Source organism: Lynx rufus, unplaced genomic scaffold (genome assembly GCF_022079265.1).
Source record: "Lynx rufus isolate CCGP_SWC_20201006 ecotype Redwood Valley unplaced genomic scaffold, mLynRuf1.p SCAF_9, whole genome shotgun sequence".
Classification (NCBI taxonomy): domain Eukaryota; kingdom Metazoa; phylum Chordata; class Mammalia; order Carnivora; family Felidae; genus Lynx; species Lynx rufus.
This window is the reverse complement of record NW_025814897.1, coordinates 98734644-98802394: the sequence shown is the minus strand read 5'-3', so window position 1 is coordinate 98802394 and position 67751 is coordinate 98734644. Positions and strand designations below refer to the sequence as shown.

The window sequence follows — 67751 nt, the reverse complement described above, 5'->3', positions numbered from 1 at the left end:
TCTCTTGTTCTCTGGTTCCCTAGTGATAGTAAAATTTCCCTGCAGGCAAAAGCATAGATATCAAAGATTCTTTTCTAAACGCTTTTTGAAAAATTCAACAGGTGGTCTTAGGTTTGTATAAATGCCATAGTCATAACTTAGGAAATAAAATTGGAAATAAGAGTATTGTTAAAGCCCTAATTTGTCAGGCCACTGATCTCTAGCAGCCTGGCTCTGTGTCCTGCCTGTTTTCCTTTCTGCTTGTGCTTCATAACAGTGAAGGCAGATTGGAAAGCTCCATTTAAAATCAAAACGATTATTCGGTCTTGAAGTAAGGGGTAGGAGGGGACAGGGAACCATAGCACCTCTGTGTTGGGTCCTGATGACACCCCTTCCCCTTGTGGTGTTTTGGAGGACAGAAGTCTATTCTTTCACTTGAGACCCTGGGAGTCAGCCAGGTCTGTCATCAGTTTCCAGACCCAGCCAGGTGGGGCGCGTGAAGCTCTGTGCTTCAGTGCAGATCAGGCTGATTGCTGCGTGGGCCGCTGCAGGGTTCCAGCAGACTAAATGCCACTTCTGCCTCCAGACCGTCCTAATGCTGTCCTTCACTTGGTGCAGCGCCTTCTCCCAGGGTGTTCTGCAGATCACAGAGCATGGCGTGACTGGTCTGGTAGGGTCTCTGGCTGTTGGAAGTGTCCACTTTGCCTTTTAATAGGGCCTTTGGTGATTTTTCCTAGGGTGTGTATTTGGGTCAGTTCTTGTGGCCTCGTAGATGACTGGTGACTGAGCCCTTGTCAGCTGAGCTAGGTCAGTAGCTCAGGAGAAAGGAAACCCGGTTCTAAGGGGAGCTCTTTCCATTCTATCCTGAATTTTTGGAGCCCCTCCCAAAGAGAGGCTGCCATCTGAGACTGTGGTCCTGCCAGCTGCACTGTCCTCAGGCTCTGTGTCCAGAGAGCCCCTTTCGCTAGCTCCTTGTGCCTTTCCAGAACCGTGCCTGCCTCTTTGAATGACCGTGCCACTGTTAGCCCCGTCGCTGGGTCTGTCTCTGCCCTCCCTCTGGCATGACCGTAGCCGTGGAATCAGTCTGCTCTCAACTCCTTCTTTTTCCCCAAAGCACATGAGACTGCTTATCTTATCTCTGCCTCTTAGACATTTATAAGAGGAGTCTAATAGACATCTTCTCCAAAGCTGGCACAGAATTCTGGACCATAATTTTATTCTTAACAACACTGTAGTTATAGGCCCTTCTTAGTCCCCATTTCCCCAAGACATCCTTCCTCAACATTATTGTCTTGTCTGTAGCTCCAGCCACTAACCTTTGTGCCAGGCAAACTCCCATCCCCGTCCCTTGCAGAAGTGGCCTGCCCCTCCCGAGGCACAGTCTCTACTTCCAGGTTGTCGTGGTCCCACAAAGGCTTTTGTGTCTGAAACCCCGGCCTCCGCACTTGGTGTGAGTCACAGACACCTCAGCCAAACATGAAGCTGGCTTTGGCCTCTCTTCTCTCTTTTCTCCCCATATGTCGTCTTCAAGATCCAGCTTCACTAGGCTGGAGCCATCCTGGGCTGCCTGGGGAACTCTTAGCTGCAGGAACTCAGGCCTCTTCCAGGAGCAAGGGAGCCACCAGTATTTGACAGCACAAACAGCGTCCCATCGCAGACCAAGTTGCGTTGGCCTGAGAGAGAGAGAGCTAGCTTGGCCTACCTGTCTTGGGGTTGCTGTTTCTCCTGATTTCTTGGGTCCTTTTGGCAAATGCCCCAAATCTTAGGGTGTGTATTTAAGGGGACTATGCAAATTAAGACAGACATGACTCTGTCCCAGGTTGTTCAGAGTTTCTCTGCTTCTCAGTCCCCTTCATATCTGTGGGATTTGGCCTCAGAGCAGTATTCTGGTAAAGAAGGGAAGACTCAACCCAGGTCTCCCAGCAGATCAGAGACAGAATTAGGCTTCCTGACTGTCCAGTCCAGAGCTCTTTCCTACAGCTGGTTTTTGTGGGTTTTTTTTTTAACCTTTTTTCAATCACAAACACCTTTGAAATTCTGATGGAAACAACGTACATTTTTCTGCAGAAAAACATACCACAAGAACACACGATTTCGTAACTCTCTTAAGACCTCAGGTAAAGAATGCAGCTCTAGGTTACGTTGAGGCATTTAAGCGGTCAGATGATGGGGACGCGGTGGGAAATGAGAGAGGAGTGAGAATGTTCACATCTTTTGAATAGTTGGTGGTTGGTCTCTGGCCTAAAATGAGGAGAACAAATGAATAGGGAAGTAGGAGCTCAGGGTTGTGTCTCCAGTAGGCAGATGCCTGAGGCTCACCGCCCATCCCCTTGTGATACAGTTCTGGCACACCCTTTCCCGAGGGCACAGCAGCCAGCCAGCCAGCTGGGCCAGGATTACAGCCCTCCCTCTAAAACAGGTGGCCGTCTTTGTCCACAGACACAGGCAGCTGCACCTCCGTTTTGTGCTTTCGGTCCTGCTCTTGATTTCTCCTCCATTGTCTTAGCCTCCACACTCTGTCCAAGCACAAAGACAGAGGTCACAAGCCCCTGGGGCATCTCTCGTGGCACTGAAAACCCACTGAGGTAGAACAAGGCCTAAGGAAATCCCCATTGCTCCAGGGTAAGAAATTCTTAGGACAGGTGAGGAGATGAACAGCTGGCCCTGTAGCCCCTGCACAAAGCCAGTAGGGTGGCGGATAGCCCCGTCACCCCACCCTTCCGAGCAGTGAGGTGCTCCTTTCTCCTTTGCTTTGCTCCCCCACCCGCCACTCCTCCCAAGCTGCTGCTGCGCCTCTGGCTGACTGCCAGCCCAGCCAACACCCCCAGTGATAACCATAGTGGGCGTGAAGTACCAGATTGATGTGAGGGGGTGCTTGCTCACTTCCGGCTTCATAGATCAGCCCTACAAATGGGGGGGAGGTGTTGCTGGGAAGACCACTGCTTCTCAGAGTCAGCTCTGAAGACAGAATTGAGGGACTCATGCCAGAAGAAACTAGGCCGGGACCGTGGGGCATCTGGCCCCCTGGCTGAGTGTGGGGCCCTGTCAGCTCTGTCCCTTAAGAGGGAGCTACCACTGTAAACAGTGATTGCAATCAAGCATCACTGACCAAGGAGGGAAAAGGCAGATCCCCGAGTCAAAAGAGGAGCCACAGAGACTTCATGTTTCAGGCTGCCCCACAAGAGCCAGGTGCCAGCTCTTTCCCACTTGGCAGAGATAGTGGGGATAGATGCCTGTCCTTCTTTCCAAAGAGACAGCCATGTGGGCCAAGCCTCTGCAGCCATGTAAGTGACAGAAGAAAGAAGGATGTTCTCAAAGGGAATATTCCCTAGATGTTCAGAAGTTTAGGGGTGCCTGGCTAGCTCAGTCAGTGGAGCATGTGGCTCTTGATCTCAGAGTTGTGAGTTTGGGTGCCACTTTGGGTAAAGAGAATACTTAAAAATAAAATCTTTAAGGGCATCTGGGTGGCTCAGTTGGTGAAGCGTCCGAATTTTGATCCTGGCTCAGGTCTTGATCTCACAGTCGTGAGTTCGAGCACAGCTTACAGCTGCTACTGAAGGAATCCAGGTGTGAAGCGGAAGTCCATTTGAAAAGGCTGACGCTGGGGCGCCTGTGTGGCTCAGTCGGTTAAGCATCTGACTCTTGGTTTTGGCTCAGGTCATGATCTCACGGTTCATAAGTTCGAGCCGCACGTCAGGCTCTGTGCTGACAGCTCAGAGCCTGGAGCCTGCTTTGGATTCTGTGTCTCCCTTTCTCTCTGTCCCTCCCTCGCTTGTGCACTCTCTCTCTCTCTCTCTCTCTCTCAAAGATAAATAAACATTTAAAAAAAAAAAAAAAGGAAGGAAAGATTGACCCTGATTGGCCTTCCATGCTTCTTCATACTTTTGTGTATTGGTCTGGCTTCCAGGAAGAACCTAAGGCAAACAGTGACTGTTTGATCCTAAGACCCAAGGAGAAAGGAGATGAGTCGGGACCATTCTTCAGCTTGTAGATGGAAATCAGTGATACTGGGTATTGAAGGCTAACAGTTCCAGTAGCTAGAGAGTGTATCTTCAACTCTGATCCTTGGTACAGTACCTGGAATTCTATCCAAACTTTCAAAAACATGAGCGTGCTGTAGTCGAGCTGCTCTGACCACAGAAAGCAGAACAAATCAGGGTGAACAGTAGACCTGTTGGTGGGGGGCAGAAAGGAAGGGGGGGCCTAGACGGCACATCTGCCAGTCTCCATTGCCTCCTTCTGTTGGCTGTTGACCTCAGCACCGAATGTCCCAAATTCACAGTTCTGAGCTCACAATGCATGCTGCCAGATGGAAAGTGTTTAGGGGACGCTTTGACCATCAGCATCATGCTAACAGTTCCAGCTCATAGAATGGGCCTTCAGGTGGCTGGTCTTCTGAGACAGGAAGGAAGGTTCTTGGTCACGCAGTGCATAGCTCGGCGTAGGTTTAGTGTGAACAGTTTGTTGTCACTAACCAGCCCTGGCTAGCAAAAATTACAGAGGAAGGATTTGGCAGGGACCCAGATGGTATTGCCACCTGTCAATAAATCTTGACAAGTTTGTAAATCAAAGGCTCCCTGGCAGCTGGCTTCACATGGTGCCTCATGCAGCCAGGATTTGGCTCATCAGAAGCTATAGTGATGACTTTGTTTTTGGAGGTCTCTGCTGTTGACCTCTAGTCATTTGCCTCTTCCCTAATGGAAGGTCCTCTCCTGTCACCTGTGCCCTGCAGCGCCCTGCTGTTCTCAGACAATGCCCACAAAAATAACTGAATGTTCCAAAGGGGAAGGAGCTGCTCCTTCTTAAAGGGATGGTTTGAAGATCACACCAAATCCGCAGCCCAGCAGGCCCTCAGGGGTAGCCAAGAGGGGTTAGTACAGAGCAGGGAATGAAGGGTACTTGTGTCTGACTGTGGCCCTTTCCCTCCAAAGTTGCTGGTGTGCCCTCAGGTGAAGCCCAGTCCCCAGAATCTTCATGACCCTTGAAAGACAGATAAGGGGCTCAGGCCTAGGTTGGTTTCCTTTCACCTGCAGTAGCACAGCCTCCTGACACACAGTCCCTCCTCATCCGAGCCCTGTCAGGTGCCCGTCCTGGCTAATCCTGTTTAGGAAGGAAGCACCTTACTTGACTCCCCCACAGCTGTCTTTTCCTGGCTTATCCTCTTGACCCACTGGCTTTGATTTCTCTGCTTTTTTTTTTTTTTAATGTTTATTTATTTTTGAGAAAGAGAATGCAAGCGGGCAAGGGGCAGAGAAAGAGGGAGACACAGAATCCGAAGCAGGCTCCAGGCTCTGAGCTGTCAGCACAGAGCCTGACGCGGGGCTCGAACCCATGAACCGTAAGATCATGACCTGAGCCGAAGTCAGACACTTAACTAATTGAGCCACCCAGGTGCCCCTGATTTCTCTGCTCTTTATTGAAGAAGTTCTGCCGTTAAAGAAGAATGCCCTAGGCCTCTCAGTTGAAAAGCTAGCTTTCACTGGAGCTTGTCTTAGCTTGGGCATCCAAAGCAGACCACCACAGACTGGAGGGCTTAATCAACAGAAATTTATTTCCTCACAGCTCTGAAGGCTGAAGTCTCAGATCAGGGGCCAACATGGTTGGGTTCTTGTAAGGGCTGTCTTCTCACTGTGTCCTCACACAGTGGTGAGGAGAGAGAGCGCGTGCATGAGATCTCTTTCTTACCCTTGTTCTTCTTTTTTCTTGTTTGTTTTTTGTTTTTTTGTTTTAAACTTTATTTTTAAGTAATCTCTACACACAGTGTGGGTCTTGAACTTTACAACCCCGAGATCAAGAGTCACATGCTCCACTGACTGAGCCAGCCAGACACCCCCTTTTCTTACTTTCTTATAAAGCCACAGCTCTGTTGGATTAGAGTCTTACCTGCATGACCTCATTTCACCTTAACTACCTCCTAAAGACCCTATGTCCAGCTATAGTCACACTGGGGGATAGTGTTCCAATATATGGATTTGGGGGGGGTACAGTTCAGTCCACGGCTGTGCTCTTCAAGCACAGTGCTCATGCCCTGTCTCATTTAAGAGCAGAACTGGCTGTTTTGAGTATCTCTTAACAGTCTCCACAGGGACACCAGAGTTCTGGTTTTTTTGTTTTTTTGTTTTTTAATTTTAAAGTGAGGTCTGTGCCCAGTGTGGGGCATGAACTCATGATCCCGATGTCCAGGAGTCTCATGCTCTTCGCACTGAGCCAGCTGGACGCCCCAGGGACACCAAAGTTCTGATGGGCCCAGACACCTCTTCCTCATCTCCTATCCACACCTTCAGCACAGCACCCCACCCTCAACCACAGTGACTGCTAGGTAACGCCTCTTCCTGGAAAGAATCTTTAAAAGCAAAGCAGTCTGTGTAACGGGGCTGCTGCCTGTGATGGTAAGTCGTCATGGAAACGTCAGAAGCCACTGCTTCCCTCCTGGCAGCGGTGCCCTATGACACTGGCAGAACCGCTTGATGGTCCATTACAGGGAAAGGAGGAAGCAGGGCAAGGTTGGCAGTCTGGAGAACTGGACAGATAGAAACTCCTCTCCGCTGTCAGCAGTGCGGCCAGTGGCCACTCGAGGGTCTCTCTTCTACGCCAGTAGGAAGTATGGGGACACTCACAGGGCCGTCTTCTCTAGGAGCACCTTTCCCCACTGCTAGCCCAGCCTGCCCTGGCAAAGGAGGCTCTAGGTCTAGAATAGAAAGCCTTGTGGACTATTCTGGCTCAGTGGGGGCTTTTCCCTGCTTAGACTTCTGAGCTCCAGGCAAATTAAGAATGGCAAGATGCCCTGGTTTTCCTTCCTCCCTGCCCCACGGCAGCAGGGAAGACCCAGTGGCAGGAGCCTGTGCTTTCTCTATTTCGGATCACTAAGCCCACACTTGAGGCAGGGCTGTCTGTGGCACCCCGTCCCTCCAGGGCCTCCCCAGTCTCTCATTTGCTATCTTAGCTCCTTTCTTTATGCCTGAAGAACACTCAGCCCACTGCCTGCGTACAGTGTGGCTATTTTTTAGCTATCTCTTAGGCCTGAGGAGGAGCTGGTGAGGCACTGTTCAGAGGAAGGAAGAGGCTAAAAACCCACCACTACAGGCATTTGGGCTGTTGGAGATTTGTCCGCACTGCTCCAGCACTGCGCTTCCTGGTGGAAATCTCCAGTCCTTGTCTCAGCTCAGCCCCAAGAGAGACAAAGGAGAGATGAAGGAGGGCTACCAGGCCACAGGCTACAGAGCCTAGGAGGTGTAAGGAGTTCTGGCCATTCTCTTTCTAATGCTCTCCACCTTTTCTCCTCCACCCTTCCCAACTGCTTTTCAGGGCCTTGAACTCTGGTGTTGAGTACTACTGGGACCAGCTAAACGAGACTGTCTTCACTGTCCACTCCAGCAGCAGGAGCAGTGAAAGGCCAGGGTGAGTTTGGGAAGGAGGAGGGCACAGCTGTTGGAGGCCTGTCCCTTCCTCCTGTTTCCAGTGGGCTCTCAAGCAGTGCCCTCAGACTGCTCCGGGGCTCTCTGGGTGCCTCTCCTCAGCCACAGCAGCTCCTCTTTGATCTGCTTCATGCATTGAGCTTTTGCACACAGTTGGATTCGAGAAAAGTATTCTATGGCAAAGGACGAGAACATGCTCTGCTCTTAGAGTCTTGACTGAGAATAAGCTAGGACATCCTGTGGGCTTCTCCCATCCTGGCCATGGTATCTGGGCACACTGGGGTGACGGGAGAAGACAGAGCACTAGGGAGGGATGCTGTCCACAAGAAGAGTGCTGGGAGCCCAGGGAGAATCTGTGGACAATACCGCAGGTGACCAGGGCCTCAGGGACCAAGCTGCCCGGAGCTAGCATCCAGGGACAGACACATCCCAGGAGCCAGTTAGAGTAGGAACCTCGTACTGATCCTCTTAGCAATGTATTAAGGAAGACTGAAACATGAGAAAAAAGTGATGGGTCAGTAATACATGCAAGGGCATCACTGCTTCCTAGAAGAATTACAGGACATGGCTAGAAGAATAGTCCCCAGAAGCAGCTAGAAATGAGTAGCTGGTGACTGTCATGGAAGTCCTGGGCCCCCTCTGCTGCCAGCTGTATCTATCCCAAGGGTCAGTGCCTGGGAAATGCGCAAGAAAAGGGGTGCTAGCTTTGGGCCTGGGCGTTATTCATAGGTCAGCTGGGCTGCCTACCTTCAAGGGTCTGTTGTCAGAAGGCCCTGAAGGAGGAGCCCAGAAGGGCCTCATAAGAATCCTGATGCTTTTCCTCCAAAGTGGAGATCCAATGGAAATTCCAGGAATTTAAACTGGAATCTTGTCAGCATATAGTTAGAAGGAAGGAAGGAAAAGCTAAGAGAGGAAAGGTCCCTTCTACTGCTCACCCTTTGTCCCACAGATCTCAGCTGGTGGCTTCCTGAACGTGGATAAGAGGTGTTCTGTTTTTTTTTTTTTTAATGTTTATTTATTTTTGAGAGAGAGACAGAGTCTCTGAGAGAGAGGGAGACACAGAATCCGAAGCAGGCTCCAGGCTCCGAGCTGTGAGCACGGAGCCTGATGCGGGGCTCGAACTCTTGAACCACGAGATCATGACCTGAGCCAAAGTCAGATGCTTAACCGACTGAGCCACCCAGGCGCCCCTAAGAGTCTTAAGATGAGCCTTCTCTACCTCCCCAGAAAAATCCTCATTGTTTAAGGGAGTGACTGTACTAACTGGCTTTGCAAAATTGGATGGTTCTGCAGCTTCCTCTCATTGTCCCAGAGCTTGCCCTGATCTGGAGGAGAAAGGACACAGCTGAGTTAACTACTTTTGGGAGGTAGCTGCAGCAGCACAGGGCTTCTTTCTCGTCTTAGCCTGTGGGCCCTGGTCCAGGGGACTGTTCCCTGAGGAGTGGCGTGGAACAAGTGGAACTCTATGAGGCCTACTGTCCCAAACCCTGCCTGACTTCAGTCTGCCCTTCCCTCCCTAGAACCAGCAGAGCCACGTGGAGGACTGACAGAGACATGGGTCTGATGAATGCAATTGGGCTGCAACCCCGGAACCCCACCACCTCAGTGACATCTCAGGGCACCCAGACTCTGGCCCTTCAGCTGCAGAATGCAGAAACACAGACGGAGAGGGAGATACAGGAGCCAGGGACAGCAGCTTTGGGTCCCGGTGAAGGTAAGAGTCACGTAACACCAGAGGGGAAATATGACTGGGAATGGGCAGTTGGGACCTTCATCACCCCTCCTGGTCTGTCCGCAGAGACCGTGGTGCTGAGAAAGGGCCCTCCCCTCTCAGAATGACTACCCTCTGACTGCTTGGGGAATGTTCCCCTGGTGGCGTTAGGAGCCTCCTCAGGCAGGAACAGCATCTCCCTGATCTGGGTCACTGTTTCCACCCAGTGGAAGCTGAGTTGCTCTTACAGCTTTGCTCCACTCCCACCAAGTACCCTGACCACCTCCTCCTCTAAAACTTGGAGGACCCAGGTTGTTCTTCCAGAGAGAGCACACAGGAAGTAGTGTAGATGGGAAAGACTGCAAGAGAGACTCACTGGTGCGAGCTCTCATTCCACGGACAAGCACACCAGACCTTGGGCTTCCAGGGCCAGCCCACAGGATAGCTTGTCAAGCTGCTATTACACCCATGGCTCCTTGCCCTTCTGGCTACAGCCGGCATACCAGCAGCCCCGTCCTTCACCTACCTCAGGTGTAGCTCAGCCAGCATCAGCCCTGGCTCTGTGCTGGCCTCACACTTCTGAGAACCAATTAGCACTTCCCAGCGGTAGAGCTCGAGCCACTTTGGAGTCTGTCGACAGCTGTGTTAAGCAGGCTGTTCTCACTCAGTCACTCTCCTTACCCCCACCCCAGCCCCCTTGCCGGTTGGAGCTCCAAACAAGGCAGCAGCCTCCAGCCAGACACATATGCTTTAGGTCTGTGTTGAGCCATTTGCTCAAAAAAACGTCCACAGAAGGAAAAGCCATGGTGTGCATGCGGCGTGTAACAAATTCACCTGTGTCTCCCCCAGGGAATAGCTTTTCACACTCTAGTCACCCCACAGGGCACTGTGCCTCTCACTGTCATCAACTGAAATTTTTTATTTGTTTTTTAATTTTTATTTAATTTCTAGTTAGTGAACTGAAATTTTTAAAAGTTGAATCCTTTTTTGGTCTGTGGCCCAGGCCACCTCCCCAGCTGAGGCCCGTGACTCTTTGTGGGGTTCTTGCCAGTTTCAGAGGCCTGAACCTCATTCCCTTCCTGTCTCCCCCGCCATAAAGGAGAGCAGGTGGTGGAGGGTGAACCATTCAGAGGCCAGAAGCACTCTTTAGCAAGAGTAGCCATCTGGCGCTGAAGTGTGGGCAGAGTAGGCTTGGATAGCTCTCTGCATCTGTCTGAGGCCCGGTGACCTTTGCCTAGAGCTCGGGAGCACAACCCTTCTTAGCATCCCAGTCCTTTGCAGAAGACCCTCACCTAGACAGAAGTAAGGGAGAGGTGTGGGTTGCAGGGAAGGGTGTCACTGGCCAGCCTCATGTCTCCTGGGGCCAGGAGCCTTGTTCTGAGGTGCTTAATTACCCCACTGGACCACCTACCACTCCTACCACTCTGGTAGCAAGGCAAGGGACCGGGAAGCAAGAGTCTCCTTGGGTGCAGGTGTCCTCCCTGGCCCCCCCATCCCCTTCCAGCAGGCAGGCATGGCAGCTCTGCACATCCCCACCCCCACCCCTGCCTCCTCTCTCACCTTACTGGCAAACTGGCGGCCACACCTGCCGGAACATGTAGAAGAAACCCTTCGTTAAGTTAGCTAACCCTTCTTGTTGGCGTAGCTAGGAGGTGGGGCCAGGAGGGATACATCCCTACTCACTAGAGGCCCAGCTAGATTAGTGGGGCAGGCAGCTCTACCTGAGTAATTCACACTCTGGGGCTGCCCCTCCCTTAGCCCCTTCCCCGTCAGCACCAAAAGGTTCCCAGGCTACTACTCATTTTCTTGCTCTGTAAAAATTTGATTAAAACCCATTCCGCTCATTCTAGGATGTCCAGGAAGAGCCTGCCCCAGGGGGAATTTGCAGGTGTCAGCTTTTTAGCTTGTCCACCTTTAAACCTTCCCTACCCTGTCACTCAGAAAGGGAGGGGTGCGTTCCCAGGGCTCACTGCTTGCTCCCCTCACTGAAACAGTGCCCGCCTGGCATACAGTAGGTGCTCAGGAAGTGTGTGGAATGAATGGACTTAACGGAGCAAGGGCCCACCCCTGAGCGTGGCTGTGCTGTACTCCTCTGTCTCTGATCTCGGAGAAGGCTTGCCCGGGGCTCCTTCTTGTCTGGTGAAGATGAGAGTTATTAGCCCCACTGCAGTAGCCTGGGCCCGGGGCCAGAGAAAAGCGAATATGGAAAGTGAGGGACTAGAAAGCCAGCGGGTCCCCTGAGGGCAGGAAGCACAGCTCCTCTTCCCACTCAGCCTGGCTCCCCTCTTCTGGTCAGTGACAGCCCCAGAATTAAATGCAGTTACAGGGCATTTATGGGAACTTGCTGATCCCATCCTGGCATCCACATCCAGAAAGTACCTTAGAACTTGCCAAGGAAAAAATGTCCTGTCAACACTAACTCAATTTCCCATTTTTCAAAGACAAAAAGAAATGCTTTTGCTAGGGAAAGAGACAGTAGAATTAACCTCTGTGGCCACCACTGCTCCTCGAGCTAAAAGCTTGGATCCCCAGCCACGGCTGCCTTTTCCCTTAGGCCCCAGTGTGTTTTTTTCTTGAAGAATGTGCCAGCTGCCTCCAGTGCCAGCTCTTAGCCTTGGCTTAGGGTTCCCGAGAGAGAAGCACAGCTCACAGCTGTGTGCACAAGCATGAGGAAGTCGTCCATGGGCACAGTTTAACTTCTTCCACCCAGTCTCTTTTGAGCACTTACTTTATGGATGATACTGTGTTAGGCACCATGAATCCAAAGGTGTTGCAGAGAGAATCCGATTCAGAGATGAAGCCATCATCTCTCCCTTCAAAAAGCAAGTCCAGGGGCAACTGGGTGGCTCAGTCTGCTGCGCATCCAACTTTGACTCAGGTCACAGTCTCATGGTTCTTGGGTTTGAGCCCCACATTGGACTCTGTGCTGACAGCTCGGAGCCTGCCTGGGATTCTCTCTCAGTCTCTCTCGCTCTTAAAATTTAAAAAAAAAAAAAAAAAATCCAGAAAGGAAACAAACACGTAGGTACTTCTCCCATAGCAGAGGAGCGACATGTGACTAGGTTTCAGAAACTGCCTTGAGTCTGAAGCACCTGTAAGCAGCCTGGGAGCCCTTTTATTCAGCCACACATTCACGTGACAAATAGACACCAAGTGCAAAGCCGTGCATTAGACACTGGACCCAAAGAGAAATAAAACTTATTCTGAGACCTTCAGGGACTTGGAGACCAGAAGGGAGATGCCACAGCCACAGATAACTCACACAGAGAAGAGTGGGACACTGCAAGGGCTCAGGGAGAGAGCCGGTGGGGTGGTATTTACATTGACCTTGACATCCACAGTGTGTCCCTGGTGTACGTGAGCAGGGGATTAGAAGGCACACAGAAGTGCCTAGTTGGGTTTGGTGTGGTCATTGGTGCAGGAAGAGGGGATAGTCTGGGAAGTGGCTCGGACCTGACCAGAGGGCCCTTAAATGTAATGCTAAGGCATCCTGACAACTTTGAGGGCTTTTGTTGCTGCTGGGTTTTAAACAGATTATGGACTTAACCAGAACTCAGTAAATCCGAGATTAATTAGAATGGTAATAGCAGCGTGGAGGCTGGGTGGAAAGGGGAGAGATCAGCAAGATCAGGGAATACAGCCACAGTCATGGAGAGAGGTGGCCAAGACCAGAGCCATGGGTGCAGTGGGAAAGGGCAGGTGGGGCTGGGCTCCCTGGGGGCCTGGCTGTGGCACCTCCCTTAGGGCACCAAGGCAGCCCTGTCCTGCCCCTGGAAGTGAGCTACATGAGAAGAGCTGATAGTTCACCAGGCACAGAGCCCAGCACAATGAGTTCCAGTGCCAGCGGGCCTTGGGCCAGCCCACTGCACATCCCAGACCCAGCTGGGGAGGCCCTCAGTGCACAGAGTTCTTGGAAAGCAGTGGGGGTGGCAGTGAGCACAAGGAGGTCCCCAGGGGCCTCGCCAGGCAGCTCTTTTGGCTCACAGGGTGGTAGCTCTGCTGGCACTGAGGCCCTAGGTTGACCTTTCCGCTTACCCTCTGCCCCCCTGTGGGAAGGCTTCTCCCCCTGAGAGAAGTGCTGAGAACCTTTCAGATCCTTTTCTTCTGCCCTGGGAGTTGGCACTGAGCTTTCTGAGGGGGAAGCTTGGAAGGGCAGCCACCTTGAGGGCCGGCGGGTGGCGGGGGCGGGGGGCGGTGGATAAGTAGAGTGGACTGGGAAAAAAAGCAAGCCACACATAAGTGAAAACCCAGGCAGAGTCCCCACTGCTTAATGTTGATGAGAATCATCTAAGACCCCTAACATGAGACTGCCAAGCACTAACAAGGAGGGAAAGATCTAATGGGGCTTTAGACACCATGAAGCTGTGAAACTGGCTGGAAATGCAGCTCTAACAAGGAAAGCGGAGAAAAGGGACTGGACAGGGAGGGAACAAAAAAAGTCTTACAAAAATAGCTGTTGACAATAAGTACTCAAAAAAGAAAAACCCTCACCATCAGCGCCCCCAAATCTGCAAAATCCCAAAATGGCCAGCAAGTAGCCAAAGGAAATAAATTGATAGTTCAGTAGTGCCAGCCCTAGCAGCCCAGGAGCCTTGATCATAGTTGCCCACAGCCTCAGATCAGCCCACCGAGGGCTGAGCACAGGCGGAGGGAAGGTCCTCAGGACAGAGCCCCACTCACAGACCCCAGGTTAATCACTACAGCCACCACTGACTGAGTGCCCACTGTGTGCCATTATCTCATTTCCTCTACCCTGTGTAAGCTAGTTGTTTTCATCCCTTTTATAAAGTCTGGAAACTGAAGGAGGTGGATGTTAAGCGACTTGTTCAAGGTCACACAGCTAGTGAGTGCGGGACAGATTTGAGCCTAAGTCTCCTCTCCTCCCACACAAAGGAATGCTCAGGCCTTTGGAGAAGGAACAGAACCTTCTTTCTCTCCCTGGAGATGCGGGCTGAAGCCTCAGGTCTGGGCAGTTGGCTGTCTCCAGGGGAAGATGAGGGTATCAGGCATCCAGCCCAGCCCAAGGAGAATAGTAAATGGGAAACAGCTTGGGAAAGCTGGTGGGGAAAGGAGGAAGAGAGGAGACAGAATACCTTCTAGGGAACAGTTAAAAATCCAGTCTTCCTTGTGGGCTTTTAGAAAGTAAACAAAACACAGAAAAGACAGCAGTTTTGAAATGAAGTAGAGCAGACTGTTTGCTTTTGGGCCATACCCTGTAGTTGCCCTCTCTTTCTACAGACCAGGCAGCATGCCCTGTCCGGGGCTGGGTCTCCCAGGTTACCCAAGACAGGCAGAGGGCAGACAAAGCAAGCCATCTGCATCCACCTCAGTCCCCTTCACTCGTGTGGTAATTAGTCTGCCACTTGTGTCGGAAGGGTCTTCTGGTCCAGCTCTGCTTCTTAACTGGCTGAGTGGCCTTGGCCACCTCATGCCATCCTAAGCCTCAGTTTCCCCACTGGTAAAACAGAAATGGAAATGATGATCATTTGGGGAGTCTTGTCTAGCTTTCAAGTCTCTGATTCTCAGAAGGAGGGAATTAGACTCTTCTCATTTTTGCTTTTGGCAAAGAATCCCCCAGCTCCTACTCACAGTGGCCTGCCTGCCTCAGAGGCCCCGGCCAGCCACGAATTCCCTCTGTCTTGTGTTCCATGCCTTCCAGGTGAGGGCTCGGAGTCTGGTGCGAGCGGGGAGGATGCCCTCAGCAGGATCCAGCGGCTGATGGCAGAAGGGGGCATGACAGCTGTGGTGCAGCGAGAGCAGAGCACCACCATGGCCTCCATGGGCGGCTTCGGCAACAGCATCATCGTCAGCCACCGCATCCACCGTGGCTCCCAGACGGGCGCTGAGCCCGCGGCCGCCCGCGCCTCCTCGCCCCGGCCCTCCGCCTCTCGGGGACTGCTCCCGGAGCCTGGGCAGCTGGCAGAGCGGGGCCTGAGCCCCCGGACAGCCTGCTGGGACCAGCCTGGTGTCCCCGGGCGGGAGCTGCCCCAGCCCCCCCTGCCCTCTTCCTCCCCTGTCCCCGCCCCCCTCCCCCTCCCCCTGCCCAACACCGAAGGACCAGCCCTGCACTGCGACCTGACCAATAACAACCACCTTGCTGATGGCGGTGGTGGCGGCAGGGGGGAAGCTGCAGGCCCCAGCAGGGAGCCACGGAACAGGTAGAGACACACGTGTGTACTGGTGCTTCCCCTCGAACCGCTGAGCAGAAACCGGACCTCACAGCTGACTCGGAACTGTACATGCGGAAGAGCTGCGGGCTGCATCAGGGAACAGGAGCAAGAGGGTGGGGGGTCGAGAGGAAGTCAGAGTCAGTGGGCATGAGGCAGTCGAATGGGCAAGGCTTGCCTCAGGGGACTAGAACCTTCCAGGATCTGGAGCCCAGGGGAGCCATGCTGCTGTGCTACGTGTGAATGGAGGAGGAAGTGGCTATCCCTGCCATGAACCCCCCCCCCTTTCTCTTAGAAACATGGCTTAAGAGACTCGCCCCTGGGCAGAGGGCCTTAGAAGGGTGAACCGTCTTCCAGATCTGGGCCAAACCATCCTGGACAGTGGCCAGTGGGGCACCTTTGCCCTGACTACCTGTTGCATGGGCAGAGCCACTAGGAGCCCAAGAGCAGGAGGAGCAGCCTGGCCCCCAGGAACCACCTCCATCTCTGAGCCTTCCAGAGCTTCAGCCTCTCTGTATCATCTTATCCCCTAGAGACCACAGTCAGAGTCAGGCCAGGCTCCCAGATTCCTGAGGACAGGGACTTCCTGCACTTACTGATGGGGGACAACCATGGAGTAAAGGGAGGGGGGGCAGCCTGCTTGCCTGATAGAGGTTGGAGTCAAGGGATGGTGGGCAGGTCCTCACTCAGGAGTGGGGGGTGTAGGCTGGCCGGCCCCCAGGGCTTGTCCACCAGGCTCCTCTCCCCCGGCCCCCAGGCCCTCAGAGCAGCACCTGTGGGTGGCAGTATTAGCTGAGCCTAGGCCAAAGCCAGCCCAAGGCTGGGGGAGGGGATGAGACTCCAGGTCAGAATGTGAGGTCTCGGTCTGTGATTTAAGGTGTTGCATGTGGAATCTTGAACTGTACGTGTAGTTTCTAGTGGAGAAATCAAGGCTCTGATTATTTTGTTTTTAGTATGAAAATGTGATTTCTTTTCTGTTTGTAACTCATCATAGAAACATTGTGGTGGGAGGAGAGGGGATAGTCTGACTGCTAATGAGGGAAACACCAAAGATCTACATCATTAAAGTGATGACATGGCCCTCACCAGGCTCTTCTCTGTTTGTTTCCATGGAGGATGGAGGAGGGGGTGGTGATTGGTAGGGGGCAGGGTCATTGAACCAAGCTGGGCCCAGGTTCTCTCAGGCACTGTTTCTGGGGCTGCTGTCCTACGTGGGGAGCCCCATCTGTCCCCTCAGAAGAAGCTGGCTTCATACTACGTCTCTGTACCGCCACCCCCTGCTTGCCCCAGGTCTGCTAACGATTAGGGCAGCCTTAACAGTGACAGGTGGGTATGTAGGAATGACAGAAGGTCACTGTTGATTGCTTCCTACCCAGGACTGTGGGTCTGGAATGAAGATGTAACTGGCCAAAAAGCCGGGTCCCCTCTAGTCTCCAGAAACCAGCCATAATGGGTGTCTGGGCTGGCCAGGAAGGGAGCTTGGTCTTGTCTACAGGCATCCCTCAAAATGCCATTTGCTAGAAAGTAGGGGAAAGATATTTGCCCCACTCTTACAGAAGCGCACAGGAAAAACAGAGCCACCCCAGGGATTTTTGCCAGCAACAGCTATTTCTTGACTGTCTCTTGTGTGCCTCTGTCCCAGATGCTATGGGGCATGTAGAATTACAGATTCTATCCCAACAGGGACAAAACCAAAAGATCAAATGGTTGAGCAAGTAATACAAAACAGTGTGAAAATGTGAAGAGTTATTACATAGTCACAAACACTGGAATTTTCTAGCAGATTGTAAGAGTGGACTCTGGACTAAAAGACACATCAGCTAGCTGTGTGACCTTGGGCAAGCCTTTGCTTTGCTTCGCTTTCCTCCCTTGTAGTAGGATACAGGGCTTGGATTATGTAACCTCTTAAAGTTACTTGCAGCTCTATAATTTCGAGTCATTCGAGGTCAGAGAGCACTGGAGCGGTTAGGACCAGGCTTCCTTGAAGAGGTGGGGATATGAGTTACTGAAGGTTGGAAGAAGAGCACCCCACTGCAATCCCTGCACTCTACCCACATATTCCTCCCCCCAACCCCACCCCCCAGGGAGAGGAAGAATTCCTTGTTTTGACAGTAGGGACTATGAATTTGTTTAGTGTAAACCATGCGCCAAGGATTCTTATTTTGATTCTCATCACAAAAGCCCTCTGAGTACTGGTATTACCCCCAGACCACACATCTAACTGATGGAGCCAGGATTTAAACCCAGAGGGGAACCCTACTTTGTTATTTTGGAAAACAGGGTATGAAGAAGCCTTGTGGATGAGATGATCCAAATTTGGTCCTGTCTGCCTTGCATCTGCCTTGCGTCTGCCCTGTCTGGCCAAGGATGAACCCAGCAGCTACCTCTCGGAGGCTCCTACAGCCTTTCCGTCTCCACATCAACCCCTTTCCTTGGAAAGCCCTTGCCTGGTGGATAGAATCCTCTACTAGTAGTAAAGCCTCCGGGCCCCTTCTCGTAACAAGTTGGGTCAGCAGGGCAGAGCTTGGCAATCCCATCTAGAGACAAGGAATTAGGTTCAGAGAAGTTCTATGGACCCAAGTTGTCTGTGGAGCCAATTGGGCCCAAGGGCCCAGGACAAAATTAGGTCCCTTGGCCCTCCACAGTCCTACTGTCGGTTCTGAATTGGAGGGGTCAACCCCACCCAATGGTAAGGATTTCAGGGAAATGGAAGCAGCTTTGCCTTATACAGTTTCTTTGGAACTCAAGGCAATGGTTGGAGACATCTCTGGTTTCTGTGGCTTTCCGTCCTTGGCCTGGCTTGTTTCCCTTGTTTAACTTTTTAAGTATCTGGCCTCCCCAACCCCTCCATTCCACACACACACAACACTACCACCTTCCTAGGAGCGCTACCCTGTCCTGGACCCTAGGAGAGATATGACAAAGTGGAACAAAGGCAGGACTGTCATCTGATTGTCCTAGGAACCAACTGAGCCTGTTTCCTCACCTGTGAAGTGGGGGCAAGAACAATAGCTTCTTTGGACATTGGTTATGAGGCTCATGGGAGACCAGATCATTCATGTAAAGGACAATGGCTTCTCACTCTTACCTAGACAGCCAACTCCAGCTGCCCTGGGGAGCACTGGTCTGGACCTTCACCTCCTCATTCAGCATGGAGAACACACCAAAAGCCCCGCAGTGCTGGGTCTTGCCCCAGTTCCTACCCCTTCTCTGGCAGCTCCTGCCACCTCTCCTCCCACTGCCTTACCTGCCTCTGCAGTCCCCCTCACAGCACCCCCACCCTGTCCTGGAGCAAGGCGGGGCGGGGGGCGGGGGGGGGGCGGGACCTATGTTGTTTTTCCAGGACAAGGAATCAGCGGTCTGAAGGTTAACCGGGTGTTTGTGCTCAAAGAGTTTGGGGGTGACAGGCCTCAGGGCCTAGGCGTGGGTTGACGAATCCAACCCTGGCTGGCCCCAGGAAGGGCCATCTCCGATGGAGGCGGAAACGCGGGTGTCGCGTCGGTCGGGCGGAGCTCTCCGAGGTGCTGAAGCCACCGACTCAATCCCGCGGGCGCTTCAGCCGCAGACTCCCAGGCCCTCCCGCTTCGCGCAGGCAAGACCCCGAATCCTCAGGCTCCGGCCACTGAGGTTCGCGGAGACCTTAAGAGACCGGCAGCTCGCCCTCTGGGGTCTCGTTCCGGGCTCCGCCCCAAGTGACCTTGGGCAATCAGCTTTCCCTCACAGGCATCAGTGAAGTCGCCCACCAGGCCGCGGCTGAATGGGTTCGCGTCTCATCCTAGGGCTGGAGGGAGGATGCGCACCCCTTCTCCGGCCTGGAGTTCGGGAGCGGGGAGCCAGGCGGTGGGGGTGGGGGGCCAAGCGGGCATTGTGCGCGATGGGCGGGCTTCTTTCTCCCTGGCGGACTGTTGCCTGTCTTCTCTCCAGCTCCTTCCCAGGCCCCGACGGCCCCTCTTCTCTGGCTGCCCGGCGGCCAACATGCGGCCCTGAGACTGGAAACTGCCGGCCCTCGGCTCTCCGCCCCGACGGAACCGTGACGGCTGAGTCGACCCCACCCACCCGTAACCTCTCGTTGGGGTCAAACACTCGCGCCTCCGAGGTCCCACTGTGAGCGGAGACCCGTAGGGAGTGAGGTCCGGGCTGGGCGCAAGACCACCTCCGGGGCCCGGGTGTTTGGTCAGAGCGGAGGCGGAGAGCGCAGCCAGACGGGGCTGCCAGCTCCCTCCCCACCCCGCGAGGGGGCGCCGCGTCCCCATGACAACGCGGACACCCCACCCTCCCCCCATCTCTGCCTCCCGGGAGGGCAGCGCCCCCCGCTAAGCCGTACTGTTGACCGTGGGCGGTGCCCCACCGTGCCCGAGCTGGAAGCTGCCGGCCGGTTCCAGTGAGGGGCGCGCGTAGCTGGGGTCCCCGACGCCCCGGGTGGTGCCCCCCGAGCGTCGCAGTTGGGTGGCCGGTCCGGGGCGGGCGGCGCGGCCCCACCAGGATTGGCTGCTTCCCCGTGACATCACGCGGCTCGGGGAAAAGTGCGAGCGTGAGCGCGAGTCGAAGCCACAGCGCCGGGAGCTGCGGGCGGAGCAGGGGCCGCCCCTTGGCACCCCGTCCCCGCCCCCGGCCCGGCCGTGCGCCCCGCCCGCTGGCCCACGGGCCGCCCGCTGGTCCTGCCGTCTGTCAGGTGCGAGGGGACCGGGGCGGAGGTGTCTGGTAAGTGACTCCGCGGCGGAGCGGGGGCGGGGGGACACGGTTGCGAGAGAAGGACGCGGGGCTCTCGGACCCTCTGAGGCTCCCCTCCCCGGAGGCGAGTCCCACTGGGACGGGTCCCCAGGCTCCTTTGGGGGCGAGAGCGGTGCTGGGAGCTGCACAGGGCCGGTGGGTGAGGGGCCCCGCTGGAAGAAAGACCCAGAGTCTCGGAAGCTTCTCCAGGTGCGCCTCTGGGAAGGAATGGACATTCAGGAGGTCGGGGGAGGGGGTGCCCGCCCACAGCCCTCAAGGCACCTGGAGCAGCCGTCGGGGGCGGGACCCCGCACTCCAGCCCTCCCACTGGCAGCTCTGGAGGGCGCCGGGCGCTGGAGCCCTAAGGAGCCTTTTTCCCGCCCGTCTCCCCGCCCCCCACCCCCGGAGCTGCCAGCCCACTCCGGTCCACGAAGTCCTCCATCCGCGACCTTGAACCCCGACGGAAACACCACTACCCTCTCCCGGTGCCCCTCCCCCACTCCAGGACTACTCCCTGCGGTTGCCCAGGCTCCGAGCCCGGGAGAGCCAGAGCCAAGCCCCAGGCCCAGTGGCGGAAGTGTCAGCGCAATGTCGATTCCAAATTTCCTGAGCTCCTTCTCCCTCCTGTGAACTCTTGAGTCTCTTCTCCCGCCCCAAGGACGGATTCAGGGGCCACAGCCTTCCCAGAGCCCTACAGTGAATGCCTGAGAACCAAGGACCCACACCCCAACCCCCTCCCCACGTCGTCCAGAGCACGCGCTCCGTTCTCGTCCGGAAAAGGGGGGGGGGGTGCTCCAGAACCCGGGAAAGCATGGTGCCCACGCCCAGAGGCTGCAAGAACTGCGTGCTAGGGCTTTGGGGGGAGGGCGGGGCACCAGAGAGCCAGGGCCCCATCGACCAGGACGGAGACCTGAAGGAGCCTCTGGAGGAGCCTCTAGATGAGCCCAAATAATACCCTCCAGGTCTTCCCAGGCCCAGGGCTTGAGAAATCAGGTGCCCACTCAAGATGCTGGGGCCAGACGGTGCCTCTCTGGTGGGGTGCAAGGTTAGAAGTGTGGGAGCGTTAGAATATTACACTCAACTGACCCAAGCCCTGGCTGGGCCTCCGCGTTTTGGGGTGCTGCTGGTACACTCTCGCGGGCGGACTGGGCACCCTTTGGGCATAATGCTCCGCGGGCAGGCTGAGCTGAGCCTGGTGTCCTGTAAGGCTAGTGGGGCGACTCAAGCAGCAGCCCCTCGACAGAAGTCAGTCACAGGCTGGGACGCCACCCACACCGCAGCGTTGGGACCGGGGACACCACCGGGTGCCAGCTAAGGCGATGCCCCAAGGTCAGGGTACCCGTTGCAGCCCAGATTGTAGTCTAACCTTGCTGTCCTGGCCACGACCCTTCCCCACCCACGAGCGGAGCACGATCCAGACACTGGCTCTTGACTTGGTCTTCTCTGCGCTGAGACAGCCAAAGTCTGAGCTGCGTCTCCTGGCAGGGGCTTTTGGACCGAGTCAGGTCACCTGCTGTGGACCCTGCCTTTGCTCCTGTACACAAACTCACAGGGACAGGGCACATTCGAATCGTGTGCATCCCCCAGGCCACAGCACCCCGGGACCGCACACGCATGCACAAGCACGTGTCCACATGGCACGGGCCCGCTCACGCGCACACGGGCACACTGGTATCCAGGCGTGGCCGAGCGCGCACACACGCACATGCAGCTACTAGCTTCTACTCGCGCTCCCCAGTAATCACACACAAACAGAACTCGCACTCGCCTTCCCGCCCACATGATCCTCGGCGGGGCCGAGTGTAAGTCGGGCGCCCTTAACTTTTCCACCACTGAACCCGCGTGGAGTCGAGGGCAGCTCCCAGGCGGGCCTTGGCGGGGGAGGGGGTGAAGGGGTGGGGAGAACCGCGTCCTTCCCCTGGGAGGCCCTGCCCTGGAGCCTCCTCTGTGCTCGCGGGCGCGTTGGAGTTGGGGGCGGCGGGAAGAGCGGCCGCCCTCCCGGAGTCCGGAGCTGGTACCCAGGGCTCGACATTGCCATCTAGTGGTGTGCACAGCCCTGGGCAGCGTCTCCTTCCTCCCCACATCTCGGGCGGGCCTGGATCACAGAGAAACGCCCCCAGAGAAAATTGCTGTCTGAATGCCTCCGGGAGACCCCCCAGAAAGATGGTGGTGTGGGGGGCGGGAGACACCATGCCTCACCTTTTCTGCCGCTGGCAGCTTCCCCAAGAGGACCCAGAGCGGAACTAAACCACCTGCCACCTCCTTGGAGACAAGATGTCCCCGAAGGAGACAAGAAAGAGGTCTCTCTTCTGGGAAAGCTAAGTAGGGGGGCCGGCAAGGAGTGGGAGGGGATCCTTAGTTCTTTGGTTTTGAACAGTGGCGAGTAGAGGCAGGAAATCAACCTGAGGCGGGTTGAGGTTGAGAAGGTGGCTCCTGGGTTCTAAATCCTGCCCCTGCCCCTACTTACACACTGGATGACTTTGGGCCAGCTAATTAACATTGTCCTCATCTGTAAAAAGATACTTACATCAGTGAGATGGGGATACTATTAGTACCTGCCTTATCAGGCTTCTGCAAGGATTAAACCAGATAATCTATATAAAAAACTCAGAGGGGTTCCTGACTCATAGTTAATAAACCAAGGCTATTATGTTTTTCATATTTGGCACCTCCAACCCTGTTCCCATCTCGCTGGCCTGCGTCCTGGCCTGGGGAGGTGAAAGCAAGGCTCTCCTTGGAGCTGGCGGACCGTTGCCCACCCTGCACCTGCCTGCATGTGCCTGGGGAGGGCAGCCTCTCCATGCTGGCGGCCCCAGCTCCGAGGGCGACACCCGGAATCTCTCCAAGCTGAAAGGAGCTGTCAGAGACCCCAGGGAGGGTGGTGTTCAGTCTTTGCCCTTGACTCGTTTGTGACCTTGGAGATGGCCACACCCCTCTTTGAGCCTTTCCTCCTGGGAACCAAGGGTTTGGACAGGTGAGCATGAAATGCCAGGCTAGGAGGCTGGGGCTGTGTCTGCAGTGGTGAATGAGGGGGGTCGAGGCCAGGCTTGGGCGGGGGGAGTCACCCTGACACCTGCCTTCAGCCTGTGGCACATTTTCATGCTGGAGATGGAAAGTCTAGTTGCTGATCCCCACAGCTGCTTGGGCGGGGTCCCAGGACCCAGTCCTCTCTATATAGTGAATGAGCAAGAGAAGGGCAGGAAGGTGAGGTGGCTTGTCTAAGGCCACACAGCTACACCCTGCTGGCCTTGGAGCCTGGGCTGCAGTGGGACTGCTCCTTGCTCCACACACCCCGTCTCTCTCTCTCTCTCTCTCTCTCTCTCTCTCTCTCTCTTTCTCTCACACGCGGACGCTGTGTATACGACAGTGCTCAGGGCTGGCGGGGCTGGGAGGGGGCCCGTGTGCGTGTGTGTAATGGTGTGCATGTTGGCGGGTGTGAAGGAGGCTGGGCTGAACGGCTGCCCTGGCACGGCACGCCGGGCGTGGGCCCCTCTCACGTGTATGGGAGAGGAAGGCGGGGGAGAGATGAAGAGGAACCTGGGTGGGAGGGGGCGCAGGCCGTGTGCTGGGGGGGGGGGGGCACTGGTGTGCTGGTGGGCCCGGCGGCGGGGTCGGCGGGGGGGGGGGGGCTCTGGCTGCGACAGACTCCCCTGCAGCACTGCCCCTCTTCCCCCTGAGACACTCTGGGTTCCCTTTGGGCTTCCTTTGGGTTCTCGGTCGGGGTGAGGGCTGGCCCTGGCCCCTTGGAAGCCATGTGTGCCTTTGCTTGGCTGGCAGGCCCTCTAGGCTTCTAGGCTTCTGATTCCTCACGGTCCTCAGCTCCCACCACTCCCGCTGGCTGTGGACAGTCCCTAACTCCCCTGCACTGAGGCCCCCCCCCCCCCACTGCACTGGGGCTGGGAGGGAGGGCTGGTGGGGGGATGTCTCAATGGCATGTACCTCCCGAGCCTCGCTACATGGCACTCTCCTCCTCATCCTTGAGGCTTCCCTCTCCGTGCCCCCTCTGGTCATCCCAGAAGCCCTCCCCGAGGTGGGACTACTGCCTCTTCTGGCTCTCTGGGCCTCCTTCTGCCAGAATCCTTAGCTCTGGGACAGCAACACGTCAAGGACTTTGTGGAACCTTGGTCAGGTTATTTAACATCTCCGTGCCTCAGTTTCCTCATCTGTAAGTAGTGAAAAATCAAGGATTCTACCTCACAGATTTGTCGTGAGGAAGAAATAAATTAATATTTATAAAAAGCACAGAAACTTAGACAGTTAAGTATTAGCTGCTAATATGTATCCTTGCCTTTGTCCTCAGTACCTTCTGTAAGGATTGAGAACAGGTCCCCTGGTGACGTTTGGTTACAGAACGAGGAGGTAAACGAATGAACACTTCCGGCCGGAGCCACATGCTGACCTCTGGGACCACTCAAGCCCTCCCCATTGCTTCTGTGGGCCCTGCACACACTGGCCTTCTGTCTGTGCCCCACACGTGCTCAGGACCTTTGCTCTGGCCATTGCCCCTGAGTAAGCCACCTCTGCAGCTCTTCACATGGCTGTCTCCTCGCCACTGTCCGGATATCACCTCCTTGGAGAGGCCTTCACTGATCACCCAGCAAGGCAGCATCCCTATCTGTCCTCTCCCTCACTCTACTGTTGCCCTGCCTTGTGTTCGTTCTAGCACTTTTTTTGTTGCTCACGTGTCTGTGTGTCTGCCCTGATCAGGCTGTAAGCTCCGTGAGAGTGGGGGCCGCGTGTGTCTCATTCACGTCCGTAACTCCTGCACCGAGAACAGTGCTTGCACAGAGTAGGCACTCAGTAAGAGATGAACGAAGGGATGGGTCAGAGTTCTCTAAGGTTCTGCGCGATGATGTCCCTCTGTCACCTTGAGTTACCTCTGCAATCCAATTCTACAGCTCATCCTTTTCTCTCTCTCTCCTTCCTTCTCCAGACACTGCCCGCCCACTACCGCTAACCAAAATGGCGAACTTCACACCAGTCAACGGCAGCTCGGGCAACCAGTCTGTACGCTTGGTCACATCGACCCATAACCGCTACGAGACGGTGGAGATGATATTCATCGCCACGGTGACAGGCTCGTTGAGCCTGGTGACTGTCGTGGGCAACATCCTGGTGATGCTGTCTATCAAGGTCAACAGGCAGCTGCAGACGGTCAACAACTACTTCCTCTTCAGCCTCGCGTGTGCCGATCTCATCATAGGCGCTTTCTCCATGAACCTCTACACCGTGTACATCATCAAGGGCTACTGGCCTCTGGGCGCCGTGGTCTGTGACTTATGGCTGGCCCTGGACTACGTGGTGAGCAACGCCTCTGTCATGAACCTTCTCATTATCAGCTTTGACCGGTACTTCTGCGTCACCAAGCCCCTCACCTACCCGGCCCGGCGCACCACCAAGATGGCGGGCCTCATGATCGCCGCTGCCTGGGTCCTGTCCTTCGTGCTCTGGGCACCTGCCATCTTGTTCTGGCAGTTTGTGGTGGGCAAGCGGACCGTGCCAGACAACCAGTGCTTCATCCAGTTCCTGTCCAACCCAGCAGTGACCTTCGGCACAGCCATCGCTGCCTTCTACCTGCCCGTGGTCATCATGACGGTGCTCTACATTCACATCTCCCTGGCCAGTCGCAGCCGGGTTCACAAGCACCGGCCCGAGGGCCCTAAGGAGAAGAAGGCCAAGACTCTGGCCTTCCTCAAGAGCCCCCTGATGAAGCAGAGCATCAAGAAACCCCCACCGGGGGAAGCCGCTCAAGAGGAGCTGCGCAACGGCAAGCTAGAGGAGGCGCCCCCACCGGTTCTGCCACCGCCGCCGCGCCCGATGGCCGACAAGGACACTTCCAATGAGTCCAGCTCCGGCAGTGCCACGCAGAACACCAAGGAACGACCACCCACAGAGCTGTCCACCACAGAGGCCACCGCGCCTGCCATGCCCGCCCCTCCCCTACAGCCGCGGGCCCTCAACCCGGCCTCCAAATGGTCCAAGATCCAGATTGTGACAAAGCAGACGGGCAATGAATGCGTGACAGCCATCGAGATCGTTCCCGCCACACCAGCTGGCATGCGTCCGGCGGCCAACGTGGCCCGCAAGTTCGCCAGCATTGCCCGCAACCAGGTGCGCAAGAAGCGGCAGATGGCGGCCCGGGAGCGCAAGGTGACACGGACCATCTTTGCCATCCTGCTGGCCTTCATTCTCACCTGGACGCCCTACAACGTCATGGTCCTGGTGAACACCTTCTGCCAGAGCTGCATTCCCGACACGGTGTGGTCCATCGGCTACTGGCTCTGCTACGTCAACAGCACCATCAACCCTGCCTGCTATGCCCTCTGCAATGCCACCTTTAAAAAGACCTTCAGGCACCTGCTGCTGTGCCAGTATCGGAACATCGGCACTGCCAGGTAGGCAGGCAAGGGTGCCCCAGAAGGTGCTGGTGGTCACGTGTGTGTGCTGAGCCATGTGGTCTCTCCCGTGGCTGTCAGGGAGAGATTTGGAAGCATCTCTCCGTGTTCACGTTCGCTGAAGAGAACTGAGGTCCCCAAGACCCCGTGAGGCTCAGGAAGAATCTCTGGCAGGATTCAGAGAGACCAGATCTCTGCTCAGGCTGAGGAGGGTCAGCCCCAGAAGCGTCTGAACCAAGACTGCCTGGCCCACCTCTGTTGCCCTGCCTCAGGGAGCTGGGAGGCACTGGCCTCCTGGGGCACCTGCCCCACTGTGACCAACCAGCATGGCTGAAATAATGACATCTGGAGGGAAGTAAAAGCCCAGGATCCCCCTTGGGAGGAGCAAAGGAGCCACTGCTTTGGAAAGGAGGCTTCGGAAGGGAGTGGAAGGCTAGGGTCCCCCATTGTGCCGTAGTTGGTGCTTTCTCCCTGCTGCACCCCGCATGTAGGCTCAGCCCCTCCTCCCGGGTCCCGTTCCAGGGGCAGAGCTCTCCCCTTGCTGCAGCTGTTCAGCCAGGCTCTGGGTGGGTGGGCTCTCAGGGCCCCCTGCCACATGCCCCTCGCAGCCCTGCACGTTCAGGATGGGGTAGCTGGGAGGTCAGGGGTGCACACTCAGGAACTGAGGTCTGGCTTCCTGAGGTCCCATGCTGAGCAGAGAGGCCCAACGGATTCTGAAGAGTTCTCCCAGCAGGCTTCTGCAGTGAGGGAGGCCTGGGTCACAGGCGAGAATGGGTGCGGACTTGACTGTCACAGGCTTCAGTGACAGCGAGGGCTGGGCCGTACCAAAAGGCCTTTGGTTGAGTGTGGCTGACATGGGGAGTGTCAGTTCTAGGGAATCTTCCAGGTTCCCTCCCAGTCCTGGTGTGGCCCCTGGAAAGACCAGACTGAAAGGCTCAGGTGACTTGATGGGGGTCCCCTTTCAGGAGTCAGTAGGGGCCCTGGGAGAAATTTTCATAACCGTTCTGCTTTTCCCATGAGCTCTGGGGAGCATTCACCGCCAAGCCCCCCGGCCCCTAAAAGCCACAGTTCCCACAGCCTTCCCTTTCCTTCACCAGTTCCCGCCCCAACAAATTACCACAGCAAACTCCCTGGGAAGGGGCTTTTATATATTAAAAGAAAAGCTTTTATTGGGGGGAAAAAAACACAACGGTTTATTTGTTTCTTAGTAATGGCATCTTTGTGGGGAAGGATAAAAGGGGGTACCGGGAATCACATCCCTCTGGGGCAGGAGGCTCAAGTGGTCCACAGTCCCTTGTTCCTCCCCATTTGGGACACTTGGGGGTGGAGAAGTGAAAGGGAAGAAGCAGGGTATGATTGATAAAGCTAATGAGTAGACAAAAGGCACTGGTAGGTTCGATCTTGGCCCCGTGGGAGGGAGGGCACGGGCCCCGGGCTCCTTGGCATCCAGACCTGGCCGCTAGTCCTTTCCCTTCCCTTTCTTGGCTGTAAAACAAGTGAGAAATAATGCGTTAGAGGAGTCCCGGTGACCGGGAGAGACCCCCTGCACATACATCAGGGAGAAAATTCTGCCCCCTAGTGGCTCCGGATCAGCTGACCTGGTGGCCAGGGGGACAGTGCAGCCATATTGATGCTGGACCTGCCCCACACCAACTTATACTTTCACTGGGGTTCAGAAAACCTTCAGGCTCTTGGTCCCAGCCGCCCTCAGTCTCGGCCTCCTCACCTAACAAGTGGGCTGATTCACCTCTGCCCTGATGGCCTCTCTAGGCTGCTGTGAATCAGGAAGGAGCTAAGGGATAGCACAATTGTGGGCTGTGAAGTCCTTTCAATACTGGAAAGGACCCAAGCTGACCCAATGATCCCTCTGGCTGGAGAGATGACAAAGGCAAGTCCTTCCAGGTCAGTCAACTTCCCTGAACCCTAAGCAAAATGCTCCAACACCACAGAGCGGGTTTGTGCTTCCACCTGGGCCAGAAGATTTAATAACCCCTGAGTACCTTCCGCGGGCCCCCCTCGGTATGTGCCCCCTAAGCTATCTCTACAGACAGGGAAACCAAGTGCAGAGATGTCAGGAAGTCCTTCTCCAAAGTCCAAAACTTCAGGCTTAACCGTTCCCTTTCACAGGTGATGCAGCACCCCCCAGCCGCCCCCCCCCCGCTATGACCCCACAACCCTCTCCCACTTCCCTGACCTTTGGCCTTGGCTTTGGTCTTGGGGGTGCAAGGCTTGGTCACGCGGATGGTCTCCTGGCACTGGGCATTGTACCGCGCCTTCTTCAGGGTGCCTTGGCGGGCCTTCGTGCCTGTGCCCCCATCACACGCTCCCCAGCTCTCAAACTTGTACTTGCAGTCGGCTGGCGGGAGAGTGCCCAGGATCAGCCGGGCGTCCCAGTGGCTGGAGGCCACAGACCTGCCCAGGTTTCAGTGAGGCTGTGCCCCCCTTTTCCTGCCCTCCGCCTGCGCCCCGCCTCACCTCCAAACTCCTTCTTCCAGTTGCAGGGCACCCTGCACCGGACGCGCTGGGTCTGGGCCCCACAGGTACCCTCGCGGAAACCCACGCCGCAGTCCTTGCTGCTGGGGGTGCAGGGCCCCCAGGTCCACTCCGCGCACTCGTTCCCCGGGCCGCCCTTCTTCACTTTGTCTAAGACACACGGGGAACGGAGCTCAGGACCTCGCGGCACGACAGACTCACTCGGGGGCCGTTTCCTGGGGTCCTGGCCTCGGAACCCCGGCGGCCAGGCCAGAGGTCGCCAGCCTCACTGGCCCGTCTCCAGCCCTCCTTCAATCCCCCACACCCCGTATCACCTTTCTTTTTGGCCACCGCGGTGGTGAGCGCCAGCAGGGTGAGGAGGGCGAGGAGGAGGAAGCCTCGGTGCTGCATCCTGGGGGTGGGGGTGGGGGGAGAGGTCGGGTCAGAGTCCCCCCGCCTGCCCCCTTCCCCACGTGGGGCCGCACGCGCGCACCTCCCACCCCCGTCCCCACAGTCCAGGCCTTCGGGCTGGGGCGGCGGCAGGATTCTGGGGCCGGCCCCTCGCCGCTAGCCGGGGCGCACAGCCGGAGGCGTCTCCCTGGGGAGGGCCTGGAGCCCAGGACGCAGCTCAGACCCCCACCCTGCCTCCGGCCCCCAAGGCGGCTGGGGCCCAGCGGGCGAGGGGCCGAGGCCGCCGCCGCACGCCCGCCGGGACCCCGCGCGCTCACTCGCTCGCTGCCCGCGGTGCTGCGCTCCCTCCCGCTCCGGGCCCGTCCCGCTCCGGCCGCCGCGGCCCCTTTTGTCTCCAGAACCGGTCTGAGCCGGTCACATGGGCCCCCGCCCCCTCCCCGCCCCCCCCCCCCCCCCACCGAGGAAGGACCCGCCCCGCCCCCTCCCCTCAAACCCGCGCCGCCCCCAGACCCCGGCGTCCCCGCCTCCGCTCCCGCCCCGCGCGTCCCGGGCGCTTCTACCCCGGCTTCCCGCCGCGGGTCCCCGCACCACCCCCCGCTCGCCCCGCCCGGGCCGTCCGCGCTCAGACGACGGGCTCTGCCGGTCCCCAGTCTTCTGAGCCCGGGGTCTCCCGGCCCCAAGCTTCTGCCCTGCCTCGGCACCCCTGGCCCCTGCCCGAGCCCCAGCTTCCCGCCCCCGCCCCCTCCCCGGGGCCGTCCTCTTTCCCCGCTGGACGTCTGCCTCTCCTCCCGGGGAGGGGAGACTGGGAGGATGCAGACTGGGAGGGAGCTGGTAACCCCGGGGTTGTGACGGGTTCCGGCGCTCGGCGAGGGGCCCGCGTTCCAGCCTATGTGCGGCTCAGTCCCCCGATGACTAACCCCGTCGAGGACCGGCCCTTTGCGCCCCCTTAGCTGCTGGGGAAGGAGCGCAAGCCCCCACCTAGGGTCGCTTCACCAAGTGAGCAGGGAGATGCTCCGCTCAGTGTTGGGGGAGCCTGGGGACACTGAGCCCCCGAGAAGGCGCTCGGACGCAGGGGACGCCGTGCCTTTCCAGGAGCGCAGGTTTTCGGGGGCGGGAGCTGGGGGAAGTTGTTGGAGGAGGAGCCCGCAGGCTGGATTTGGTAAGGCTAGGGAGCTGACGAGAGCCGTCTGAGAAGTTCCAGATGCAGCCACGGCGGCAGCTGCAAATGCCCACCCCTTCCGACCTTGGGGGATCACCTCACCCGATCCCCTAAACAGTAAATGCAACTGAGGCCTGGGGGAAGGAGCTTGCCCAAGGCCATAGGGCAAAGGGGCCAAAGAATACAGGCCTCACCCCCGCCCCACCTCTCTTTCACTTTCATTGTTATCGTCCCTGCGGGAAGCGGGAAGCGAGAGGAAATCAGCTCCTCCCCCCCGGCCCCGCCGAGCTAGGCAGCCAGGCAGAGGTCAGGTCTCGGCCAGGTCCTGGCACGCCCCCCTCCCCAAAGGGGTCTGGGTCCAGGGTGTCCAGTCCCCCTCCACCAGACCCCACTGCTTCTGGAAGACCTTCCCAGCCAAAAAAAAAAAAAAAGAGCAGAAAGGAAAAAAATCCACTTTACTGAGTCACACCCAGCTGTAAACATGTCACCACGAGAGCCCCACTCCAACCCCCAGGCCACACAGTCGGGCGGCGATGAAATGACTGAGTACATAGGGAGGGTCACCAGGGGTAGGTGCCAAGCAGGGCAGCGGGCAGGCAAATGCAGCAGGCTCTGTTTCTGGAAGGAAGCCCTGGGAAGGGTGGAGTCGGGGCAGGAGAGAGGGCCCAAGCTGCCAGGAGGCTCAGGGTGGGGGCCCTAAAGGAGCAGGTGGCTTAGGAAGCCTCTTCCTGAAGGCTCCCTGATAGGGCCTCAAGCCCCTCTGCCCTCCCCCTCCACTCCTAAACCCCACGAGGGCACCTGCTGCGGTGAGGGCGAGGGCTGCCCTGAAGTGGTCCAGCCCCAGTCCCCCAAAGGCCTGCCCAGCCCAGTCCAGTTTCCTGTTCCCCCGTAGGCCCTGGGTCGGGCTGGGGCCTCAGGGGGACAGGGGAGATCCCCCAGCTCCTCAGAGTCCAACCCTCGTCCGGGGCGGGTGGCTCCTCAGGGGGCAGCACGGGGCTCCTTCCCTGGGGCATGGGTCCCCCCGTGGTAGTCCGACTGGAATGTGGCAGTGAGGTGGGCGATGAGGGGGCTCGTCCTCAGGCTGGCCCTGTCCCTCCTCGCTGCCCTGGTGTCAGCCTCACAGCTACACAGCCGTCTCTTGGTCCTCCCGCTGGATCATCTGGTAGTGCTGCCGGTTCTCTAGGTAGGCGGCGAGCTCGGTGTCCTGAGCCTTCTCGGCCCGCTGCCGGGGGGTGTCGCCCTGGATGAGGGGGTTGCCGCCATCAGTTCAGGGACCTGTTGACCGCCCCCCCCCCAGGCTTGGGAGAGGGCAGGGAACCTTCCCTCCGGGCTGCCAGTGGGGGAGGGAAAAGCCTCAAAGGCCAGGCAGTCATCCACCCCCCACCCTCCGCTGGCCCAGGTTTCTCAGGATCCGGACTATGCTGGCTGAAGGACACCTTCGGTCCCGAGCGGCGGCCCTCCCCTGTGGCTCCCCACTTACAAGGGCCCGAGTTTGGGAAAGGGTTGGTTTGTGCTGGTGTGGACTTCCTGCTAGTCTGCTCACCTGCTGGTCTGTCTTCATGAGAGAGGCCCCAGCCTCCACGATGTAGTGGCAGATGGTACGCTGGCCCAAGGCCGCTGCCTGGTGCAGACAGGTCTCCCCACTGCGGAAACAGGGGCTGGCTGTGGACCCCCATCCTGTTCTCAGGGCCCTCTCGTCTGTCTCCAGAGGGCTATTAGAGCACGAAGCTCAGAGCTGTGGGGCAAGGGCAGGACAGAGGTGGCCTGGAAGGGTTTATGGGCTCTGACCATGAACCGAGTGGGAAGGGCTAGATGAAGACAGGGCAGGTTCCAGAGCAACCAAGGTCTCCCGATGCCCAGATACTCACTTCTCCTCCACAGCATCAAGGATCTCTGGGGGCGCTGGAGAAGAGGGGAGGGGGAGGTCAGAGAGGCCTGGCGCCCTCCCCTCCTCCCGCTGCGGCCCCCAGCCCCGGGGCCCCCAGTGGCACAGCTCACCGTGGTCCAGCAGGTAGCGGACCACTTCCTTGCTGCCCGTGCTGACCGCATGGTGCAGGAGCGTGCGGCTCTGCTCGTCCCGGTGCATGAGGTCGCCCCCAGCTCGGTGCAGCTCCTGGAGCTGAGGGCAGGAGGCAGAGAGCAGGGCTGGGGCTCCTCAGGGCCACCTCCCTGCCAGCCACAGAAACGCCCCATCTCATACAGGCCGCAGGCCTGACACTACTGTGCTCACACATCATCCCTCTGGGGGTCTTTCTGGAGCGTAGGGGAGAGACACTGGGCTTCTCACACCCCAGGGGCCCATGAACTCCCCAGGATCACTGATGACCAAGCCCTGGAGCCTGCGGTTCCTCTAAGACTTGCTCCTTTCTGAGCACCGGGGACAGGCAGGCTGCGACAGGAAGCCCCTATGAAGGGACACCGGGAGCGGGACAGGGACGGGGACAAGGTGGAATGGGACAACCACCATGGAGATTCTACAGCGGGCCAGTGGCTGGCTCCCAAACAGGCCAACCCTTGGCCCCACCCCGAGGCCCCGCCCCACATGGCACAGAGGGGAGAAGCCAGAGCCCCTCGCTAGTACCTTACAGAAGTTGTTCCTCTTGGCGGCCTCAATCAGCTCTTCACCTGCACAGAACACCTGCCTGTTACACTCTGGGGCCGGAGGCCCTGGCTCGTGTCGTGTCGGTGCACGAACGTGCTGTGGGGAGGGCGAGCCTGCCGGGGCACGTGTGCTGAGGGCTCGGCTGTGGTCCGTGTGACCGTGCGGACCTTGCCGGTTGTGGGAGGATGTGTGTGGGCTCCACCCCACCTGGGGCCGGGGAGAAGGGAGAGCCCTCACCTTTGGGGGGTGCCACATCCCCTGGCAGTGACCTGCAAGCAGAGCGGGGTGAGATGTGAGCCGGCGACGGCACAGGCCCAGCTGGTCCCCCTCCCCGCCCCAAGGTGCTCCCTGCGTTCCTTCAACAGTTTATTGTTGCCTACATGGCAGGTGCTGTTCTGGGTGCTGGTGATACAGCCGTGAGCAAGACCGAGAGCTCGCTCGCACGGAGCTTACATTCCAGTCAGGGAGACGAACAAGTCAACAAATATATAAGGCGTTCTGAGAGTGGGAAGCGCTGAGGAACAGAGACAGCGCGGTGTGATGGCACAGCAACTTGAGCTGGGGTTCCTGGGAAGACTCCTCTGAGGAGGAAACTCCCAAGCTGCGGTCTGAGTGGAGGGGGCAGCTCCACGAGGAACGGGGGAAGTGTCTGAGGCAGGAAGGACAAGTGCAGAGGAAGGCAAACTTGAGGCCCGGACAACCTGGGAAGGGCACGGTGCTGGGCAGCGGGGATGGAGGGTGGGTGGGTGGAGGGGTGAGGTTGGAGTGCTCGGATGTTGGGGGGATGGGGAACAGGACTCATAGAGAAGTGGGGGAGGGGGAGGCGGGGAACCCAGCGCAGCAGGATGGTCAGTGACACCACTTTCCTGGGGGCAAGGGACCGGTCAACTGGGTGTGGCCAGGTTCGGTTCTCCGCCAATGACTCAGCCTGTGGGGACCCGGCAGCTAGCTTGACACCGGACATGTGTCTGGTGTTGAAGGCGGGACTTCAGGAGCTTCTGGCTTGTGGGTGGGGTTTAGAGCCAGGGGGCTGGAGGAGCGGCAGGACTTACCGGAGTGTGGGTGAACAGGGGGAGGTGGGAAGAGGGGAAGTGGGGGTTGGGAGGTCAGGCCGGGCCGATGCCCCCAGCAGCTCAGGGTCCAGAATATAAATCTCATCCTGTGCGATCTCAGTCACATAGTTGAGGTGTTCCTGTGGGTGGGGAGGTCAGGGACCAAGGGTCAGGATCTTCCAGGGCCGCCGATGGTGGGGGTGTAGGGGCAAGGCCAACGGACCTGGAGAAGCCTCTGCTAGGAGCATGAATGCGAGCAGGCGCAAGCCGGGTGAGGGGCCCTGCCAGTCTCTCTTCCCCTCGCCTTCCCAGCCCCTTCCCACTGCTGAGCCTTTACCCAGGTCGCCCAGCCTCTGGGCAGAAGTGCCTTAGCATCTGTGTCTCGCTGGGCGGCATCTGTGTTCCCAGGCCCTCGCACCCACCCAGCAAGACTTTTCTGGGAATGCCAGCTCCCTTCACTGTTGGGCGGCGTGCGTGCCAGTCTGGAGGGCAGGGCCATGCCCTATCTGCGGCCCGAGCAGGTGTGCGGGCGCGACACAATATGAGGACTGAGGGCGGGGGAGCCCATCTGTGGAAGTGTGGGCCAACAAGAGAGGGCCCTCGGGTGGCTCGGAGCCAGCGATGGATGGAGGGCCGCGAGTGCTCACCTGGGCCCGGTCGATCCTGTAGAAGCGGCTGGCAGTGGTGGCTGTGGGGAAGGCAGAGAGCCGGCTGAGGGGACAGGAGGCCCTTGTCCAGGCCCAGATTTTCTGCTGCCCCGCCAGGAGCCCTGAGGGAGGGGGCAGGACACAGCCCGGGACTGCCAGGAACTGGTCCTTCAGGGCCACTCACCGTCCAGGAAGCACCACTTGGGGGACAGTTTCTGGCAGGTGGGGGACTTGGCTCCAGCACCTTCGTGCTCCTGCTGAGAGAAGCGGAGGCCGGGAGTTGGGAGAGAAAGGAAACTGCAGCAGCTGGGCACAAGCGGGACGGGCTCCTGACCCCCTCCCTCACCTGCTGGAGCCTCTCGATGTGCGCCCGGCAGAGCTCTAGGTCGCTGTCTCCTGGGACCACCACGGTGCCCAGTGGCACGGCTGGGGGACAGAGCAGGCCGTCAGCAGCTGGCCGTATCCTCCTGCCCCCCCCCCCCCCCCCCCCCGGGCTCGGCAGCTCCTTGCCCCCAACTGTCACTCACAGGCCTCCTTGAGCTGCTCCTTATCGTAATGCAGGGCCTCGTAGTCATGCATGCTGACTCTGCTCACCTGGATCCGCAGCTGCTCAGGCACGGGCTGCTGGCTGAGGCACGGGGCGGAAGGTGGGAAGAGGGCACATGGCAAGGATCCTCAGCCAGCCACTGAGGGGCAGACTGAGGGGCCCTGCCCAGCTTCCCTGGGGCAGAGGGACTGGAGGCCCCCTTTCCGGCTGGGGAAACCAAGGCTCAAGAGAGGGGCAGAGTCTGGCCTTGGGTCCAGGGCAGGTGGCCGGGAGGGGGACGTACTCGCTATGCAGGGGGGCGGCACTCCGCCGCTTGGCCTTCTGCACCATGGTGGCCTGGTTGCGCAGGGCGATGCGAATACGAGAGGCCGCGAGTTTGCAGGGCTCGCCATCCACCTGCACCGGGATGGCCTTAGACGTGGTGAGCACCACCTCGCGGCACTGTGTCAGCCGCTCACCGTGCCCGCCCACCTGCAGCGCTGCCTGTGGGCGCAAAAGGCTCAGGTCAGGCGCCAGGGCAGGGGCAGTGGGGCCCCCAGCTCTGTTCCCCCCAGGGATGCTCTGGCCAGGGAACACAATGACAGTGACCCCCCAGACAGAGAGCAGAGAGGGAGGACAATACCCCAGTCAGAGAGCTGAGGGAAGAGCGAGACCCTGCTGGGGGAAGGGAGGGAGGGAAGGGGAGACCCCAGCCAGGGAGATGAGCATGAGTTCTCCTATCTCGGCCAGTGAAAGGAAGTTTGGTAAACGCCCCCCTTCCATCTTGGAACAGTATTCTTGGTCACTGTGGGGACAGAGCCAGGGGCAAAGCAGAGCCGGGGCTCCAGGCAGGTCCCTTGCTGGCCCACTCACCAGGGACGTCATGGTAAAGCCAATGACTTCGAGGTAGCCATCATCATGCCGCTGGGGCTCAAAGTCGTGGTGCTCCCCAGGGTGGCCCCAGGGCATGGTGCCTGCGCAGTACCTGGAGGGGAAGGCAACACAAGGGCCTTCAGAGGACAGTCCTGCAGGATGGAGACAGCTGGGCCCACACAGAGCCCTCCCCTCCTCACCTGGGAATATTCAGGAAAACAATGCACTGGGGCTTCAGGTCCTGGATCTTGGGGGTCAGGTCGGTTCCATCACACTGGAGGCAGGAACAGGGGAGGGTGTAAGCTATACAGCTGTGCCAAGGCAGCCTCCCTCTCTGCTGGGCCCACCCACTCTGCCTGCCAGCTTGGTCCATTTACCACCACTCGGATGTGCTTGGCCAAGTCCTTAGAGCTGCCCATCAGGAAGTCGGAGAAGGCTGTCTGTGGGAGACAGAGGGCATCACCATCTGGTAACAGAGACTTTCCCTTACCACTGCCCAGAAGGGGTCCTGTGGCCTAGCAGACACAGGTGGGCAGGGGGCTTAGGTGGTAGAATAGTGGGCATGGTGGGGGCTATTGCTGGCAGACCCCAGACTCACCCCGGCGTAGAACATCTTATTTCGAAAGCGGCTGTTGAATTTCTCTGGGTTGGCCTCTGGGTGGCGATAAGAAACAGGGGACAGTCAGTCATTCTGAACCTGCTGGGGCTTCCCAACCTGGGGCGAGGAGGAAGGGCTGGGAACAAGTGCCTTTCTTTTACTGCTGGGGGCAAGTTCTGACCCTCTCAGGGACCCTCCTGTGTCTCTTCCTCCCCAGCCTCCCAATGCCTCCTCAGCAAGAGGTTGCCAACCTCGAGACTCGTGAAACTCCAGGGTGACGTGGGCATCGAAGCCCAGGCTGAAGTAGTTGTTGAAGACATCCAGGGGCAGCTGGAAAAAGGTCACGGGCCCAGCATGAGGGCTGGGTCTAACAGACCCCTCCCTGCTCTGGCCTGGCCCAGGCCAGGGGCCACCAGGCTCGCTAAGCCCATGCATTTTTGGAAGCCTTTCCCCCAGTTAAGAGGATCGACCACAAAGTTCTTCCTCCAGCCAGTTCCCCGCCTGAGGCTCTGCCCTCTCAGCTTCCGGCTCCGGTGAGGCTCCTCCAAGTGCCCCATACACAAAACAGCCCCAGCTCTGCTGACACTCTCTTCCCTGGCTTTCTGTCCCCCATGATGCTTCTTCCCCAAAGTGCCATATTCTCCAGGAGCTCTGTGAGAACAGGGACTTTGCTTTGTTGCCGCTTAAAATGGTGCCTGGCATGTGGCAGATATTCAGTAAATATTTGCCAAGTGGCTGAATAACAACTAGCTTGTGGAGTACCATTATTACCATTGTACGGAAGAAGCTGAAAGTCTGGAGAAACGAAGAGATTTGCCCAAAGTCCCTGAACTGGCAAGTGAGAAAGAGGAGGCCAGCCCGGGTCTCCCGAGACTGCCCCCCTCCCCCACTGTAGCGGCTGCCCCTGGCCCTGGCCACCCTACCCGGTCAGTGGCGCCCTCGTCACGCTCCTCGGGCCCCGCGTCGGGGTTGGGCTCAGCACGGAGGTCCCAGCGGTCTAGCTGCACTACATTCCCCTCCTCCACGTGGGAGAGGATCTTGGACACGGGCTCATCCGTGTAGCCCTGGTGGGACAAAGGGCTCAGGAACTGAGCCTCTCCTGGGGAGAGGCGTGCAGGGTCGCACGGCCCACCCCCAGCTCTCCTACCCTGCCGTGGGCTCTTACCCCTCCCCAGTTGAGGGTACGGGCCAAGTCATTGCCAGTGCCCAGGGGCAGAATGGCAACGGGCGGCGGTGGTTTTAAGCGCAGCTGGTCCAGGGTGGAGAGGATCCAGCCGACCTGGAGGGGGCAGAGCACAAGAGGCCAGGTCAGACCAGCGGGGCCCAGGCTCAGGCCCCAGAGAGGCGGGAGACTCGAGAAGCGAGCAGCGGGAGAACTCACCGTGCCATCGCCTCCGCACGCCAGGATCCGCAGGTTGTGTACTTTGCGGTACATCTCCAGCCTGGGGTCGGAGGACCGGAAGTGTCAGGGTACGTGCACCCTACCCTGAGTGCCAGGCAAGCCCCCTGCCACTGTCCCCACGGAGCCTTGGCAAGTACTTACGCCTCCTTGGGCCCTCCCTGGCTCAGGTCAAAGACTTGTCGGGGATTGAGATACCACAGGAAGGACTGGATGATCTTAGCGCCCTGCGGGGGACCGGGGGAGTCAGTCAGGGCTGGTGGGCTGAAGTGGGGAAAAGCACATGAGAAGGCTGTGGCTGTGGGAAGCAGGCCCAGCGAGGGGCAAGGGGTGGAGACAGAATCAGATCTCCTCAGTATGTCTGGGAAAGAGGGATGGGGCAGGAGCCTGCCATGGAACCTGGGAGCAGTTGCTGGGGAGGGGAGGGGTGCAGAGCCGGAACCCGTTCCTCCCCCAAGGCTCCCGGTGGAGAGGGGAGGCTGTGCGTACCTGGTTGCCCCCACTCTTGGGGTTCACAAACACCAGCAGGGGCTTCATGAGGGGGGACGGGGTGGGCCTGATGATGAAGGGTCTCCAGCGGCCCTCCTTGGAGACAGAGAGACAATAAGGCTCTTTCCTGTCTTGAAGACCTTACCCCCATTTTCGGCAGTGCGCCCTCATACTACCTCCAGGTCAGACCTTAAGTGGGCCTGGCCATACAGAGGCAACTCGGATCTGGCCTCACACCCTCCTCTGGGGCCCAGAGCCCAAACTGACCCACCAAAGGCTGCATCAGCCCAGGGGCCTCAGTATTCCAAGAAACAGGCCCCTCTTTCCTGTTCCCCTCCAGTGGCCCACTCAGCCCCAGGACTAACCTCTGGCCCTTTCTTGCTAGATTTCCTCTTAAAGGATGCTCTCTTTTTCTTCTTGCTTGCCTTGAGGGTATTCTGCGAGGGAAGCAGGGGCATTGGTGACAAGGTGGGAGGGCTGGGGTAGTCAGCAGAGCCCAAACGTGGGAGTGGTGTCAAGGGTGCAGGCAAGACTCACCTGGGGCCTTCGAGCACGAAGGATCCAGGTGGGTGGGATGACCACGGCAGCGTGGACCCCCAGGGAGCACGGCTCCTCGATCTGCTGCAGCATGAAGCAGGACACCTTGCTGTGGTACTAGAGAGGAGGGGGCACAGCTGAGCCGGGCTGAGCTGAGGCCTGGGGACCCCCACCCAGTGCAGCCCAGGGGACGGCCTACGGCGGGGCAGGGCGAGCACTCACTGCTTGCTTGCACCAGGAGCAACTGATGGCCACGATCTCCTTGCTGTGGAAGGTGAACTTCTGCTGGAAGCCCTAGGGGGAAGGGGGTGGTTGGGGCACCAGGGACCAGGCCCAGAGCAGCAGGCCCAACTCATCTTCTGTTGCCAACCTCTCTCCACCCAGGGAAATTGAGCACATTTTTTAAAATTAAAAAAAAACAATGGGCCGCCTGGGTGGCTCGGTCGGTTAAGCGTCCGACTTCGGCTCAGGTCATGATCTCGCGGTCCGTGGGTTCAAGCCCCGCATCGGGCTCTGTGCTGCTAGCTAGCTAGCTCAGAGCCTGGAGCCTGTCTTCAGATTCTGTGTCTCCCTCTCTCTCTCTGTCCCTCCCGTGCTTGCTTTCTCTCTCTCTCTCTCAAAAATAAATAAAACATAAAAATAAATAAAAATAAATAAAATAAAATAAAATAAAAAACAGAACAAAACGACAAAAAAAAAAAAAAAAAAAAACCCTGTAAAATAAGCCCCTGGAGCAGGGAGGCTTAGGACTCTCTGAAGTTAACTGCAAGGCGTTGGGTGCACACATGTGATCTGCTCAAAGGATCCACAGCTAACTCCTGTAGGCTGAGATGCCCTCCTTCCTGACCCCAGACCCCAAGGCCCCTGGGCACTTACAGCGCTTCACGCTTCTTCACAGTACCTATTACATTCATACCCTTGTTCGCCCTACAAACCTTACTGAGGGCCTGCTGGGTGCCAGACACTGTGCTTGGCACTGAAAGTGGGCAAAGGAAAAGACCTTCCATGGCCTATGCTTACTGACAGAGACGCAGAGGAAGCAGACAATGACTAAGTGACCACCACACTGTGGACTGTGCTCAGGAAGACTGCCTGCAGAGTCTGTCTTCAAGCCACACCCTCCTCCTCCAGGAGGGCAGGGACCCACTACCCACTACCCAGTGGGGCTCAGCACCCAACAGGCGTTCAACAAGTATCTGCCGAGTTACTAAATGAGTAAGTCTAATTCTCAGAGGGCTCATGTGTAATTTCCAATTACACATTTCCAGATACCCTGCACTAGAAGATAACTTTCTTCTCTGCTCTCCTGCTCTGTTCAGAAGCCTAGGTGTTTTGGAACTGAATGGGCACCTCAGCCAGGTTGAAACAGAGCCCTAGGACTCTGCACTCAGGAGCAACAGTCGGTGATGGGCAGGTCACACTGCATGCACAGCCTGAGGCTCGGGGGCCACAGGGCCCAGGTCCGGTGGTCATCAGGCTGGCCAACTTCCCTGGGCAGGGCCTCACCTTCCCACAGTGCCGACACTTGCCATCCTGGCGTCGCCTGTGTACCCAGTGGTGGCGCACAAATGTTGGCTGGTGGAGGAAGAGAGAGTATCACCGGAGTGAGGGGTGGGGCTGCAGGAAGCTCTCTGCAGCAGTGTGTGTGAGGTGAGAGGGGCTGGAGACTTCTCAACATGGCCTCAAGGTGGGGACTGAGGCTCGGGGTAGGGGAGAAGAGTGAGGAGGCACAAGAGGCAGGCAGTGTCCCATCCACTCTGCAAGCAGGGCCTGCCAGGCCTTCCCCACTGAGATGCTCTCAGAGCCTCAGCCCTGCACCTCCCTGGGCCCCAGAGCAGCCTCAAAGTTGCTGAGTCCCCTGCTGGCACTCTGGAGACACTGTGGAGAAGTCCACTCAGGAAACTTGGGGCCTCCTTAACCTGTAACTACCCTGGGCACTTACCTCACGGATGTTCCTGGAGCCTGATTCACGGAAGGACGGCTTACAGCGGAAATTTATCTGTGAAACATTGCAATGACCGCCCAAATGTCAGAACCTCCTTTCACGGAGTCAGGCATATAGCCACCTCCTCCAGGGAAGTGTCACTCACAAGGTGGAGCTAGCCCCAAATCATCCTGGGAGCCCTCAGAATGTGAGACACCTCTTTTCAGAAGCCCTCCTGCATCCCTGCCTCCTCTCCATCATAGCCAGAAGGACTTTTTCCTTCCTCTGTTAGTATCCTGGGATGGGGGAGACTTGGAGTTTTGTGTCCACTCCCCCACCATTAAAAGGCAGTATGGTTTACTCCTCCCACATTTTCCCCTTACCCTCGAATGCTCCCAACCTAGGCACGTGCAGGCACCCTGATCGGTGCTTGCAGACTTGTGCTGGCTGGTCCCTGGAGACCATTAGCTCACTTATGAAAACTGGTGTGATCCCATCTTAGCCTCTGTAACACCTGGGGCTACGTTTGTCTCTCTTTTCCCAACTGTCCCTGCTTCAGCCTTAGCAAAGTTGCAGGGAAACCTCACTCTATGAGTCAGGGGCTGGGGCAAGTGACCCACATTAGCCTTGCTGATGCCACTCCTAGTCCTACAAGCTTTCCCATGTGCTGATCGGGGTTTCTGCTGCCTGGGGGGCCCCCCACCCTTGGCCTGGATCTGCCTGCTCAGTGTCCCCTCTACCTTGCTTTAGAAGCAGGGGCCCAGAGCCAAGCTTCAGGGCTACACAGGAGTGGCCTAGCTTTGGCAAGACCATGGCCCCTTCTAAATGTTAATTTAGGTGCTAATAAAATGGGGTCTCGGCCATCGCTCATTATTCATCCATAGTGAGCCCCACTCTGTGCCAGGCTTGTTCTGGGCAGTGGGGATAGGGTAGTTAATAAAGGAGTGGAGGGAGACAGGACTCAAATGCAGGCATTTCAGCTCTAGGGTCTTTGGCTCTTCACCACCACGCAGGCCGGGGCACTCTTGGCAGGCAACGCTTGTAACATGAGTATCAGTGCAGAAATACACATGTGTGTTTGCTGAGGGACTTCACCCAAAGGGGAGGGGCAGGAAAGGCTGAGCACTCACACTTACCTTCTCCAGTTGCTCAATGCAGGGGGTGTGCACCACGATCTTGCAGGCTGCACACTTTCTCCGGGACACTGATTTCTGCTGCAGAAAATGAAGAGGAGGCCCTGAAGCACCAGGTAACTCCGTCCAGAATGTTGCCCCAGGGCCAGAAGAGAAATCCTTCCATCTTCCCTCTCTGTTCACTGGAAACCCCCGATCCTGGCACCAGAATACAGCCCCCGTTCCTCCTGCCATCCTCAGGCAGCCCACAGCGGGCGCTCAGGTGACAGTCCTGTTCCCACCTTCCCAAGAAGGACAGCAGAGGTCTCTCTACAGGCTTCTAGACCCACTCTACCAGCAGGGGGCAGCATGCCGCAGAGAGCTCACTCACCAGCATCTTCGCTACACAGTACTGCTCCCCAACATAGCAGAAGTCCCCTGACACGTTGGTCTCGAACCAGATGTGCTCCCCATAGGTCGCGGACTCCTAGACCGCGAGACAAGCGTGCTCAGCGCGAACCTGCTACCCAGCCCACCAGTCAGTCCCTGTCCTGCCCCACCAACCCTCCTCTCTCCCAAGACAAATCTGCTCCAGCCACCACAATCTACTTTGCTCCATCCTGTTTCCCCAATGTCCCTACTCTTTTAAGATAAAAAAAAAAAAAAAATTTTTTTTAAGTAATCTTTACACCCAGCATGGGGCTTGAACTTACAACTCCAAGATCAAGAGTCGCAAGTTCCTCCAACTGAACCAGCTAGGTGCCCCTCCCACTGTCCCTGCTCTTGAGGGCTTGGCTCAAATGTGGATACCCTAGGAGGTCTGCCCTGACCCAAAGGCCCATGGGCTCCTCTCACAGCTGCCCCCAGCACCTCCTTCCATCTCTAACTGCTGCTGTGGCTCCAAGCCCCATCCACCTGTCCCTCCCTCCTAGCACCCCGCCACTCACGCTCCAGTCCACAGTGCTCCGGATCTGCCGCTCTGGCTCGCTGCACAGGGCCCCGGGAGCGGGAGGAGGGGGTGCCAGGTGCTGGAGGCCCGACTTGGTGATGGCTTTCCTACAGGAAAGGAGATCGCTGAGGCCAGCTGAGCATCTGGTGACTCTGCTTCCTTCTCCCCTTACCTGGGATCTCTGCCCTCACTGTGACTTTAACCCTTGGCCAGGACAGGGACCGCAATGAGGAGGGTAGATGCCCCAGGACAACCTAAGACTCTGAGAGGTTCCCTGCAGGAGACTCAGCCCTCCTCACAGCCCTTGGGGAGCGCGCTGGCTTCCAGGCACTATCCAGAGCCATTCCCAAGCGGGGCGCCCTCAGGCCAGGCACAGTCCTCAAGGTCCTTCCTCCAGGCCAGTCCCCTTGGGGGCCACACACTCGCCCTGCCGGCCGCAGCTATACCTACGCAAGCAGGGCACTCCAGGTCTGGGGTCCCGCTGACTTGCGCCGTAGGGCTACCTGACGCCTGCGGGACAGCGGGCGCACACGAGCAGGCATCACAGGGCCAGCTGTGGTGCCTGAGGCTCTTCGACCCCCAGAGCCAGGGTGTTGGCCTGGGGGCCACTGCTGGCTGAGGCGCCGGTAGTAACCGTGCAGGCCCCAGAGGGCACGGTCGTACACCGCGTCGGCGGGGAGCAGGTGGGAGGAGGCACGGCGATGGCGCAGGTAGCGAGGCACAGGCAGCAGGGTGCCCCGGTGTGAGGATGGGCCTGGTCTCCTGGTGCCTGGCTGGGTGGCACTCAACGGTGCAGCTGTCACGTCTTCCTCCCGAGCTGCCTCCTCCTCCTCATTCGTGCCCATAAGCCCAGCCAACAGCAGGGGCGTGCCCAGAAGCTGCGCCCCAACAGCAGCAGGCTGTGGGGTGGGCACCTCATCCACGAGGAAGCGGGGGTTGCAGGCAGGGGGCACGGTGCTGGAGCGCCGGCGGCTGGTGCCCCGGGTCCCCACCCCACAGCCCAGGAGGCAGCCGTGGAGCTGCGCGCTGGAGCGGCGCCGCTGGAGCAGCGAGGAGGAGGCCTGCCCGGCAGGGGAGCGGCGTCGGACCTTGCCTGTGGGCAGCCCCACGCCGCTGGGCCGCCGCTGCCCCTCCCCAGGGCCTGGCGCCTTCCTCTGGAAGCGTCTCCTAAAGAAGGTCTCCATGGCAGGGGCAGGTGGATGGCTGTTGGGCAGAGATCGGGAGCATCAGGAGCTCGGTCAGGCCACGGCCCATCCTGTGCCTGAGAGCCCAGTCACAGCCTCAGCCCTCTGAGCAGAGAAGGGACACAGGGAGGAAGCGGGAGGATCCGTGGCCTCTGACCCCCACAAACAGGGTGTTTGAAGGTAGCACAGAATCCTCAAGGGAGCCCACGTTTACCACTGTTGGAAGCACTGGCGCTCTCCCCAGTTATACCCTATGCTGCTCCCGCAGTAGTGGGTACAAGGGGCTTCCAGCTACCCATGTGGCTCCCCTGTCCAGGCACCATAATCCGCAAAGCCCTGGCCTCTGCCTCCCTCGCCTGAGGCTGATGGAAAAGAAAAAATGGGAGCTGGAAGTCTGCAGTCCTGGGTTCCAGTTTGCAGTCAGCCTCTATGGACTGAGGAACAAAGGATAAGCCTCGTCTTTTCCTCTCACTGGGCCTTTGTGTGGCTACCAACTCAGGGCAGGTTTTAGCTTTCGGTGTCCCCTCCTAGGACACAGCACAAACCAAGCTATGGTAATAAAATGAGGCGCTCTGAAAAGAAACCCATGGGGCATCTGGGTGGCTCAGTTGGTTGGGCATCCAACTCTTGATTTCAGCTCAGGTCGTGATCTCATAGTTCACGGGATCGAGCCCCACATCGCAGTACTGCCCGTGAGGAGCCTACTTGGGATTTTCTCTCTTTCCCTTTCTCTCCGCCCCTCCCCCATTCGCGCTCACCCTTGCACTCTCTCTAAGTAAACAAACATTAACAAAAAAAAGAAAAAAAGGAAAGGAAAGGAAAGAAACCCAGTCCAGATAAGGCCCCCAGACTCTCAGCCCCAAGTCATGGGGTCAGGCTCAGAGTGGCACTTGAAATGGAGAGGATCTGATTTAGGGATCATCAGGGCCCTGGGGAACAAGGCCCTCAGAACTGGAAGGGGGCTGCACAAGGGGAAAGCCACTCCAGTCCTCACCCAGGGGGACTTTGTATGGGGAGCAAAGAGAGACCCGAGCCAAGAGAAAAGCCTTCTGGGTGGGTTCTGGGTGTGCATCTCTGTCTCTGGGGGGCTAAAAGAACTTCATTGGTACTAGACTGCTCCGTGTTACCCTTCTGGAAAGGCCTAGTATGGACCTCCCAATGTGGGAAAGTACCGGGTGACAGGTGCTGTCTGAAAACCCTTCCAGCGCTGCTCTCAAGGGAGGCTGTGAACTGCACCTTGACCTAGGAGCCAATACTAGAAGCTCCAACTCTCGGCCCCAGAGGTCCCTCCTGCAGGAGGCAGAACCCATGGGGCCCATCCTCACTCAAACAATCCTTCCTTGACCTGTTCTGAACATGTGCCCAGCTTCCCTCACCAGCTCACCTACTCCTGGCTGCCCCTTCTTCACCGGCTACTGGCATTTCTACATCCTCAGCTCTTCCTGACAATGGGGAGAGGGCAGGAAGCCTGGTAAGCTGGGGCATGGGGGATGCCTCCAGAATGCCCAGGGATGCCTGTGCCCTGCCATCAGGTGACCTCCTGGGCCCTGGTAGCCACAGAGAGGTCTGAGTCACAGCCATGGGACATCTGCCTGCTGAGGGCCCAGCAGAAGTCACACATGGTGGGTGAGAGCCTTGGACAAATGATGGTAGATGATAGGTGGAGGACCGGGCTGCATGTCTACTGCCCGTTCCTCCCACCACCCACACACCCACTCTTTAATTTGCTACCATCCTGTGAGTCCAGCGAGCAACGCCAGCCTGAAGCCCTGGATGGGGGCAGATATTAGAGGAGAGGCAGATGGGGCCAAGATGTCCGAGCTCCTGTGATCGGTGAGCAGCTGAGGCAGCGTGCCTGGTGAAGCAATGTTTGAGACTGCCTGGCTCTTGGTCTCTGCCTGCTCCAGCCCCCAGCCTCTGCAGGTGACAGGGAGAAGGGCAGGAGTTAAGCTCTGAGGGCAGGAGAACGGGAGTGGACAGAGAGCTCTTGGCTTCCTACTAAAATCAGCATCAACACAGCTAACATTTACTGAGTGCCCACCATGCGCTAGGCACTCTGCTAAGCCCTTTACAAACGCACGTATCATTTTATAAACCACAGCAACATGAATGGACAGGTACGGCATCATGCTGTGTTCCTGATGGGAAACTGAGGCACAAGGCGGTAACCTGCCCAAAGTCTACAGCCAGTCAATGGGGGGCCAATGATGGAACCCAAGTCTACCTGAAGGCAAAGCCCATATCCCAGAGCCGTAGTGGAGAGCAGCGTCTTTCCTTTTGGGCCACGAGGCTGGGACTAAAGTGAGATGGGGTAGGGAAGGGAGCCCTAATAAGAGCGACAAAGGCCCCAGGCTGGTCAGGAGCAGAACTAGGACTTGAGCCCAGGTCTGCCTGACTCGGGTCTGCTCTGCACCCGGGAAGAGAAGCCTGAAGGCCCAGCTGCCCACTGCTGCCTGGGCACTGGCTTGCCAGCACTCCCCCAGGGTGTCAGCTTTCCCCGCCCGTCTGGTCAGGCTGCCCTGTGACAGCTGCCCAGCCTGGAGGAGATTAGTCACCCGGACACACCGCCTGATGCTAGTGTCACCCAGAAAACAAAAGGCCACAGTCAGTAGGGGGAGGTGTTCCAGGCACTCTGCGAGTAGTGAGGAGGTCTGGGCCCTGCCTGCTGCCCCAGACCCACACTGACAAGAGGGGCCAGGAGGCAGAGGTTGCCTCACGACATGTTCCAGCCCACACACTTCCGGGCAGCCCCAAGTTCAACTGTCCGGGAGTCTCATCAGCTGCCTGGTGGTGCGGTCACTGCAAGCGAAGAGCAAGACAGGCGAGGCGAGCCAGGCCAGTGTTCTGTGACCACGTGCAAAGCCGTCCCCACACGGGCCTCAGTTTCCTTGTCTGTCTGAGGAGGCTACGAGACTGGCTGAACTGACATTTTATGACAAGTTGTCCTGCAAAGCACCCATGCCTCTATGTTCCCAAAGCCCCCTCCCTGCAGGGCCCCTGCTTCCTGCTCCTGTGGTCTCCATAGAAACCTCTGTCCTCTGGTCAGCAGTAGCTTGACTCCTGACTTCCTATCTCTGCTGAGGTTTCTCCTGGTCCAGTCAGAAGCTCGGCCTGGCCTCAGGCCTGTCCCCGCCTTTCCCCACAGCTCAGCTCTGAGCGGCAGCGTCTTCTCACCTCATGCTCTGTCATCTTCTACATACCACACAGTACGTGTAAAGGTCACTGGAAGAAGCCCACAGCGGAGCAAAATGGCTGCCCCTCAGCCTTCTGGTGGGGAACCTGAGCGGAGCTTGTCACACCCAAAGGGGTGGGATGGGAAAGGACTCAAGGGCTCCATGAACCTCCAGCTGGCTGTTGAGAGCCCAGGGAGGACAAAGGATGCTACAGGAGAGACACTCGTGGTGGTATCTGGCCTTGTGCCCTTGACGAATAGCAGCGAGTGTGGCTGTGGGCAGCTGCCAGGGGGTGAGCAGGCATGAGCGTCCCAGATTCACTGGCTACTGGCTAGAAAGAACCAGACTCCTGGCCTCTCAGCCCAGACCATCTCACACCTTGTGCTAGTTTCCAGTGGAAAAGCCCAAGGGCTTGGGAATCCTGCGTCTGCCATTGCTTTCCCGGGTGGATCAACTAAACTTTCTGATCCTCAATTTTCTCATCTGTAAAATGGGGATGATACCAACTAGTTCAGAAGGCTGGCATAAGGCAGATTCTGAAGAGATGATGGTGTAAAGCACCTGACATACCTGGCAGAGTAGGGGCATGGCAGGGCCTACACCCACAGCAGACGCAGGGCATGCAGATCATGCCATCTCCCGGAGTTTGTCTCTGCCCATGGCGGGAGTGGGAACCCGGAAAGGGAAGCAGGAGAACCCAGGGTGGCCACCACCCACTGCATGAAGAACAGAGCCCGGCAGCCAGAGCCACCTGGGTGACTGCTCATGCTATAAGAAATGCCCTCTGCCCCTGGTACCAACCAGGCCTGGTTCCTAGAGGTGCTCACACAGGACACCCCATGGGATTCAGCCAGGGTTCCCACTCCCAGCTGTGAGCAGGGCTCCACGTGCCCCTTTCCTCAGTGAAGGCTCAGAATGGTGCTCGGGAGCCCCACTTCCAAGTAGCTGCAGGGCAAGGACCTGGAGGCCGCCTCCAGGGGACTAGTGGTCAGAAGCCACCTCTGGCTGCTCTGCTCTCACAGCCCGGATGGTCAGAGGGAAGGAGGTGGAGACAGCTGGGGGCTGGTAAGGGAGGGTCTCAGCTCTCCCAAGGTCCTTACTTGCTAAGAGGAGCCCGCTCAAAACAAAGCAAAACAAAGCAAAACAAAACAAAACAAAACAAAACAAAACAAAACAAAACAAAACAAAACAAATGCGCAGCAGGGAGCAGGTGGGCCAGGGTTGCACGGTAAAGGAGGCCAGCAGGCCAGTAATGTTTACTTCACCAGGGTCTGGTGGCGGCAGGAGCCCAGCCTACCCTTTCCCTTCCCTTTCCTTTGCCATCAGCTTCAGAGTCTCATCCAGGAATGGTGGTGCCAGGGCCGACCCTGATCTGCTCCTCCCCAGACCCACCCAGACAGATACAGGAAGGAGGAAGCAGAAGGCAAGGGTTGGGGGCAGTCCCCTTTGACCTGATCTGGAAGGCAGGGTGGCAGGCGGGTGGTGGGTGAGCGGGTGGGGCCTGGGGTCCCTGTAGGCAGGCGAGTCCAGGCTCTGGCTCCAGCTCCAGGCTGCTGGCCTCTGGCTGAGCAAGTCCTAGTTTGGAGAGCAAGCCGCTGTGGCTGCTCCTCTGCCCCCTCCCCCTCGTCACCCTCCCCCCTGTAGCCTGAGACAGCCGTTATGAAAATAACCCGATTGGTAACCAACTGCACTTCCTCTCCCAGCGGCCGCTCCAGGCCCTGCAGCAAGCAGGCGGCCTGTGGGCGGGCAGGCACACACGCACCAGTCCTGCCTCCTGGCTTCTCTTCCCAAGGTCCCCAGAGCCAGGCTGAGCAATAGCCCAGTAGCCTCCTCTCCACCTGGCACTCGGTAGAGCACACACAGCGCCTGCCTTGACTCCTGGAGAAGATCTGGGAAGACAGAAGTGGGGGGGAGGGTAGTTTCCTCTGGGCCACCTAATGTCCTCTCATACTCCCTGGACAGGTGTTCTGGGGTCTGGGGAAAGACAGCTAATCACTGGCTCCAGCCAAAATAACCACAAAAACAAATATCTGTTGAGTCTTTGACAACTTACAAAGCACTTTCTCACAGGCACTTTCAGGCAGAGGGTTTATAATTCTCCTGCATAGGCAGCATTACTGTCCCAGCTAAACCAACAGGGCACCTGAGGTTCCTGGAGGCCTGTGACTACCCAAGCTCAGAAGTGGCTGAGCTGGGACTCTCAATCCTGCATCTCCCAGCCCTGCTGAGGGGGCCTGTCAGAACTGCCCTGGCGTGTGTCCAGGAGAGGTCAGCCCACGTCACACCCATTCTGTCCAGAATGCCACCCCCCTCCCAGCTTACACTCCTGGCTTCTCTGGGATCTAGAGTGGCAGCTCTCAAACTCCCTGGCCCCGGGACCCCTTTACACTCTTAAAAATTACTGAAGATCCCCAAAAGGTTTGGTTTATGGGGGTTAGAACTATTACTACTTACCAATATTAGAAATTAAAACTGAGAAATTTTAAAAATATTAACTCATCTAAAAACAATAAACCCATTGTAATGTTAACATAAATAACATACTTTTAATTTCTTTTAATATTTTATTTATTTTTGAGAGAGAGACAGAGTACAAGTGGGTGAGAGGCAGAGAGAGAGGGAGACACAGAATCCAAAGCAGGCTCCAAGCTCTAAGCTATCAGCACAGAGCCCGACGTGGGGCTCGAACTCACGAACTGGGAGATCATGACCTGAGGCGAAGATGGACACCTAACTGACTGAGCCACCAAGCCGCCCCAACATATTTTTATTAAAAAAAAAGGAAAAGCTAGAAGAGGGGCACTGTTTTAATTTGTGCTAATCTCTTTAATTTCTGGTTTAACAGAAGACAGCTGGATTCTCATATCTGCCTCTGCAGTCAATCTGTCATGGTATGTTGTTTTGGTTGAGTGTATGAAGAAAATTCTGCCTCACACTGACATGTAGTTAGAAAGGGAAGAGTATTTTAATAGCCTTTTCAGGCAATTATGGATGTTCTTTGCTACTATATCAAAATATGACAGGTGGTAGTTTCTTAAAGGTTAGTGGCTATTGGAATCTGAAACCATATCAATGAACTTTTCACTGGTCTATCTTGCATTTTGAATTTTGTAACATGAAGCATTGGAAAATATATTTTACTGAGTTATGCAGACGTTCCAAATTTTGACACATTTCCTTATACAAAATCAAGAAATCACACTTGCTAACATCACTACTGGTCTCATCAGTAAAGTCCTAGGAAGCTGTCGGGCTCTAGACAGTGGATACAAGATTTCTAATTTTTGCTTTCCAAAGGCTCAAATTTTATCATTAGCAACAGATCCTGATAATGTTTTTGAAGTGACAAGCTCACTACATTCATTTTTGAGAAAATGTCTGTCAAATACCCAAGTCTGAAGAGTTTTTTGGTCAGGTGTCAAGTAAAGAGAAAGAGAGGGAGCACGAGCAGGGGAAGGGCAGACAGAGGGAGAGAGTGAATCCCAAGCAGGCTCTGTGCTGCCGGCCAGCATGGAGCCTGCTGCATGTGGGTCTCGAACTTAACAAACTGGGAGATCATGACCTGAGCCAAAAGCAAGAGTTGGATACTTAACGGCCTGAACCACCCGGATGCCCTTATAATGGTGTTCCTTAAGAACTGTAACTAGTACAGCTCGCAACTCAGCAGCAAAACAGCCTTTTTTTTTTTTTAATTTTTTTTAACGTTTTTATTTATTTTTGAGACAGAGAGAGACAGAGCATGAATGGGGGAGGGGCAGAGAGAGAGGGAGACACAGAATCGGAAGCAGGCTCCAGGCTCTGAGCCATCAGCCCAGAGCCTGTCGAACTCACGGACCGCGAGATCGTGACCCGAGCTGAAGTCGGACGCTTAACCGACTGAGCCACCCAGGCGCCCCACAAAACAGCTTTTCAAGACAACCATCCTAGTCCAGTTCGCAGCAAAAGTGCCTTAACGTACACTTCACATTTCTTCACACGGAATATTTAAAGATGTATACCAAAGGATCTGGGTGTTATAAAATAAATACTTCCTACTGCATTTTTTGTTGTTGTTGTGAGTGCGAATACAATGGCTTCCAGTTCACGTCCGGGCCGTGCCTTGGTTTGTGCCAAAGTTCCAGCCACTTTACGCTGCCATTGCTTTTGCACCATCAGTACAAACATCAATGGGGTGAAAAAGGCATGAACCAGAGCGGCTCTGAAAGTATTATTATGCAAACAGTTTTGACCTCACCAATCCTCTGGAAGGGTTTAGGGCGTCCCCAGGACCATACTGTGGGAACCACTGGTTCAGAATGAATTCCAAATCCTCAGGCCTAGCAAATGTGGCTTCTGCTGTATGGCACTAACTCAGCCTCCTACGCCCTGACACAAACCCTTGGGCTCTAACCAAGCCAACCTATATTCTGTGTCCCCCAGTCTGGCTGTGCCCGAGCTCACTGCTGTGAGCTTCTGCCCGGAATGCTGGCCCCTTCCCACCTTATATCAAAATCCCACCTGCTCACAGCTGCCCCAGCCAAGAATTCATTACTCCCACTGGTAACTTCACACTTCTTATTTGGCTTTGCTGCCACTGGACCTGGAAGCCCTAATTCTTTCAAATCGACGTGTCTCGTTCCTCTCACCCACCAGCCACAAGTTTGTGGGGGCCAGGGGCCAGGTCTAGTGCATCTGGGCATGCTCAGCACAGTGCCTGGCCGGGAGTCCAGTGTTTACCCCTGATCAGCTTAGGAGGAAGGAAAAGGGAATTCCGTGGGGGAGGGGTGAGAGCCATAAGGGAAGAGAAGGGCTTCCTCCGCCTCGGGTACCGCACCCAGGCCTGACCACAAGGCCTGGGCTGGCCCAGGCCACTTCTCTTTGTTGGGCGCAACGGGATGGCAACAGCCTTTTTTCAGCAGCTACCTTCCCCTCCTCCGGAGGACCTAAAGAGAGACAGCCTTTCTGGGCTAGGCACCACTGCCCACTCCATGCTCTCCATGGCTTTGCTTACGAAACCTGGACAGCAGGACTGGCCAACATGAGGGAGGTGGGCAAGGAGGGGAGAGGAATGACTCAGGTGCTTGGGGGCTGGGCTCGGGCTCTAGCTCCGAGCTCCTCGCTAAAGCTCCTCAGTCTCTCTTTCACGTCCCAAGTCCTGTCTCAGGGTCGGGCTCCTGGCAAGCTCTGGAGAAACGTCTGTGGAATCAATGACTGATCCATTCCTGGAGGGCCACCCCCCTCAAGCCGTCCTCCCACAGGTACCACAGCTCATTCTAGAGTGTCCACTTGCTCCTGATTGGCCTTCCCCACTCAGCTGGGCAAAATGCAAGCCCTGGGCCTGGCACTCAAATGGCTTCTCAGCCTCCTCTCCCATCTCTCCTGTACTTTTTACATTTTATTTGACAGATACATAACTCATTCGGTGCCAGGTACCGTTCTAAGCATTTTACAAATATAAACCCATTGAACTTCATAAAAATGAACAGTATTATTATCTCCTTTTTACAAGCGAGGAAACCGAGGCACAAAGAGATGAGATAACTTGCCTGTGGTCAAACAGGCTGCTGCTAGTAAGTGGCAGAGCTGGGATTCCAACTCGGACTCTGCTCTAGGGCCATTCTTGAAATCCCTCTCTCTATGTCTAGTAGGTCTCTTTGTGGCTGTGCATTTGGCACCCAGCAGTCTATCTGGAATACCACTCCCCTCTTCTGCTTAGTGACCTTTCTCATCTTTTTCCTCTTGTCTTTTCAGAGTTGGCTCAGACATGGGCTCTGGTGGAAAGTTCCTCCCAGCCCCCTCTCCCGGGGGGTTAGCAGCTCCCACGCTCAGGCCCTCCCTCAGTTATTCTCGGCCATCAGCGCTAGTCTGCAAATCTGTTTCCCCCTCACCCCCCAAACTGTGAGCTCCTGGGACCATGAACTGCTCATAATTGCATCCCCAGGGTCTAGAAGTGCAGGACGTGGTTTGATGAGTGAATGGAGGAAAAAGTGAATGGTCCAGGCTTAGTCTCATGGATTAAACTGAGAGCAAAGGGTTTCAGGCACAGCGACCCAGAGGCTGGCCAGCTCCTGAGGCATTCTTGCCAGCACTGGGTGGGGGAGTTGCTGGTTTGGGCTGAGCTTTTGTGTCTTAGAGGCACACACTGAAACTGATGCCAGATGGGATTGCTGATATGTCTCCCAGTCTCTCTGCTGGCCCCCAAGTCCTTCTTCCCTCGTGACTGGTCCATCTTGTTGCCTTCTCCTATATCTGTAGCAGGTCCCCATTCCCCATCTGCCAGAGCAGCATTATGCCTTATCCCTCATTCAAAATTTAACTCGCTCTCTGAGCTTTCTGTCTGTGTTGCTCCCTCCTCCGCCCCCTAGAAGATCTCAGAATCACCTGTCAGCCCCAGCACCCCCTCGCCCCCTGCCCTGCTTCCATGCACCACACAGAGGGGTTTTTTCCTGCCTTCGAGGCAGATACTGTGTCTAAAGTCTCTTTGAGAGGTTGCAGGAGACAGAACTTTTGTGAGGGTTTATAGACTCAAAGGTCCAGAGGGGTTCTGCATGTGACCAGCTAGAGGACCTCAAGTCAAGTCTCTTACCGTGTCTGAGCCTCAATTTCCTCATCAGATAAACGGGGATAAAATGTACCTTGTCTTCCTCATGGGAGCTTGAAAGCTTGTTCATTGTAACCAGTTTTTCAGTTGACCAAAACTTTAAAGAAAGGAAATAACTCCAGAGGCCTAAAAATTAAGACAACCACTTTGGAGCATAACTTGGCAACCACTATCTAAGTGGAAGATAACACCACTCTGTAACCACACGCTGGTAGACTGAACACACAAGGAGCTGTGTACTCGAATAGTCTCTGAAGGATTGCTTGGAATGGCAAAAATACTGCCAACAACCTAAATGTCCATCAGGAGGGTACCGGGCAAACAGCTTGCCATACAGTTACAAAAAGGAATAGTATATAGGAATCAAAATGGGTTCATCAGAGCTCATGTTTCAAAATGGTTAAATCTCCAAAACAACCTGGAGAGAAAAACCTAAATTCAGAATATGTACAGCATACCATTTAAATCAAGTGCAAAACTACACAAAACAGTACTATATGTTGCTGTGGATAAATGCCTATGCAGGAAAAAATTTTAAAAGACACGAGAATACAAACATCAAAAAAAAATCAGGATTGTGGTTTCCTCTGAGGAGGGAGACATGGGGCTCCCATCTCTATCTAAAGTAAACATGGCACAGTGATAACATTTCACCAAACTAAGTGGTAGGTGCTATGCTATTCTGTGTACTTTTTTAAAAATTTATTTTGAGAGAGAGAGAGAGAAAGAGAGAGGGAGGGAGGGGGAGAAGGGGAGAGGGGGAGGGGGGAGAGAGAGGGGGGGATGGAGGGAAGGAGGGAGAGAGAGAGAAAGAAAGAGAGAATGAATATCCCAAGTAGGCTGCTCACTGACAGCACTGAGCCCAATGCAGGGCTTGAACTCACGACCATGAGATCATGACCCGAGCTGAAACCAAGAGTCAGATGCTTAACTGACTGAGCCACCCAGGTGCCCCTTTTCTAATTATAAAATAATTTGTACTTTTAAAAGATTTTAAAATAATTTCTTAATAGAATAAATTAAAAAAAATTTTTAATGTTTATTTAATTTTGAGAGAGAGAAAGAGAGTGTGAGCAGAGGAGGGGCATACAGAGAGGGAGACACAGAATCCAAAGCAGGCTCTGGGCTGAGCTGTCAGCACAGAGCCCAATGTGGGGCTCAAACCCATGAACTGTGAGATCATGACCTCAGCCAAAGTCAGACACTTAACCAACTGAGCCACCCAGGTGCCCCTAGAATAAATTTTTTTTCATGTTTATCTATTTTTGGGGGAGAGAAAGAGTGAGCAGGGGAGGGGCAGAGAGAGAGGAGACAGAGAACCCCAAGCAGGCTCCACACTGCCAGCACAGAGCCTGACACGGGGCTCGAACCCACGAACCATGAGATTGTAACCTGAGCCAAAATCAAGACTCGGATGCTTAACCGACTGAGCCCTCTGGGTGCCCCGAGTTTTAAAATAATTTCTAAAAAAAAGACAGCTCTCTCAGGTCACCCTGGGTCTTCCATGTATGGGTCTCGACAGTGGCATGGAACCCCAGCTGTGTCCTTTTCACTGTCTCATGGTAGGAACCCCACGTCTGAGGGGCCGGAAGGTCTCCCCCCAGAGGATGTCTTCCAGAGGAGGGTGAGCGGGTGGCAGGTTGTGTCAGTGGGGTGTCTGTGTGGGCTGGGGAGCAGGAACCAGCTTGCTCCCTTTCACAACCACCCCCGCCTTAGTAAAATGTCAGCAAGCTGGGGAAGGGGGGGCGGAGAGCCAGGCAAGCTGTTAACCCGCGAGATGCTGATGCCGGGGCGTGGGTGGTGCAGGCCCAGGCTCCCAGACAGCTATTTTGGCATGTGCTGTGATCGGGCTCAGCCCTGGCAGGGGAGAGGCCTCTACGTGGGAGCTCTGGACTGGCACTGTGCCAGGCGCAAGGGGGAGGAGGTCTCTGAAAGGGAGGGAGAGGGCTCTGGGGCCCTTCTCTCTTCAGACCTCTCACCGTGAGATGCTGAGTACAAATGAGACCCAGTGCACTGGGCTCTCTTCCCTAGCACCTCTCCCCAGGCCACAGGCCACAGGCCACCCAGTGACCTCAGGGCAATATCAAGGGTTCCTTTGAAAATTTCTCGAGTCTTCTGCAACCTGCATTTTGAAAGCAAGATAAAAGATCACAGACTTGCCCCTCCACTCCACACCCAGCCAGGAAGCACATGACAATCTGCTTTTACAACCCATTCTTCCTCATACTCCCATAGTCCCATTACCAAGGGTCCTCCCACCCAGCCTTGAAGCTAGGGTCCTGGTGGCAGTTCTCCCTTGGGGTCTAGGAGAAGAACATCTCGTGGGTCTCACTCCACTCCCATACCAGACAAAAATCTCTTAATCTTACAGAGCGCTCAAACCCCTTTATAGGCTCTACCAGTTTGGAGATGGGAAAATAAAACAGAAGAAAAGAGTGCTAGTAGGTAGGGTGGCCTATGTTGTGAAAAGATCCAGCGGGAGCTGTGTGATACCGGGCCAGGCCTCTGACCTCTCCGAGCCTTTGTTTCTGATCTGTAAAATGGGAATAAAGCCAACCACAAGAGTGTTGCAAGGATTACACGAACCGGATAGATTTACAGGCTTCGGGCATCTGTTAACTCTGCCGAAGATGAGTTGGTGCATCACTCACCTGGATGCAGGGGAGGGGAGGGGAGGGTGGGAGTGCTCCTGTCCTCAGCTTCCCCCTCTTCTCCCTCAGCCACGGAGCCCTGGACCTCACTCAAGCCTGCTCTCCATCACCTAACCAAGTCCCTGGTGTCTCAACTGAGGAAGGGGGCAAAAAACAAAGATCGATGACAGACTGCTCCTCAAGGGCATCTGGTCACTGCTCTGTCCACTCTTCCCACTCAGAACTGCCTTCCAAGGCTCATACCTGTGACTAGAATGCCAGGCGGGTCCCATGTTGAGAACTATGGAGGCAGTTCTGATACCTAAGGGTATCAGGGGCTCCACAAAGGAAACTGAGGAAGCAGTTCTGGGGAGCAAGAAGTGAGTGCTTGGTAGCACCCAGAGGTGCACCCACTAATCTCGCCCAGGAACGAGGAGAGCTGGTGAGCCTAGAGGCAGGTGCTCCCTCTTCTCATCTACACTGCCTCCCATGCTGACGTACAGAACTGCTCAGGTGGCAGTGGCAGCCTCCAGAAGGAGAGGCAGAGGGGGAAGGGAGGAGGGCAGGTTGGAAGGCACCAGATGAGGATTCCTCAGAAAGCAAGGAAGACTGTGGGGTCCTGAGCTGTGGTACAAATTGACATGATACAGGGGTTAGGGGACCAGTGTTGGAGTCCCAGGTAACCCCTAGCTATCTGTGAGACTCTGGCCCAGTCAAGGCCACATCACCAGGCCTCAATCTTTAGGGAGAGGGAGGGTTGGGCCAGGTGATGTGAAAGCTCCCGCCTAGCCTGCCCTCTGCCTCATTCTGATTGGCTCGGCCCGGGCAGCCAGAGGGGCAGGTAACTCGCCAGTAGGAGGTATCCGTGGGTCCACCCAAAGCAGGTGTTTGGTACAAGTGGACTAGCTGGAAGGAGAATCTCCCCTCCCACCACCCTCTCCACAATGGTAGCTGTCGCCCCCCTGTGTCGCTACAGAAATACTGCAAGGACAAGTTGCCCATCAGCTTCTGGACCTTAAAATTCTCTCTTGCCTTCGTAGGGATATAGGGACCCAACCCCTGCTTCACCTAGAGCCCAGCACAGGCCAAGCCTCAGGGCCAATATGCCCACTCACTTCCTCCTCTGCTTGGGGGATGACTGGTGAATTCAGGAGAGGTCTCCAGGAAGCTGAGGAGAGTCTGATTCTTTTTCCCCTACCTCCAGCAGCCCAGGACTTAGGCTTTCTTTGACTAGGGTCACTCAGTCCTTTCTCTGTCCTTGCCTGGGAGGACACACACTCTCCTGTTCTCTTTTGCCAGCTGGGTGGCTCTGTATCCTGAGATTTGACCTTTTGGGAGTATGGCAGGAGACAAAATGACAAGAGTCGCCCAACCCTTCCCCCGACCTGTAAGCCAGAGAGACTCTGGTGGGTGTGTGGCAGCGGAGGAAGACTGTGAGAGTCCTATCCTGGTTCCCAACCTCAGATGGATCCACAATGGCACACAATGTTGCATGGTGGGTGGGCAGAATGGGGTGAACTGATGCACAGCTCAGCCACTGGGGTCCCTTTTTCTTCTCAAACTGGTAGGAACCCAGGGACCCTAGCTTGCACCTGGTCCTCTGGACACCTGGGCCACTCCCAGCATCAGCCTAAGACAAACAACTCAAAGAGGTTCCTCTGCTCCCAGATATCCTGGTGCCACAGACAGGGGTTCTCGCCTCTGCATGAGGCATCCCTCAACATGTGCCTCCCCAACCACTGCAAAATCAACCCAAACTCCAGCTCAGGCACCCCAATGGGCACCCTCTACCAGTCTGGACTTCACGACCATGCGGCATCACCTCTGAATGGGACCTATTGTTTCAAACTTGTTCCACAGGTGCGTTTCCTGCCCTCTGGGAACGAATGACATTGGCAGAGCCAATGATCAGGCTCCCAGGGGCTCTGTAGGCCCAGGCTCCTTTACGTCTAGGTGTGTGAAGTGCCAGGTAATTTCTGATGCCCCTGGGGTGCAAAACCAGTTAATCCACAAGCTGCGTGACCTGCCCTGGGTCAGGCTGCTGGGACCGAGCCAGAGGATAAGTGAGTCCTCTCTCCAGGTGGGCCATGAGGAGGAGACAGAGTCACCTTCCCTCTCACTTCTGACCGGCCACCCCCCCCCCCCCCCCGCCCTTAGGCCAATAGGATCTGAAGGGTAAGAACAGAGGGAAGAAAACCCATATGCTCTGGGATTTGGGCAGGGCCTATAACCTCCTCTTCCAGGAGGGGCTGATGGTTCCCAGCAAGGACCCATAAGGTGGGATGGAGCTTGGGAGGATCATGGCCTAGCCTTTTGTCTTACTGCGCTGAAAGAGAAGGGACTCTTACTGCTCCCCAGGTTTTAAGAGGGTGAAGCCAGTTGTAGGGGTCTGAGATGGGCTTCAAGGACAAGCCTCTTTAAGGAAGATGCAAAAGAGGCTGTCATTCAGAGACCGTTGTACCTGACCAGATCAGGAATGATGAACACGCGGCCCATATACCACCACTACCCCTCCCAAGCCCACAGCAGAGCGCCGATTATAGAACTCAACCACTGAGCCAAGATCCGAATGCAGAATTCCCAACCCAGCTTTAGCAGTCACCAGCAATCTGTTATCCTCGGTCCTCCCTTCTAGCCACTGACAATTCACTTAGCAGGTCCCTCAGCCCCAAGCTCTAAGGTGTGGACTGGATGGAAGGGGAACAGGATAGGGTGAATGCAGAGGGCGGAAACCCAGTGAGAAGCACAAGAGCCTGGTTAAGGATGAGCACGGAGCCTAGGGAAAAGACGGGGACGCTGGCTTCAGCTGGGGCACCGGGACCTTTACTTGAGATGGGCAACCAGCGAACGTGGCTGGACCAAATAAAAAACATTAAAGGGGCAGTGCCCAAGGCAAGTGCACTATTCCAAATGTTTGCCCCCTCCCTCCAATCAAAGCAAGGGGTGGGGGTCAGCCTCAGTGGGCATCTGATTCTCGGGGGTTCCCAGGACTATCAGGGAGGTCTTTTCCTCCACTGCCCTCTCCCTGACTCTACTTGGTTTTCCAAATACATTAATTTCTGAATGCCCCAGTGCCCCCAGCACAGTGCTACTATGCAGAGACACTCCTTACATGCTTCCAGAGGTGCTGTTTGATTTCCTTCTTATTAAGCAGCCTATCAGATCACTTACCATCCCCAGAGTGATGTAATACTGTGGTTCTCAAACTTGGTAGCACATTAGAAACACTTGGGAAGCTTTAAAAAACACCCAGGCCCAACCTCCAGACCTGATGAGTCAGGCGTGCTAAGGATAAGATCTAGGAATCTGAATTTCCTAAAGCTCCCTAGGTCATTGTGATGTTTTGTTCAGGAACCTGGTATAGAGAAAGGGTTCTGGACTAGAGTTACAACTCTATCTCTGCCTCTTACTTGCTATGTGACTCTAGGCAAACTACTTATCTCCTTAAGCCCGTGTTTTTCCTCATCTATAAAAATGGAAAAATAACACCTGTTCTGCTTATGTTAGAGAATTATGTAAAGTATTTGTTGATTTTCTTGCTTCTTGTTCTTCCTCCTGAATGTGCCTGAAGTTCACCTCTACATGCACAAACCTGTGCCCTTCAGAACCGGCACAGCCACAGGTCACAAGAACTCAACGCTTGGTACCCTGTGGGCAGGGACAGGAAGCCTCTGGTGGAGCCCCTCCCTCCCCCTCCGGAGCCTGCGAAAACTGGAGACTACATCCTGCAGAGCTGGGTGTAAACTGCTCCATCTTGCAGGGCTGTGGGTGACAAAACAGAGGTACGAAAAGCCTTGCTCCCTGCCCTGTTTTATATGACATTGAAGCCTGTGTGGCTTCACAAGAGCCCACAGAGCTCCATCTGCCAGTGTGAGAATCCTGATCTCTGGGTGTGCTTGGTGACACAGATACAAAGAACAGGGCCCTGGCCAGGGTAAGGCTGGCAGAGGGCATAGGTCAGCATTACAGGGACGCCAACCCGCACAATAGGAGAAAACTGTCCACATTATTGGTGGGTAAAGTCTACCCCGGGAAGGATCAGGGCAAAGCTCAGAGAGGGGGTTGTGCTGAATGCCTTGAAGCCTGGGCAACCAAAGAAAAGTGAGAGGGAGGCCTTGGGCAGGCTCCAAGTGATCAGAGTCCAGCCTGAGTTGGCTCTGGGGTCCTTAGCTAATTGGCTGCAAGTTCCCCAGCCATTGGAGAAGGGCAGGAGTCAGTTAAGAAAAAGCCCAGGGAGCCAGGTGGGATACTCATGGGGCCCCACTTCCCTCACCTTACACCAGGGCTGCATGGCTGGAAGCGGCTCCAAGCCAACACTGGTACACATGCCATGAGCTGCCTGCACTCAATCTTTCCACACCCCTCCCCAGCTCCTCACCAGAGTCCTGGTCAAAGCCCTGTCCCAGGCTTTGCTGATGACATTTGGTGTGCCGGTGGAGGGGGCAGGCTGGGGCTTGAACAGCCAGCACACGTTCCAGACTGCAGCCCACCCCATCCCTTTCCCAGCAAGGGCTGGAAGCGGGTAGGGGGAGAGATGCCTACTGCCTAGCAGAGGTAGAGACTGGAGTCTCTCCACCAACTAAGAGCAATATAGAACACAGGTGGCCAGGCACCCCCCAATCCCAGGGAGAGGCTTAAAGTGATGAGCAATTAGCTCAGTAACCAGTGCTCTGGGACAGCCATGTGTTGTGACAGTATCAACAGAGGCCATGTTCTGCAGATGTCATGCAGTGATGGTAGGCAAACAGCCCCACCGAGGCCCGGGGGGCGGAGGGGAGGAGGGTGATGGCGTGACCCCCACCTCACTGTGGCCAGGAGGCTCAGAGGGGGCCCTGTTCTCTCAGTGCCAAGAAGGGTGAGCGGCCGGCCATGAGGGCCCTACCTGCTGGTGCCAAGGGGCTTAGGTGCTTCTCTCTCCCTGCAGGCAAGTTGGAAGCTGACCCTGCCTCGGTACCACAGAGGAGGCACGCTAAGCTGCCGGTGCCTGGGAAAGACCTCCGTGCGGTGCCAGTGCCGGGACGCTGAGGGATGACCCCGACGCGGAGCCAACCCAAGGCAGCCCGTACCGCCGGTGCCCGGGGGAGACCTCCACTCGGTGTCAGTCCCGAGACGGCCGAGGGACGCCTGCCGGTGCCAGGAGCGGTATCCGCCCGCTACCGCGGTGCCCACCCCGCCGCCGCCGCCGCCGCGCTCACCTGTGCCCGAAGAGCCGCAGCCCTGGGAAGCGCCGCTTGTTGAGGCGCCGTGGCGCCTTGTCCGGCTCGGGACCGGCGTCGCGCTCGGAGCCGCTGGACGAGGCGGAGGCCGACTCCGAGTCGCTGCTCCGGGCCTCGGGGCTGCCGTCCCGCGGCTCCATCCGGCCCTAGCCCCGGCCGGCGGCGGGCCCGCGGGAGACGCCCATGCCGGGCGGGCGGCCGGGGCTCAGCACGCCGGCTCCGCGCCGCCTGCCGCGGCCATGGCGCGCCCTCGTTCCGCCCGCCCCGCGCCGCGCGCCCCCGCGTCCCACGCCCAGGTGCCCGGGAAGCGGCCGCCGCGGCTCCAGGAAGTGCCGCCAGCCGCGGCCGCAGGACCCCGCATAGCTGGCCGGGCCGCTGCCTGCCCGTCGCCGAGCACGCCCCCTCGGCTGCGCGGCGGCACCGGCTCGCGGCGCCCTCTGCCGGCCACCGGCCGCGCCGCAACATGCCTCGGAGGCCCGGTGGGGGCGGGGCCAGGAGGGGGCGGGGCCAGGAAGGGGCGGGGGCGCGGGGGCACGGGGGCCCCGCCTCCCCATCCCCGGGCTGGTCCGCCTGGATCCCACATTATCTCCTCCGGCCTGACACGCCCGCGCTGAGCGCAGCCAGACGCACACGATCTTTTCCTCCCCGTAGCCCCTCCCCGAACAACCTACATAGTCACAAGTGAACACTCGCGAGGGCAGCTGTCACCCCCCCCCTCCCCTCCCACAGCCACACCGGTATAGACACCTCTCTTGCACCCCCTGTGCCCACTCACAACCACTCATACCGTCTCCACACTTACCCCCTTGGCTCTCCCAAATCACACCCCCCAGGAACAGAAGTCACACAGTGCTCCCCATACACAGAACAAACACGCCTCTCACACACACTTAGGCTCACTCATTACTTAAGCTAACACTTCCCACCCCAGCCCCTCACACTCAGATATATATACCAAGGACCAAAGTCACTTCGTGACCCTGGCACACACCAGCAAAGAACATACACGTTTCTCATACAAGTTAATCTCTCCTCAGCTATTCACAGTTGTTTCCAACCCTTTCACACTCTCCTAACACAGTGTTCTCCCGACACAATACCCAGTGGATCCTGTAGATCTCTGACACTACAGGAGTCACCTGCACACTTCTTACACACTCATACATACATACACACAAGGACCACACTCTCATTCACCAACATACACACCCACAGAGGACGTACACATCTTTCTCCTACTCACGAATACCCCCTAGGACAACAGTTACACGTTGCCACATCCCTCTTATACACACATCACTCACCCAGAAATATGCCTTGCAAACACACCCCCAAAGGCAACAGAGGTTGTCCCCCTCTAGAGACGAGGAAAGCAGTTGGAACCAGAGTAGTCAACTGGGGTGGCACAACCAGCACACGTGCTTGGGAATCAATGGCTGGGGCAGCTTCTGACAGTCCCCACAGGGCTGACAAGGGGAGGCCAGGAACCCGGAGAACACGGTCCTCTTCCTCCCAAACTGTGTCACCCCGATGCCCACATCAGTTGCCCGCTGTTTCTGCTAGCACTCCTTTTGCAAAGCCACATCCTGTGTCACCTTCACTTTCACCCTCTTCTCTGGGGTTCTGGCAGCCCATTTTCCAGCCTTAACCAGCCACATATAACCAATGCTCGGGGCAAACCTGTGGTTTTGAGAAACAACCAGTGCCCAGAAGCTCAAAACTTCTTCCAGTGTCCTTCAAGGTTCCTGTAGGCCCGGAGAAAGTGTGACCAGGGAGGTGGGGGTACCAGCCCTCCAGCCAGCACAGGTGCCAGGGTGGCCAGGAGGAGGGCAGTGAAATCCCCAAATGGGTCTGACACTGTCCTCCTGGGGTGTATGTTTCCCTCTGAGGATGTTTCCCAATGGTTCTGACCCCAAGCTCTGACAGTGTCAGACTGGAGGCAGCTGAAGACCCCACGGAGTTTGCACACAGCGTTACAACACCCAACGCCACATTCCTGTGGGGGCTGTGCTTCCCAGATCCTCCTGTTACTAGCTCTCTCAACTCTTAGCCTCCCACCACACTGCCTCCCAGCAATTCAAACAGCAGAACTCCCCTCACCCTGTCAAGAACCCTTTGCCCTTTGCTGAGCCTCTGCAGAGCCGCTGGACAACGGGTGGGTAACCTCACTTTTGCCACCAACCCCCCCCCCCCCAGATAAAGGACTCAGAGAGGGCCAGACGTTGCTATGCCCATTCCCGGGCCACCTCAAGTACCTACTGTGTCTGGGGGGCCTCTGCTGGGATCTGTGGCACGTCCCAGGAACGGTAGCGCCACATCTGCCTCAGTGCCCCCGGCCGTTCCCCTTCTTCTGTCCCCAGCGCCTCCGCGGGGCCCAGAGCTGTGGCCTCATCGCAGCCTCCCCCGGTTCTGTGGCCAGCCCCCAGTACGCTCATCCTGCCCGGCGACTCTCTTCCTCTTTCGGCACTTCCTGATGGGGGGGGGGGGTGGCCTGCGAGAGGCCAGCAGGCTGCCCCAGAAGAGGACCACAGGCCTTGTAGGCGCCTTCCGCTGACTGGGGCAGGAGAATGGCTGGGAAGAGAGGCTGCATGGGAGGGCAAGAGGCAGGCAGGTGAGGACAAGCCCAGCCCAGCTGCCAGGAGACAGCCGGAGTCAGAGGCTGCCACTCAGCCGCCTGGCTTGCCTGGGCTGGAACCCGAACCTCAACCTCAGTCTGGCCTTCCTCTCCATTCGGCCTCTCGGATCGTCACCATTTGGTCCTGCTAAGATCTCTTCATCACAACTATGAGGCTACATGGCGGGCAGTGCCTAGCCCCTACACACCTCTCTCTCCTTAACACCTCTGTCAGCATCAGACCGGGGGTGGGCACACGGGACAGCGGTGGAGTGAGAAAAGTAACCAGAACAGAGTCAGAAGATGTGAGCTCATGGTCCGTTCCTGTCATTTACTGAATCAGATCAGAGAGGGCTACTTCTCTGAGTCATGTTAAATCCTTTCTGGAGTAAGGTGGGATAGAAACAGAAAAACTGATGAATATATATCTCGGAGCTTTTCTGGGCCTCAGTGTTCTCATCTGTGAGATGGAAGGAGGGCAATAGTAATAACTGGGCTCATGGAGTTTGGTGAGGATTAAATAAGAGGTAAAGGGTTTACAAATTAATTCACTCAGTGAATATTTATTATCTTCTATGCATCGAGCACTATATCAGACCATATAGCAGTGAGCAAGGAAATAGGCTTCTAACCTCACAGAGCTTAGATTCTAGTGGGGAAGACACATAGGAAACAAATAATACATGACATAATGTTGGGTGTGCTATATAGAAAAAAGAAGCCAAAGTGAAGGGGAAAGAATTTGATGAGGAAAGAGTTTGGTCTCCTACTTAGGTAGGAAATCAAGGAAGGCCTCTCTGAGGAGGTGACATTTGAGAACAGACCTAAATGAATCAAGAGAGCAGACGACGTGACTATCTGGGAGAACAGCATTCTGGGTGGAAGGAACAGAAACAGCAAAGGCCCTGAGTAAGGAATGTACTTGATGTGTCTGAGGATAGCAACCAGGCCTGCTGGACTTTGAGGCCATCGGGAAGATTTAGTAAGTAAATAGTAAGGAATATACTTACTTTTTATCGTTAAAGTTGGTTCTGGGATGGAAATCGTCTCTTCCTCAAGCATTATTTAATCACACTGCTCTATCACACTCTTTAATCACACTGCTCTTTAATCACACTGTTCTTGAGCTTTCTATGTGTTTGTTACCCCAGAAAGGCTGTAAATTTCTCGAGGACAGAAAGGGTGTCAGTTCAGTTCAGTTCAATCACTATTTACGCTACAGAACTTGAAGACACAGGAATGCACACAACGCCATCCCAGCTCTGGGAAACCTCCATCTGGTGCTGCAGTGACCTCATGACTGGAACATATTTCTCAATAAATATTTATTTAATAAATCATGCCATATCATGAATAATTAATACTCAGCATTGATAAAATAATACCTAATATTTCTTGGACATTTCTGTGCCAGAAACCTCTGAACCCTTGTACCAAACTTATCCTCCTGTTATTTTCCTCCTGTTACAGATGGGGAAACCAAGGCACAGAGCTACCAAGCTCATCTGTCCAAGGTCATCCAGCTGGTAAGTGGTAGAATTAAGAAGCTCACCCCAGAGTCTGTATCCTTAAATAAGACATCCCATTGCCTCTCTGGGGTTGAGACATAGCCGGATGATTACTCTGAGGCTTGGCACCCCCTTTTTCCAGCAGTTCTCCCTCGAACCCATCATCTCGGAATCCCTCAAGGCAGGTCCTGTATGCTGTGGCCCATCAGAGACACTGCCAGCCAGGTCAAGGCCTATTCTAGAAGGAGGCTGTTGCAGGGCCATGTCATGTCCTCCTCTCCCAGGGATTTTGCAAGTAGCTCGAGCAGTTAAACAGAGGAAATGGGGCTGGGCTTGTTTTTAGTCTGAGGCTCTGGCAGACCTGGAACAGCAGAGAGCAGGAAATGTGACTCTTGAGGGGAAGCAGGACAGGCTGGAGGCTCTGAGAGGCACAGCAATCCTGACTGGGAGACCAGGATCCCCTTGGACTTGTGCTCCTCCAAGCTCAATACTTCCCAGGCGGGCTGGAGAGGACGAGGCTGGAAGGGACAGGTGCACAGTGCTGGGGAGGATGCCCTTGGCAGTTGCTAGGACAACATGTGCCAGCATTGGGGAGCTGGGGACCCCTCAGAATCCACCCAGATACACACAGGAAGAGGAATCTGGGTAAGAAAATTATTCTGGGCTTTGTTGAGGCCCCAGAGGGTGAGGTGTTCTACTTTCAGTGGCCTGGATGAGCAACTGGGAGCTGGGGAAAAGAAATGTACCAGGGCACGAAATGCTCAACCCACGATCTGGACAGCCTCTGTTCTCAAAACCAGCCAAGCCAGCCTCCTTGGCCTGACCTTCGAGGCTCCTTATGCTCTGGTTCCTTCCTTTTTTGCCTCTTTGTCCAGGCTTTCCCTGTGGAGACTTTCTTTCAGCTCACACCACGCTGGTGCCTGCCTCCCAGTAGGTGCTCAATAAACATTGCTTCTCTCTTTTTTTCACACTTCTTTTAACATGCCACCCTCACCCTTGCCAATCCATTCTGCCTATGGTGCTCTCCTTGCCCTGTCTGCCCGTAATGCTTGACCAATCAAAATCTCCATCCTTCAAAACCCAAGCCCAAGAAGCACAAGTGGGAAGGTGAAAAGAGCCCCAGACACAGAATCCACTGGTTCAAACTCCAGCCCTTGCTGTGTGACTCTGGGTGAGTCACTTAACATCTCTAGGTTGGACCAGATGATTTCTAAAATCTCGTCTGCTCTGATTCATTTGAATCTCCTTCCCAACCTCCAGGTTTTTACTTATCCATTCATATGACAAATATTTTATAAACACCTAAGTCTCGAATGCTGCCCCAGGGCCAGCATTCCCACCCCACTGATTTATCTCTGACACTCACTTCTGTTCCCAAGAACATTCCTATGTCATGCGACCTTGTGTGCACGTCAGTCTTGTCTCCTTGCAAAATTCTTGGACCCTGTGCTGCTCCTAGGTCGGTGCTGGGTGCACAGTATGTGTGCTCAGTAACTTCCCGTGGAAGTGAGGAGAGGAAGCTGAGCAGAGGGAGGGAGACGGGCTTCCTGTTTGCACTAGTGGCTGTGGTGAGGCACAGGGAATTTTTTGAATCTAAATCCCTCCTCAGCAGCTAAGCCTATTGTCCAGGTACCTGCTGAGGGCCTTGGGAGCAGCCCAGAGCCCAAAATACCTACTGCTCCCTGGCCTCTGCCCAGGTGCTGGGCCTCTGCCCCCACA

At 56.4% G+C, this 67751-nt stretch overlaps 4 protein-coding genes across 20 annotated transcripts in view; 2 read left to right on the top strand and 2 right to left on the bottom strand.

Moving 5' to 3' along the window:
* The window catches only part of AMBRA1 (autophagy and beclin 1 regulator 1), a 179506-nt gene extending 163149 nt beyond the window's left edge, over positions 1–16357 (top strand). For 10 of the 11 annotated variants that reach the window (XM_047072303.1, XM_047072313.1, XM_047072311.1 and 7 more), the window contains 3 exons: positions 7285–7377; positions 8915–9108; positions 14765–16357. In XM_047072303.1, coding sequence (XP_046928259.1) covers positions 7285–7377; positions 8915–9108; positions 14765–15267 — 790 coding nt within the window. In that variant the 3' untranslated portion in view covers positions 15268–16357. The remainder of the gene's footprint in view (positions 1–7284; positions 7378–8914; positions 9109–14764) is intronic. The other variant, XM_047072308.1, reaches the window with a different exon arrangement.
* Positions 16358–24944: 8587 nt separating this feature from the next.
* Positions 24945–26381, top strand: CHRM4 (cholinergic receptor muscarinic 4). Its single transcript, XM_047072517.1, has one exon. The coding sequence runs from the start codon at positions 24945–24947 to the stop codon at positions 26379–26381; it is 1437 nt and encodes a 478-aa protein (XP_046928473.1).
* A 1140-nt stretch (positions 26382–27521) lies between these two features.
* MDK (midkine) lies at positions 27522–29304 on the bottom strand. Its single transcript, XM_047071096.1, has 4 exons — positions 29185–29304; positions 28853–29020; positions 28572–28733; positions 27522–27862 (listed from the first exon to the last, which is right to left on the bottom strand). The coding sequence occupies exons 1-4, from the start codon at positions 29258–29260 to the stop codon at positions 27837–27839; spliced, it is 432 nt and encodes a 143-aa protein (XP_046927052.1). The 5' UTR covers positions 29261–29304; the 3' UTR covers positions 27522–27836.
* A 1551-nt stretch (positions 29305–30855) lies between these two features.
* On the bottom strand, positions 30856–64345 carry DGKZ (diacylglycerol kinase zeta). Of its 7 annotated transcripts, none has more exons than XM_047070094.1 (32): positions 61890–62079; positions 43578–44330; positions 43126–43234; positions 42570–42665; positions 42203–42280; positions 41085–41141; positions 40649–40717; positions 39365–39436; positions 39143–39259; positions 38971–39042; positions 38606–38701; positions 38261–38343; positions 38099–38159; positions 37883–37996; positions 37641–37781; positions 36969–37047; positions 36718–36773; positions 36497–36559; positions 36320–36393; positions 36120–36231; positions 35551–35750; positions 35248–35348; positions 35067–35146; positions 34905–34974; positions 34721–34761; positions 34074–34213; positions 33259–33290; positions 33001–33044; positions 32418–32538; positions 32288–32321; positions 31963–32062; positions 30856–31659 (listed from the first exon to the last, which is right to left on the bottom strand). In XM_047070094.1, the coding sequence occupies exons 1-32, from the start codon at positions 62048–62050 to the stop codon at positions 31543–31545; spliced, it is 3543 nt and encodes a 1180-aa protein (XP_046926050.1). In that variant the 5' UTR covers positions 62051–62079; the 3' UTR covers positions 30856–31542. The 7 variants fall into 7 exon arrangements, with proteins under 7 accessions (XP_046926050.1, XP_046926051.1, XP_046926049.1 ...); XM_047070095.1 differs by having other exon boundaries at positions 42203–42277; XM_047070093.1 differs by having other exon boundaries at positions 34905–34977; positions 61890–62078.
* Positions 64346–67751: the final 3406 nt, after the last annotated feature.

Bases quoted from the DNA above. Each gene is read 5' to 3' on its own strand.
- CHRM4 (XM_047072517.1), top strand. From the start codon at position 24,945: ATGGCGAACTTCACACCAGTCAACGGCAGCTCGGGCAACCAGTCTGTA.
- DGKZ (XM_047070093.1), bottom strand. From the start codon at position 62,050: ATGGAGCCGCGGGACGGCAGCCCCGAGGCCCGGAGCAGCGACTCGGAG. The intron at 37,782-37,882 runs GTAAGAGCCCAC...TTGTCCCACCAG, and splicing joins GTACCCTCAACTGGGGAGGG to GGCTACACGGATGAGCCCGT. The intron at 36,394-36,496 runs GTAAATGGACCA...TCCTGCCTCCAG, and splicing joins CCAAGCACATCCGAGTGGTG to TGTGATGGAACCGACCTGAC.
- MDK (XM_047071096.1), bottom strand. From the start codon at position 29,260: ATGCAGCACCGAGGCTTCCTCCTCCTCGCCCTCCTCACCCTGCTGGCG. The intron at 29,021-29,184 runs GTGATACGGGGT...CGTGTGTCTTAG, and splicing joins CGCGGTGGCCAAAAAGAAAG to ACAAAGTGAAGAAGGGCGGC. The intron at 27,863-28,571 runs GTCAGGGAAGTG...CTTGTTTTACAG, and splicing joins GACCAAAGCCAAGGCCAAAG to CCAAGAAAGGGAAGGGAAAG.